Raw genomic sequence first — 53652 nt, 5'->3', positions numbered from 1 at the left:
ATCCAACCAATCAGAAGTGACATTGCTGGTGACTGACGCTTTATATAGCCAATGAGGTTCTGAATGTGTTGTTCGCAATGCCTAGATATTAAAAGCCCTTACAAAACAGGTAAAATATTCATTTTCTATGGCATTGTTATCAGATTTGAATCTAGACTTCATTCTGTGGTCACACTGGGTATTTGTTTACAAGAAAGAAAAAAAAAAAAGGCAGAAATAAATAAATATTCTACTTCAGTGTGTTCAAACTTCTATAACTCGAGTAACACCCACAGTGATTTTGACTGTTGGGGATATATCTTCAGAGTGTTACCGTTCAAGAGACACCACACTGATGCATGTCCTAAAATACAATACAATACAATACTGAAATACACTTTAATTTAATGTATTCCTGCTGTCCTTTTTTCTTCGGCTTTCCGTTTTAGTTTGAATAATTACAAGTAACCTGTTGTTGTTGTTTTTTTTATTATTATTATTATTAGAACTAGCCTGGTTAAATAAAGCTCGAAATTTGTTTAAAAATCTGGTCTTTACAGACTTTCTGTACTTTTCTTATTGTCAACAAATTCGATTGCCCTCCAAATAAAACTGCTGTGTAGCATTAGTCATGTTGGTAAATGCCCCCAAATAACATATCTCCAAGTGACCTGCAGCCATGGCTATAACCAAGCGGTGTAAGTTTATGATTTGATTGGTTTTAGATGGCACTGACAATTTATGCCATCTTTTAGATCTGAAAACACTTCTGCACGTCATTGTGAAGGGCAAGTATACATCATTTAATTTGGGTGATTTGTTGCAACAAAACACTTGAAAGGACCAAAGCCAACAATGGATTAGTCCATTTCTCAAGACATTGCAACTTCTCTATCCTCTGTCATGGCACTCAGCCCCAAGCCGATTGGTTTCTACTGGAGATGTAAATCCTTAAAATGGGGTCACACAGAGCCAATTGTATGCAGTTTCATTATTTATTTATTTTAAAAAGCTCAGTAAATTCCTTTAAACAGATGGACACTGTAGCATTTAGCAAACAGTACTTAAACAGGAGTAAATCATTTATTTAATGGGGACTGTTTTCAACTGTGATTTAATGCACATTCAGTGCTCTATGAATTCACAGCATCATATTGATGTATAGGACTGGGACACGATAAATAACAGTGCCAGCATGTCAAAGAAATAACTAAACGTGTCACTCAGTGCAACAGTGTGGCTCTGATGTTTGTTTAATAGTTTAACAACGATGTAAATCAATGGCAATGAGGAATACGCTGCGTCAGATATACAAGCAATGCTTCATACAAAAATCAATTACTTATTGGTTTTTATATTTTTTTAATTGGGCCTGTTAATAATGAAAATATAAACTCATCCACTTTATATTTTAAAAAGGATTTCATTTTAATTGTTTCATTTTGTTCCTCAAAATTATATAAAAATGACAAAATAATGCGTCTGATAACTGTAAATGAGAAAATAAGGTTAACTTTCCACCTGTGTAGCTATTGACCACTCCCTTAGAAATGTTCCTCAACTACATATAATTCAAGGAGAAAAAACATCCATTGTGTTCACATCTAATGTGTGCTGCTCACAAAGGCATCGTGATTCTATTGTAATTTTCTTCTGAGAGAACCTATAAGGTCTAGTTTAAAAACATTTTATTGACTTGTCCGTATGGTTTATAGGTTTCTAAACGGCACCATTTCTCTTTAGGAAAAGAATGGGAATTTAATCACACACCTTTGGCGGGCTTAGTGAAGCAGCTGTGACAGTCAACAACCTCATCATGTCAGCTGGAGACTCAGGAGAGACTGTCCTTGAAACATAAAGAACCTCTGAGGACATTGATTCACTTCAGCCACTGCAGCGCTCGTTCACAGTTACAAAGGCCAGTGTCCTCAAAACCTTTTCATCACAGACAAGTGAAAATAAAACGACATAAAGCACGTTGAGTATCAAAATAAGTTAGTCATTATGACTCCCTCATTCCCAGAGAAAGCAACCATCACCACTACTCCCATTGACAATTTCAGTTCAGGGTAATGATACACTTAATTATTCTGGGTCCTGGCCAGAAATGTGCAAATGACACAATTTGGTAACAGTGCCCCAGTATTACAAGGTTCCTGGTGTGTAATTGCACAGATGTTATGAGTGAATCAGGTACTGTATATGGGTTTGCAGTTGATTTGTGCCATCATGTTTCATCCTGCTTTTCATTTTGAGGCAAGGACAAGCCGATACGCCTCAGTTGCTCTTATAATTATTTCTGCTCCTCTCCCTTTTCCATGCCCAGTCTCTGTCATGCTCTCAGTCTCAGTCTCAGCCTGGGCCTGGGTGTCAATCCCTGAGGACATGACGCTGGGATGCCTATCACGGGTGTTTGCAGATGGGAATTGGGAACAATCTTAGATTCAATACAATTTTCAAAATCAAGACTGAGGAATTAAATGAAATCTTACAATGTTATCTCTCGGGTCGAATTGGTCACTCAAGCGTTCTGCTCTGATAGACTGATAACACAACCCACTTGCTTTTTATCATCCACACGCCATAGATTGCAATGTGTAAATGCTATAGTGCTTGCGGGTAGTTTATGCCCTCCATCCATTCTTTGGTTCTTCAATCAAATTTGTTTATGTAGCAGTGTAATCAGTGTGGTATTCAAAGGAAAGATTATAATCCACAGGACAATCCTTGTATTCTTCCTGTAATGTGCACACAACAGCACCACCGTCCCCAGACAAGCAAGCTTTAGTGGTTGTCTGTGTTCAACAGATAAAGAGGAACAATGGTTCTAATAGGCAGCAGAGAGTCTCCCTAACCAGTGTTTCGGCAACGCACATTTGTTCTCACAAAGGCTAAATATATTTTGAGTGGCAGATTAAGGATATTGGTCAGAGGCGCTGCATTGTCAACTCTGAAAAGTGGGGTAAATGTGCGTTTGGATGATAATTCGCACATTCTTAGGCTTGACGGCGGACAAAAAAGCGTCTCTGTTCTCAGTTTTGGGAAATGTGTTTCACAGATTGTTAATTATGGGTAACATAATCTCATTAAGTCCTTTTGCTTTGCGACTCAATTTCTTTTACAGGCATTAGTCATGATTGAGTAGTTTAGGGGTTTAAGTTCCTCTTTTGTCTTAGTTCAAAAAATGTCCGTCTTCAGCTTTGTCCCAGTTGTACTTCACAAGGAAACCTGATGTCCAGCTGCAGCATCAATAGCAGTTTGGCTGGTTTGTGTCTGTAATGTCTAACTGTACTGCCCTAGAAAAAAACAGAAACATCCAACAATGGTAGTTGTCCAAAGATTGGGAAAGTTGAGACACTTTATTACCAGCAACCTCTTAGACGTACATCCTCACTACATCCGTGGTGTCGACTTCCTCATGTAACAAAATGACATTGAAAAAATGTGGCAGTGTGAATCAAAGAGAATTATCATCTGAATCGGCCTGCAGCTTTATTTTTTTGCTCAATTACTGCTTCATAGGCAATCGTATTTGGCCACAGCAGCCAGCTGATTTTGGAGAAGGATATCTAAAAAAAAAACCAACCTTACCTGCTCAGCACTAAACATTAGACAGACGCATTTAGCGATTAGCTGAGGAACATGGAGAATTTATCAGGTGAAGAGCCAGACACTTGCGAGCAAAAAGGAGAATATAAGTTGAACCTTCCTGTTGAGTTCTCCAAGGCTCCGCATCAGGACCACTGATCTTTTCGATTATATGAAATGTATGAACTGGACAGCTAAATGACGAGCTGAAACTGACAATAAAGCTTCATAAATCTAAAGAGCTGCAGAATCAGATGATAATTCTCCAAAGGTTCATCACAACCAGTGACTCCCTTTCACATTGTCATGTTGTTTTCACATTGTACATTGCACATTGTACAGTATGATGGCACTTATCACAGCCTCAAGTGACAGACTAATGGATGGTGATACAGAATTAATGTTCTGTTTTTGTTCTGTTGGGCCTCAGAAAAGCATCGATGCTGTAGAACACAGGATCCATATTGACAGACCTCGGCAGTGTGAGTGTATCTCTGGGTGAGCTCCGTAATGTTTCCCCTCCTACCGCTCTAAAAGGACTTTTTTAGTTGCTGTTGGTAACCGTATGTCCTCATCTACACCCAGTTGAGTGATGTGCCAGAAGGTTCTGTTGTGGTTTATTGTTTTGTTTGCTTTGTATATGCTTCCCCTTAAGAACATAATTGGGAGTTTAATCTTGGTTATACAGATGATGTTTGATTATACGTATCTTGACAAGATTTGTATTTATTATAATATATATATATTTTTTTACATAACTCTAAATACAATTAAAAATTGGATGGCAGAGAATTTACTAAAGCTTAATGATAAAACAGTGGTCCTTTTTTGTGCTGAAAACACATGGTTCCTTCTCTTCAAGTCAGTAATTTCAGTGTCACAATTAACCAGGCATTGACTCTGGAGCAGATAACAAAGTGTTTGGTTCTTTTCTGTTTATTTAAGCTTGGTAATATTGCCATTTCTACTTTATCCTGATGACGAAGGAATGGTGTTGGTGGTTGTGAGTAACAGCAATGATCTTGTTCCTTTGAGCATGCATCAAAGTGTATGTAGGCACAAGTCATACTAGGTGAGATGTAAGACAGGAAGAGCAGAGGTGGTGGGTTTGAGTATTGAGGGTAGTAGTCCTGGAACGCCTGTTGAGCCTTCCCAAGGTGTTGTGGGCCTAACTTGATGAAACACCGGTGAAGGGAGGTGCCCATTGATAACTCCAGAGATACTGTACTCTCATCGTGTTGCCAAGGCTTGGTTGTTGGTGGTTTCTACTTTGGTGTATGAGCATAGCATGCATATTATCAAGATAGAATCCGGTAAGTAATGAGACACATATTGAGTCAGTTGGCCCTTGCAATGTATTTATTTGACACTGTGTATTGTATCTAAACCAATGTGATTGCTTCTCACCTTGCCTCAATGAGTTCCAGTTAAATTCAGTTTAAGACTTGCTGCCCCACTTGGTCAGGGTTTGTTGGTTGTTCCCTGCTCCAGACTTAAAACCTAAGAAAACTGTGCCTTTGAAGTTTTGGATCCTAGACTGTGTGACTCTCTCCCGAGGATACCGTGAATACATTTTAAATCTATTTTTATCTGTCTTCCCCTTATTATTTCTATATAGTGTCTTTTTTCTTCTTCTTTTTTTGGCTTTCATGCATCCCTTATAGTGAAGCACTTTGTGATTAATAATGTCGATGATATATTCAAATATAAATAATTACTTTACTCTGTTCTATTTTACTGTAAACTTAATTTTGTTTCTTTTGGGCTTGTTGATCAGACAGAATGTATTTTCTAACTTAAATTTGAATTGCCAAATTGCTAGATAGATGTAGTGCAGTAAAAGGTACAGTATTTAGTGGACTTTTAAGTGTTAAGTAGCAACAAATAGAAATACTCAAGTAAAGTACAAGTATGTCAAGTTTTTCTCTGCATACATTTCTTGAATAAATGTACTTAGATTTTCCACTTCTGCAAAGAAAACGTCTTAATGTATGTACGTCTGTTTACAGTCCCTTCAAGCTGAACAAGCATCATCAGCTATCTGAGTGTTTTGTAGAACAGACAACTTTCATTCGATTCAGGCTGCCCTCTAGGGATTTCCGGGACTGAAGCAAAATCTAGACTTCCTCTTTTTAATCTCTCTTTACACGCGGGTGTTGACTGTTTGTGCTCAAGAAAATAAAAAAAATTTAAAAATCCATGCAAAATACAGAGGATTTTGCTCTACATAGATATTAAGGTGACCATGATCAATGTCAAGCAGCTTTTTGAGAAGATATTGATCTTGAGAGTAGGGTACTGTTTTCATCAAACGATCTCAGTAAATCATGTATTTCATTTCATCAGGGACAGTCAGTTAAGACACACTGAGGATGGAGATGATGGAGTCCTTGGAGGCTCCTTGGACATAGCAATTTCTCCTTTGTCTGCTTGAACATGTCAACACCGTGTATTCATTTTAGCTGCCGTGGCTATTGATGTTTATTTCAGACCAGTGGTGTGTCATGAATAGCTTTGTCCACAGGGCTGATGAATAAACTCTTAAGTCTCTAGTATTCACACGACGTTGCCCTCCCTCTGTGTGTAAACATTGTGAAGACAGATTAGTTCTGCTGCTGTGGGTAAAGAAGATTAGCAGAGATTATTAACAAACATGTTGAATTAAACAGTATCATTCTTTCCTTTTCAGCGTCCCAGCTGTGTGGTTTAAAACAAGTCTGGGTGCAGCTGCTTTAAACCAGCAGAGGAGTTAAAACATCGTGTCTCAGCGTGGCAGCAGCCATCACCGGGATTGGACACAGAGCCGCCTGGATTCAATCTTCGTGGTCCCAATTAAGGTCAGATTTACTGACATCAGTCACAGTTCATCACAGTGATTATGCTCAAGCTGTTCAGAAAGGAGATGATACAGAGTTTATGGGAACCTCGACTAATTGGAGGCCCTCACTCTCTCACTTTCTGTCTACTCATTAACCTATTCCACTGAGATATACAAATTTATGACATCTACATAATTGTATTAATGCTAAAACAGCTTTAAATAATATATTCAAGCTGCCCCTCAATAAACCACTGGTACTGTACTGGTACAGTTAATTACCCACACCAAAATGTGACATGGCTGAGAACTACATGTACCCTTGCTATTTTTAAACTTAAGTGACTGCTAATAATATCTCTATCCTTTGCAGCTTTAAGTCTCAATCTTTAAAAAATTACGAGTAACTGTTCTGATAACTGATTCATCATTTAAGTAATTTTTAATGCAAGAACACCAACGATTTCATTGTTTTAGCCTCACTAGTATGGTGATTTGCTGCTTTTTCATTGACTTAAACAACAGTAAACATGTATAATCTTAACATTTGAACAGACAAAACAAGAAGATTGAAGTAAATGTGATGGAAAATTGTCCCGGCTGTCTTATATTTTACAAACAGGGAATAACCAGATTGTTAAAGAAACTAACAGGCAGAAAAATCCAGAGTAAAAATACAATATTTAGTATATCATGAGAGATGTATATACTCATGAGGGCCATCACTCTGGAATGAGCACATACTTCTGATACTATAGGCACATTATGCTTAATGAGTTTAATGCAGTCTTAAAGGATCTGTCTACTTCACCGACCAGAGTAAATGGAAATTGATGGCTACAATTAAATGCAGAATAATAAATGCACATCAGCTTCAAGGTAAAACTTCAGTGTGTTGTGTAACACTTGCGTCAAACTAACCAGTCTGCGTATGCAACGGTAATATGAATAAAAAACACCAACACTGAAACGAAGCAAACCCACTCGTCCTCCATAAAGTCAATCTGGTGTTGCATTGCTGCAAAATTGACCCAAACTGGTCCAGTTTAGTTGATTGAAATTAAACTAGAATCCAAAGAGAAGACCACCCACCCATAAGAGAGGGACTTCCACTTTGTATCTGATTTTCTGATAATGTTATCTGAAGTTGTAAATAAACATATCGATTTAGTCACACAAGCAATTTTCACCCATCTGAAAAGGGAGTCAATATGCACCTTGCAGGGACATGATAAGGATGGATCATTTAAGCATATATCTGTGATAATAATAATGGCATTGCTCTCTTTGGTTTGAATGGCTCGCTCACATATTTGTATTGCATGTGCTTGAGGATGCGCACTAAGGGACTGTAATCATGCTGTGTGTGTGTGTGTGTGTGTGTGTGTGTGTGTGTGTGTGTGTGTGTGTGTGTGTGTGTGTGTGTGTGTGTGTGTGTGTGTGTGTGTGTGTGTGTGTGTGTGTGTGTGTGTGTGTGTGTGTGTGTGTGTGTGTGTACAGAAAGGTTGACCTGTGGTGAGACAATAAAGTGACAGGTATTTTCTCTATAGTGCGGTAGACAAGTCTGAATCTTTGATGTTGTATTTTTAGCTCGTTTACAGTCTACATAAAAGCAATGTACCATATGTGTTAGCTGCCCATTAAAGATACACACAACACTAAAATGCATTTTAAAAAGCTAACATATCTGGAGGTCTGACTTGCAGCCACAGTAGCTGTGGTATATGCAAGATACATTTTGTGTTGCTGAGGCGACGCAAGGCATTTCACTTCTTCAGACACACATATAATTCTTATTATTAAATGCACATATAGTTCCCCGCACCTATTTAAAAGTTCATTCTACAACATTTCCATATCCTCATGCTGAATTTTTAAGACTTCACTCACCAGAGCAGTACTGCAGTGAAACAACTTTTACAGATCCCTAATGAACTGGAAATGTATTTTCCTGTTGAACATGAAGAATGAAGAATTTTGTTACCCTAACAGAGACATTTAAATTTATGGGCAGAATGAGGAGACAGAAAGAGGATGTATCTGAACAAAAAAGAAACTGCAGTATTTAAAATAGACACATCATTTTATCATTTTTTTAATTGCTACACCTTTGGCAACCTATTCAAAATATGTGGCTTCCCATGAGAAGAGGGGGATGGGAGTGGGGGCACCAAATTACTGAACAGAGAGCCCCACTCCCAATGAGGATGCCTGTTGTTTAATTGCAGTTTAATAGAAATATGTTGCACTTTTAGTCCCCACACTATAGGATCCAGTGCCATCTAGTGGTAAGACGATGATAATATGGTTCCGTGTATATCAGTGTATATCAGGAAAAAAAAACAATTATTCAGCCACTGCAAAAAAAAAGGAACCACAAAAGTCTACAGAGCCATTATGACAAATGACCTTGAAGGAAAATGGTTAGTGCTGTATGATTTATGAGCAAATACCATTCAAGTTACAGCTGTCACATAATGTAATAATAATAACATATATAAAATAACGATTGACAAAATACCAAATGTGGATCTACAGATATGTAGACATCCAAAGAGCCCGACAAACTCATTGAAGGTACAGAATATATACATTTAGAATCAATGATTCTGTGCAATGCATTTTTTCTATGCACCCACTGGAATAAAAATCATAGTCAGCAAGTTCATCCACCTGTTTCATTCACTGTTTTATCATCCTGGTTCATTTTAAGTTGTACTGCCTCTTCATAAGTGCCCATCTCCACTGCCACACTCTGCCTGCGCTCCTCGTCCAGTTTCTTGTAGTTGTAGTAATGCATGATGAAGAAAAATATGCCGGGCAAGAGCATAAACAGACCACATGCATAGTACATGTATTTGTACTCACCAAAAATGTCAACCAGAGCCCCTGAAAGAGAAGATACACACTCTATCAGTGACCAGTTTAGAAATTCCTCTCTTTCTTTTGTGTGTATTTATCTGAAATAATCGTAATTTACAAAATATAACCAACCTGAAATTGGAGGTCCAAGAAGCACCGGTCCACACTCAATAATGGTGACAAGTCCAACTGCACTGGAGAAGCGATGAGCTCCAACAAGGTCCATCAGAACTTCGAAAAGCAGCGCAGAAACCATCCCAAAGCCCAAACCAAAGAAAATGGCATAGACAACTAGACCCACATATCCAGAGGCCAGCGGGCACAGTAGGTGACACACACCATTGTATGAAACAGCAAAACTGAAAAAATATTGTATTCTCGGCCTAATCCACTTGGTGTTGCCGATGAAGCCAGTTGCTGGTCTGATAAACATGTCCGCCAGAGCAAAAATAGAGAGCAAAAAAGCTGCTGAATATTCATCGTTCCCTTGATGTCTGGCGTACGGAGCCAGAAAAACCACAGGAGCAAAAAAGCCAAAAAACATGACCACGTTACCAGCGAGATAAATGAGGAAGCCCCGGTGTTTGAAAAGGGAGAAGTCTATTAATTTTTGCACTTGACCCTGACCCTTGCTCTCATTTTGATTTCCCTCCGTCTGAAGGTTACCTGACTCTTCGCTGGGGTCGGCAGGGGCAGCGTCCTTGGCGGCTGCTGAGTTAAACTGAGGTGACTCACTGTTTGGTTTGGGTTGGACATGTTTGTTGACCGGTCTCATGAGGGCACCAGCTACACAGCAGTTCAAAACAATGGATCCCAGGATTTGGAAACTCCCTCTCCAGCCAAAGGTATCAAACAGCAACTGATTGAGGGGAGCCAGTGTGAACAGAATCACTGGACTTCCTGTCATCGCGAGTCCATTCGCTAGTGGCCTCTTAACCTGGAAGTAAGTGCCTATGATTGTCAGGGCCGGCTGCAGGTTTAAGGCGAGACCAAAACCTGTTGTTATGATAAAGAAATAATCACCATAAATAAATGATTTTACTTGTAATATAGAATTCACTGAGAACAGGAAACCTGTTAAGCTGCTGTGTTGTTAGAATGTATATTTGTAGACAGATTTATAAATTTTAAATGATTACATCTACCAAATCTGTTTATCAGTTGTAAATTAACAAAATTACATTCAGTGTCACACGGTTTCCAGGGAGGAATAGTACTGTAAATTATGCCAGACAGATTGCTTTTAGTTTTGAGGATTTCCTTCTTAGTTATTTGTGATAAAAAAAAAAAACGGAATATTTTTTGGGACTTCTGGTCAGACAAAAAAAAAGCCAAAAGAGAATCTCATCTAACATTTGAGAAAATCATGACAACATTTTTTCGCTTTGTTTGGAAATTTTTAGACCAAACCACTGATAACTTGAGGAAACTATCTGCAAAATAATTAATAATTAAAGAAATAGTTACTTGGAGGCAGTTATAATTTCTGAAACTACATTTTATTTTTATGTCCATTGTGGTCCAACGTGTTTTACTTCAAGAATAAAATTCAGACACTATTCCCATGGAAAGCTCTTTTCTGTGCCACTTTTGGTGGTGCGTCTCTACTAGATTAAAGATTAGGTTTAAAGTCTGACAGGGTTGTTTGCTCACGGTCAGTTACATGATCATGTGGCCTGACAAGCATACGTCCACGTGTGTGGATTTGTTAGCAGCATTTTAACATGGCATGACAACAGAGTCACTTCAGTGCAATTTAACCCTTGTGCTGTCCTTGGGTCAAAATTACCCACAGCTGTGTTCAACCAAGTTCTATTTTATTTCTATATTTTTATATTTTTTTGGGGATCATTGGTCATCATTCTTTAAAAAAAAAAAAAAAAAAAAAACTCACAGCCTCCTTGTCACCAATGATCCCAAAAAATATGAAAATAAAATAGAACTTGGTTGAACACAGCTGCAGGTCATTTTGACCCAAGGACAACACAAGGGTTAAGCAAATATTTACACTTTGCATTGAATGACCAAGTTTAACCTCACAGAGACATCCAACGTACTCGGGATTGGCCATGAGCTTGAAATTAAAAAAAAGAAGCTCCTCATGAATGCAAGTTACGACTGGCCGACACTTCATTCTTCAAATTCAAACTAACTTGTGTAATTTATAAAGGTCAGTAAGTTTCAGGGATATTTAAGTGGATCATTGACAAAAACTAACGTGTTTGATAATTATCGAGAAAAAAACCAAACATGACTTACCTCCAATCACTCCAACACAGAGATACAGATGAATGATTGTAGATCCAAAAGAAGCGAGCACCATGGCAGTGCAAACCATGAGCCCACCAACCAGCACCACAGGTCTGCTGCCGTAGCGGTTGACTAGTATACTGCTGATAGGACCTACACACAGGAGAGACATATCCCGCTTTTTTTAGTACTGTTTTGAAGGACAAAAAATGTTGATAGAATAATTTTCCTCACTCAAACTCCTCAGAACATGCTGAGTGGGAATGAGGCAATTTTATTTTAAAAAAAATGGCTTCCTCTAATTTTGGACAAAGTATGACAGCCACTGACCTCCTGCATACATTGTAGCAAGCATGACAGAGGACACCCAGGCAATCTCGCTGTAGGAAACGGAAAAATATTCCTGAATCTCTTTGAAATAGATGGTGAGGGACTTGGGAAAGGCATAGGAGAATCCTATGGAGATGAAAGCACCCAAGACCACAGCCCAGCCCCAGCCTCCATCTGGTGGGGTGTACCCTAGATTGGTTCCTGCAGCAGGGGGCATGTTCAATCCAACGGCTGGGAAGTGAGAACAAGTAAAAGAAGTTAACAGAGAATAAACTGCAATATTTTCAAAGAGACAAAGAAATAGTTACATAATTTACTCCCTAATATCATCTAGAAATCACAAGAGCTCACCTCTGCACAATCCTTCAGAGCGTATTAACCAGACTATGAACCCTGTCCTTGTACCAGACTGTGGCTGCCTCTCTCCAAAACATCCGGCTGTAAGGCCTTTGAGCTCATCACGTGTACTACATGATGAAGAAAAAAAGTGACTACACACAATAATGCAGTAATGCTGCCAAATATGTTGTTCTCAAGAAAGATTTACGAGTACAAAAGCAAAACACAAGTACCAATGTTTATCTAATTGTCTAAACAAGCAAACCTTTTTTTTTATTCCTTTAAAAGTCGTGTGTTCCTTCCGAGTCCATTCGTACTCATTGTTTACGTGTTTGATTGCGTAAGTTTGGGGGGTGGAAGTGGAAAAAAAATTGCTAAAATCTTATATTATGAAACATCATGCAATTATAATATTTGTGACATGGTGCATTACACAGAAATTTAATTTTAATTTCTGAGAAATTGTATTTCGTATACCAGACTGTTTCTGTTCATGTAGTGAAATAAATACCTTGGTCCGAAGGGTCAGGGGTCAAAGGCCCAGGGCTGATCACGTGAAATATAGGCTATATGAGAGGGAGATACGCTTAACACAGCCTGCAGGTTCTTTACTCAACACAAAGAACCGGTAATGTATGTTAACCGCAAACAGAAGCGAAGCTCGGCGGACAGGTAAATCCAGGGTTAGATGAAAATCCAATACATAGCCAAAGTATTGAAAATTAAACACGGGCTTTTTCTGAGCATTCAGTAACCCCATAGAAACCTGAATCATAGCCACGGAAACGTCCTTAAAAACTCGAGACACAAAGTTTTTGAATGTCAGCAAAGATTTTATTTAAAAATTCTTTATTTTATTTTTAGATGGTCAAATTTAATTAACCATTTGGAGTATATACCCAATCAGATTAGAACATGAAAAGGAAAAAAAAAAAAAAAAAACAGTTTTACGTTTTAGCTATTCAGAAAAGAATAATACAAACAGCACTGAGACATAAATAAGAGGCCGTGTTGACCTGTCTTGGAAAAATCAGCAGAGTGGGACTTCTCGCACGCTGTTTCCGTCTCCGTCACAAGACATGCGCAGTGCTCTCCTGAAGCTCTTGTTATGAAATGTACAGCCTGCATGAATTTAGTTCTCTTTTACGAAATAGCGGAATGTGAAGGCAGAAAAATTGCGTTTAGGAAAGGGTAGAAGTTTCAGTCGTTAGTTTGCGATGGGGATCGCTGGCGGACTTTGCGCAACGTGAACGTTTGGTAACTACAGTTGCGCTCCACCAAAGTCAGGTAGCCGCTCGCAGTTGATTTGGAGATGTTTTCTAAAGTGAGAATTTGTTTGGCCTCGGGCTTGGTCAGATCGCCCGGTTGTGTGAATTCAAGGGCGGCGAGAGGACTGACACCAGCCCTCCGCGACCATCAGCACCGGACCTTCAGCACCGAGCCCGCTGCTGTCAGGGTGAGCTGCTTCTCTTTCTCCATTTTAGTTTTTCCACTTCACAACAATCCATACAGGAGAAGTGGAACGTAATGAGTACTGCTCAGGTATTTTAAGCTTCTTCTTTTTTTTTTCCAATAGAGAATCACTGATTTTTTTTTTTTTTAAAAGAAGATAAAAAAGGGAAAACATTATGTTTATATGTTAATGCATCTAAAATAACGATTCGGTGATTTAATGAGATTTACAGAACCCATTCTGCCTAACAAGTCCTTTTGATGTTTTGTTTTTTAATTACTCATGTACTTTTATTTAAGTAAAACTTTGAATGCAAGGGTTGTAATGAAGTACTTTCATAGTGTGGTATTGCTGGTACTTGCTGTACAAAATTAAACAGCTGGATGTTGAATACTTAGTAGCTTAAGTTGTACTCACCACAAGTAATTAAATATACATTTTCAATTATTCTTTAAAATGACTCGGTATCGTCAAAAGCTGCTTCATGTTGGAAGATGTGCTTTAAAAATGAAATGTAAGCTGCACTAAACAAGGCCAGTTTTCAAGCTAAGAAAGATTTAATTCGGTTTCTTTTCAGGTATAATGTGACGTAACAAGTCATTAGGACAGGTAATCTCGTGGTTGTACTTTTTCCTTTACTTACATTTTCAATTTGTTTTATAACAATACAGGGAATTTTCATGTGTCAACTCAGCTAAAAAAAAAACCATCTCTCTTCATTATTATTAGTTTTGCTCTTGTGTTTTTGAATGAGTAAAATATCCCAAGTTGAAACAGCAGTGCTGACGTCATCTATTGCCTGCTCTCTTCCAGGTTCTGTATGATGGGCTTTGTCCCATATGCGTAACAGAGATCCGGTTCCTCCAGTTTCTGCAGAAAAATCAGCCAGAGAAAGTGAATTTTATCGATATCTCCCTGCCGGGCTACGATGGAGCAAAATACAAGGACGTCACTTATGAGATGGCCATGGACGAAATGCACGTGATTGATGAGAAAGACGAGGTAAACTCACATTCAACTGACATAACCGTGACTGTTAATATGCAGATTATCTTAAATGTAGTCTTATATACGTTCATGCTGTCTAATTGGTAGGTTCACCGGGGGGTTCCAGCGTTTTCAGTTATGTACGGAGCAGTGGGCCTCGGCTGGTTGGGTCGCTTCATGATGTGGTCCCCTGTCAGGCCGTTTATGGACAAATCCTACGCCATCTTTGCCAGAAATCGCCTAAAGTGGACCGGACGTGGGGACGAGTGCACGACAAGACGCTGTGAAAAGAAAACAAAATGACTCTTGACTTTAGAGAAAAATATGCACGCTCGAGAAGTAGATGAAGACGAATTGCATAAATACATCTGGTTTGTTATAAACCTGACATGAAAAGTTTATTAATGTTGCTAAAAGGAAATAGTGTTGTGAAGCCATTATTTGATGCAGAATTTATTGATTAAGATCTTCAAAAGATGATACTAATATATGGTTGAAAGTGAAGGCAGTTGATAATACGATTCTTCAATCTGCTAATAATGGCTGAAATATTTTTTAAAAAAATTGGTACATAATGTTTACCTCAGAATCCAAAGAAATGTGACTCAACATGTTTCATTAAGCAGTTAAAAAAAAAAAAAAAAAAAACAATTCCAGCTGATTACATTGTTTTCTCTGGATTTTGTGATCAACAATTCAGGCTTGTATTATCATCATCAGCTTGTTCTGATGTTTCCCTTTCACAAAAACGCTGATGAAATTCCAAAATAATGGGATAACAGTAACTGGGTACCGAGAGAAAGATCGGTAAACATGGCAGCGAAGAGAAATAACCTCACTGTGAAAGACATAATAATTGTGTATTGAATAAAGGGTTGTCATATTTTAACAAATATACAGTACAGAGATAAGGCTGAAAATCTCTGAAGCAAAATATAGTCAATTTCCTGTAACACAGGCTGTCTGAGATTGAGGTTCATTCAAAAGTAGATAAAGAACCAAACTGTCAGGAAACTGCCACTAGATGTCATCGTAAGTCTGAAATAATGTCAGCGGGGAGAGTGACATTGTTCCCCAGGAACTGTGTTAAATCCACAGTGACTGATCAGATCATTGAACAGTGATTTATCTTAATAATTATATAACAAATACAAGCTCAGTAGATTCTGTTTGTCTCAACTGAGTGAAATTTATATTCATCAAGTCAAAAACTAAAACTGTTGAGGTGATATTTTCCCTTTGAATTATGGTTTGAAAGCGATGTCTGTGTGCCAGCTTGGGGACAGAAACAGACTGGAGAGTTTTAATTTCACATGAGCCTCTGTTGTTATGAGCGTGTTTCATCAACAATACATTACAGTGCAGAACAGAGTGTGCTGGATAAAGGTTACATTAGTTCAGTGATATTTACCAAGCATCATTTGGGATACAGCATAAGGCAGACACATGGCAGTTTGATGTACACACACAAACACACTGGTTGTTTTTTTTGTCATACAACAACTGCAAATTACTGGGTAATCATTAGTAGACATGGTATTGATAAAGAAACGTGTGTTGAATATTTTTACATAAGTAGAGGGGGAGGAGGACAAAAGGTTAGATTAAAAACATATTTGTGTTTCATGGATTTATAACTTACTGAGCACATATTTAATGATTACAGGGTACTTGTGGGGTTTTTTTGGTAGAGAGGCAGGAAAAATGGAGTATGTATAAAAGAAATTGTAATTTAAAATTTCATATTTGCAAAAAATGACAGACTGATAGAAAGTTCATGGTGTCAGATGTTTTGTTTTCAAAATATAATCAAATACTTTGTTGTAAATTCAACTGCATTTACAGTGTAGTTTCAGGTTGTTTCAAAGTCTAAAATGACATAGCTTTCCTGAACTTCACTTGTACCTACAGTTACCCAGTAATTATTTTCTTGGTACCCTGCATGTACGACACTCAGTCAAGTGTCAAATTAAAGGGTCTTAGTGAAGTATTGGTCCACCATGAGCTGCCTGAACAGCTACAGCACACCTTGGCAGTGATACTACAGGTTTCTAAAACTCTAATGAAGAAATGAACCCCATTCTTTCAAAAGATGTTCCCTCCTTTGGTGTTTGGATTAGTGTGGTTGAGCGCGATGTCTTATTGCTCCCAAATCTGGCATAAATGTTTGATATGGTTGAGATGTGGTGACTGCAAACACCATAGCATATGATTCACTTTATTTTCATATTCATTAAACCCTTCAGTGACCCTTTGCGACTCCGTGGATGCATGAGGCCACTCCCATCAGAAAAGAAATGTTTCAAGATAAAGATGATCGCTCAAAATAACTTTCTATGGATTTTTGCATCGAGGGGACAACAAAGCTACCGGATCCCTTCACTACGAGGGTCAAGTATTCAGGTTTTTTTCTTTAAACTGTCACTCATCTGTATTTACTTATCTGTAATAACCACTGCAGACTTGTAGTATTTTAATATCGCGTGTATTTTAAGGCTAGACCGCAGTTTCTAAGAACTCGGGTTCTGGTGACGAGTCCCAGCCGTGTCTGTTTGGTGGGAGGTGTGCGTTTGTGTACGCGATGTGCCATGACGTCAGAAGCAGCCATCGTAGCTCCCTGAGACCATCAACTTGTAACACCCCCCCCCCCACCTCCACTCACCCCTAATTTTAGACTTGCACTTGTCAACAGTGACCACATGACCTTAAGCTTCTGTGTGGTCTTTGGCGCAGCTGGTCCTTCCCCCCCCCCCCCCCCCCCCACAGCCCAGCTCGGCCAATAAGGTTAAAGCCCCGCACGCAAGAAGCATTGAATTAAGTGTCAAAACACAGTAGAAATAGTGCTTCTGACAGTTTGTCAAACGTGGTGTTCTGGATTTCAGAGAGCAGGAAATTGCCAAAAGAGGAACTGTGAGGACAAAAGAACTTGGTGTGCATTTCAGGTAAATATTTCCTGTTCGCTTTCAACACATTTCCTGTCAAGGTGAGACGACCCGTAAACTGCTTTTGGCTCACGACCTTGCCCCACTGAAGTGGAAAACAACTTTAGTCAACGTCTGACTATTGTCTGCTTAAATCTTTGTGAAGCCAACACAGAAAGTCATTATTAATGCACTTTATTTTAAATATTTTTTTAAAAAAGCGCACTCTTTCTTGCATGGGGTTTGGGAGTACAGCAATTAAAGTCAAAGCTGTCCATGTTGTCAAACTGCTGTGTCTCATTGCAGACTTGGATGCATTGAGAGTTATTTACAACCACAGTTGTGTATTCGTCTGAGGTGTCATGTTTCGTTCCTGGAGGGACAGTACTCGGGAAAACAGTGGAGATGTCAGTCTATTGTGGAACATGATGTTTGTACACAGTCTGATCAGCTTGCTCTGAAAACACGCAGTGAGTAGTTTATAGCAGCGACAATGTGCCCTTAAAGGTGCAAAGATATTTATACACCAAACGAGCCTGGTTGGTTTTTAAGTTAATTCAAGGTTGTTAATTGTCGAAATCAAAGTGTTTTATTTAAATGATTAAATTTAAGTTGGTTTATAACCTTCTTGTGTTTGTAAACAACAGATGATTATAATATACATTTTAGGCTGTTGTCTTGCTGTTGCAATGTCAAGGTCAGCCTCTTTTTTAATTTAATGATTTTCCAAATTTTTCATTGAGCTCCATTTTTTTTTTCACTTATTCAGGAAAATGTCTTTAGTTTCTGGAGGATGTATCCTGTTGACTCAACGGGTGATTCCTTGAGTTTTCCTGTAGTGTCACCTACTGTAGTGTTAGCCTCACTGCTAACGTTGCTGTTGACTTGAGTCTTTTTCTAATGTTTTTCTTTCGTTCTTTTTCTTTCCCAGGTGATCTAACTCTTTGCCAGCAGCAGAGTGACATTTGGGCGTCAACCGACTGCTGCTCAAACATGGGGCGCTACCTCAGCGCCAACATGTTTCCAAGTTCTGTGAACAGGACTTTGAAAACTTCATGCAAACTTAGGTACACGATGAGCCTTCTGAGAAAGGACCATCGTCTGGCCAAAGCTCCTCTCAGCCCAGACTTTCACAGATATTCACAACTGTCAGCTCCTCAACTTTTCAGATTTGGGAGAAAATTTGCTTTTAAAAATGTAAAGCACAGTGATATAAGCTCTACCTCTGACTGCTACCTCAGAGATTTTACCAAAGACAGAAGACATCTCCAGATTGTGCGTTTTTATTCGTCTTCTAATAGGGATGCATTCAGAGCCGAAGCTCCTGTTGGGATTTTTGCGGAGGCCCAGAGCAGTTTTAATTTGAGTTCACTGGGAGGGCGTCTTCTTGGTCAATCATTCAATCGACTGTCCAGACACATTAACACGTATTTCAAGAGAAAGGATGTTGTCGCGCAAAATGTTAATATTGTTGTGACAACTCCAGATTCTTTTGGCAGGTCACAGAGGTGTAGACAAAGTCAACGGGCAGCCACAGATGGAAATGTATCTGAGAGCAAAGATGCAACACAGACCTTAAAAAGCAAAGGCATAAAAGAGAACTCAGAAACAAGTCCACAAACCCAGGAGGTGTCTCGACTGCAGCTTTTTCACATCAGCTCTTTGGCAACAAGATTTGGTGAGAGCTACAGTTACGTTGCTCATCACATCAACTCAGTGTTCTCTCAGGGTTTTGCAAAAGTTCAAATGCAGGAAAATTCAGAAACCGTGTCTTTAACCAGAGGGATAAACAGGAGAAAAATGGAAAACACTTGCATCACAAACTCTCAAGAGGGTGGGCTGTCTCAGGTGGAATTGAGTAGTGAACAGGCAGTAGCGGAGTCCAACACACTCTCCAGCAGCTGGGAAGAGGGATACCTTCACTTTGCAAGACACATCAATAAATACTTTGGTGCTAAAGTTACAGACGAAGCTCTGAATCGGAGAGAACAAACTCCTGTGGAAACTAATAGCAATTACAAGAAACACTTCTTAACACAGTCTACCTCTCAAACTCACAGTGCCAGGTCACCGCTGAAGAAAGACATCAGCCCTGAAACTGGAGGCCTTTTCCACAGCAGCTCTAACTCAACAAACTTCGGGGAGAACTACTTTCAGACATCCAGTCACATCAATCAGTATTTCAAGGGAGAAAAAGGACTGAACGAGGACAATGATGGAGATCTACTAAAAGAGATGAATCCTGGATCCCCAGAGAGACTGAAGACTGTGTCTTTTATGGACTGCCTTCGCCACCCAACAAGTGCCATTCCAGACTTGCTGGGTGCTTATCTAAACCTGGGCCCCTCGTCCCAGACTAGTAAGCCCCAAACTGCAATGACTTCACCACAAGCAATATTCAATAAAAAGGTGAGTTAAGGTTACATGAATATTAATGTCTCATTGATCAAGAATATGAGAATTTGGTGTGTCGCTTCAAACTGGAGTAGCATTACGACTTAATATTTTAATTTATGTACCACTTATTTCACATTTTAAAGATGAAAAACAACATTGTAGTTGTGGTCAAGAGGCTAAACTATATAAAATTGTTTATATAAAGACTTTACAGAAAGTCATTTCTGTTTGTATGTTTTCAGTTTGTCTTGAGTCGCAGGCAGTCAGAGGAAATGACTCGAGGGTTGATGGGCAGTCTAGGACTGGCTTCATCTCCAGAGGCTCTGATTGTCTGCGTGGAGGCCCTCAATGAACACCTCCTCCGCTACCCCTCATGCAAAGCTTTAATCTGGCAGGTCCGATGGAAAAGAAACAGTCACATTTACAAATGTTTAAAAACCTGATTTGACCTTGTACGGTTTTCATAGATGTTTCTGTTTCCAGGAGAAAACTGCAGTCACGTTGTTGAGACAGCGACGAACCTACAGGCACGACATGGGACTTCAGGCTGCCTTAAGAGAAACCCTGGCTCTGATTGGCTATGTGGATCCGGTCAAAGGTCGAGGCATTAGAGTGCTCTCAATTGATGGTGGCGGCACCAGGCAAGTCTAAGAAGATGGATTATTATTGAATGATTGTCCTTTAACAATGTGCAGTGGATGCTGTACACAGAACTAGATTGTTTCTACAAAACTATATAAAACTTCCGAAAATAGTCAAACATATCCATCCAAGTTGACCACATCCGGAGTAACATCCTCAAGTTGCTTATCTTAACTGAGTGATTGTGCAAAGCCCAAAGAAACATCTGTCACCTATTTCTACACGGAAACAAAGAAAAGTCACAAACCTTCATGTCTGTAGAGATCAAAGAAGCAAATGTTTGATACTTTTGCTTCAACAATGACTCAAAGCAGTGTTTCCCACACAGGCTTTACTTTGGTGGGCTACACAGGTATATTAACTTCGGTAAATCTTTTATGTAAGAACACCTCGTTTCACTCTTTCCAAACTACATGAAACAGAGTGCGGACTAGAGTGCGCAGATGCTGAGCTACCATTTACCGATACCCTGCATGTGAGGTATTTAGCTTACATCTGTAAATTGTAGCTACAGAAAAAAGTTTAGGATATACATCGCGCCACCCACCACCACAAGTAATTTCTCAACCTGTGGAAAACACTGCTGCAATTATTCATTGATTATCAGAATAATTATGTGTCTCTCAATTGATTCATCAACTCATTACCTCATCTCAGCACAAAACCTCATTTAAGATGGTGTCTGTTTCTTGGTTCTGTATACATCTGTGTTAATATCCATGATCATAACCCAGTTTAACTCAAAAGTACCACATAAATGTAACAAACCATAATTCTTTTTTTTTTTTCCAGAGGTCTGGTGCCTCTGCAGGTGTTAAAGCTACTCGAAAAGGAGACAGGGAAAAAGGTCCACGAGCTGTTTGACTACATCTGTGGAGTGAGCACAGGTGACAAATAGAAAACTGAGATTTAACACGACAGCCTGACTCCATGATTTTATCTCACTTTTCTTCATATGCATCTGCCTCTTCAAGGTGCTGTCCTCGCCTTCATGGTGGGTCTGGCCCGTTTCTCTGTCGAGGAGTGTGCCGACATGTATCGACGATTTGGGTCTGAAGTGTTTCGGCAAAACCGTCTGGTTGGCACTGTAAAAATGGGCTGGAATCACTCTTACTATAACTCTGAGACCTGGGAGACAATACTACGGTACGCACTGAGTAGATGCTAACACTGTATGTGCTTCAGTGGAAGGAGTGACTATTATATTTTATTTATTGCTCTGAATGTACAATATTTTCTGTTATTATAATCTTATTTAGAGAGAAGCTGGGTGACAGAGTGCTGATCAGAACAAACAGAGACGAGTTAAGTCCTAAGGTAAGAACACTGCATTATTATTATTTTCTGATCACTATCGGTCTCACAGCACTGATGAAATAAAGCTGGATTATTGAATCTACAGCTGCTGCAGTAGAGCACCCCACTGTGGCCAGCAAGCAAAAACATTTGAGCTTTCACAGGTTTAACACAAGCTTTTTGTTGGTGTCCGCTCAGGTTTCTGCAGTCAGTGCGGTGGTGAACTGGGGTACCAGTCCTAAAGCATTCGTCTTCCGCAACTACAACCACAAACCGGGCTCTCTCAGCCGTTACGCCGGAGGCTCGGGCTACCAGATGTGGCAGGCAGTGCGGGCATCATCCGCTGCCCCAGGATACTTCCAGGAGTTCACCTTACAAAGTGACATTCATCAGGTTCAAAACGATAGTACATGCACTTAAGATTTAAGAAACAAAAATATGTCATTAAAGACACAAAAGTTGAACACGTATGGTTTTTGTGTGGGTCACAGTTGAACGAAGTTATTTCCAGTTTAGATAAATTGTGTGTTTTTTTTTGTAGGACGGAGGAATTATCCTGAACAATCCCTGTGCCTTGGCAGTCCACGAGAGCCGTCTGCTCTGGCCCAAACAGCACTTTCAGTGTGTGCTGTCCCTTGGCACCGGTCGTTATGACAACGTTAAAAGGGGAACTGCCACCTCCACAAGCCTGAGGGCCAAAATCAGCAACCTGATCAGCAGCGCCACCGACACCGAAGGGGTACACACCCTTCTGGACGAGCTGCTGGCCCAGGATGTCTACTTCCGCTTCAACCCCATGCTGAGCACTGAGGTGTCCCTCGATGAAAACCGACCTCGGGCCCTGGACCAACTGCAGAGAGACACCCAGAAATACCTGGAGAGAAACCAGCCCAAACTGGCCAGATTGTGTTTGGTGCTTGGGGCAGAGCGCTCACCTGTTAGCAGAACTAAGGACTGGATGAGTGAGAGAGCCTGGGAGATGAAACAGAAACTGATGTGAGGAGGTGAGGTGAAGCATGTCATCACACAGAGCAATATCCTGTAAACAGATACACACTTATACAGATGGTGGGGACAAATAACAGAAACACCTTAAAGTACAACAACCGCAATGCAGAAAACAATTTGGCAAAATGTAGTTGTCTGCCGTTTGCACATGTTGTTATAATTTTAGAAACTTGTCTCTTTTCCGTAATACATCATTTTACACACAAAGTGTGAGTGTGATTCTATGAGATTCTATGAGGTGCGAACAAAAAGTTCAAAGATGCAGCACAGTAATGTGCATAGAGCAGTGGGAAGCACTAACCTAACACTTGATCAACATCAGCACCTGAGTTACACACATTTTTGTGACCATTGGTATGTGTGCATTTGTGATTTCATTATGGACTTTCAACTTGAGCAGAGAGCGCACATCAAATTATGATCACATTGTATATTCGTCGGCAGCGTGGATCATCTTTAAAGGAGGTAAGGCAATCACCATTTCCATAATTTCCAGTATTTTTTAAGTCAGTGTAAAGAAACGTTTTAAGAAACAAACGAGCTGACAGCTGCTGCATTATTTGAGCTTCACTGGACAGGCCATAGGTATTGTGTTATTGTGTTATTAGGTTTTTATGTTGTTTTATCCGCTCCCTCTTTCACATTTTGTTTTGACTTCTTGATACAGATACACATTCATAAAAATACGCACTTGAGTGCACTTTATTTTTTTTAAAAACTTAAAAAAATTTGCACGTGACATAATTCACTGTACACAGTTGTTACTGTATTTTATACTTATCAGTATATAGACGATGTAAGCTACTATATTATATGTAATATAAGCTATAAATTATGATTTCATGTAATGTTACAGTTGATGTATTATATTGTTGTGCTACTGAGCATTTTATGAATATTTATTTTAAATAAAATATGAATGAAAAGACTCCCTTGTCATCTTTTAAATGTTTTTGATTTTTTTTTTTTTTTTATCTTTCCCTGAACACCTTCAAAGTCTACAGTATATCCAGTTTTCTCATCCCATTAAATACATCAGTGCAGTGTTTACGAGTTTATCATTGAAGGAGAAGCCATCCAGTCAAATTTGAATGTGACGGGTTAAATCCCCCCATGTGTGTGGAAGTTGTGCCCTCCCTGTCCACAATGGACTGACTTTGTTCCAGACAGAAACGCTTTGTGGAAGAGAGCGTGCGTTCGTGCCAGCCAGTGTGAAGATACAAGGTCAGTGACCCACCCACCAATCTAACAAACTGAATCTCAGAAACGGCACACATGAAGAAATACAAACATTTAACCTCTTATAAAAGACTTAAATGACTTTTCTTTTTCTTTTTTTTTTTATTCTGGCAGTTCATTATCTAAACCTAATCTATCAATTTAGTGCATGACATGGCACTTCTCTCTGACTTTACCCAGCCAACACAATGGAGATGACGTTATATGTATGTGTGGATTTCACAATGGATTTATTATCACAGGCTCTCAGGCCATGTGTGCCAGGCGTGTGACCCAGGCTGGGGGCAGCCATCCCGATGGGCCACATGACCCTCTTATCTCGCTCTGTCACCTGCCTTAAGATGATGGAGTGAAAACTAGCACAACAACCGGATGCTGCTGGAAAGGTGTGGAGATGCTGCAGTGAATCTACTGTGACAGAAGATAAGAAGAAGGTAGGAGTCTGCTGTCAGTCCAACGAGGGGAAAACAGACCAAGGAGCAGAAAATAGACTTAAAGGTAGGACCTCTTAATATTCACCTTGTTTAGCAAATTTTAAATACTAGTTTTTGGATGTAAAGTACACACTATTAGAGCACATTAAGACAGAGTAGCATAGTGTGTCTATGCTACTCTGTCACACGTGAAGGAGCGCTTTACTCCTTGCAGCTGTCGTACAAGATGGGCATCAATGGAACTCGAGGTTTTAATGATGTCATAGTCTGAGTTGTGAAGTGGGGCTGGTCGACAACTGCATCAGCAGATTTATGTGGGAGTGGACACAATATTGTGCAGCTCCTGCCGTGAATTAACGTTACTTTTTGCAATGTGGCAATCAAGTCACACTGGAAATTGAGATGTGCATTATATTAACTACTTATCTTACTGTTCATGTATGAATAAATTTACTTAAATCTCAATGTAATAGTGAGCATTCATAACATTCAATATTCATGGATGTTTTGGTATTTCTTAGCAACACTAACAGCTTTGCTCTGTGGATGGCAGTGTGGCCCACTCTGAAAGAGTTCAACGACAATTGGATAGATTGGCATGACATTTGGTGGAGATATTCATGACTTCAAAAGGATGACTCAATATGACTTTCCCTCTAAGGCCATCAGCAAGTCAAATCTTTCAGTATATCTGAAGAAATATCTCAACATCTTCTTGATGGATTGGTGCACATTTTTTGTACTGATAATCATTGTACATGGTTGACACCTTGACTTGTTTTTAACAACTAGCATTTGGGATTAAGAGTCAATCAATAGATTTTTTTTAAATTGTAAAATCACCAAACACTGTGGTCCAAATACACTTAACAATCACAAAGGATGCAAAGACCAGAACATACGGTGAGCGAATGAAACAATAAGCACCAAAATAACCACTTTAAAACATTACTGTTTCCTTACAAAATAAAGATAAATTGAAATAAGGCCACCTCTTCAAACCATCGTCGTTAAAGAATGTTTAAAAATCATTAATTAGTGGCAGAGAAACATGGAAAGCAAAATATATTGTGAAATTTCTTAAGAAATATGAAATGGATTCCCGTAGAATTTGTTATGCACACTCACATCCCCCCACATGAAGAATTTTAATCACCTCAGCATTTCCTCAAGTACCATCGTCTCTTCTGTTCTGACCTTTCTCCAAAACCTGTATTGCTGTCTGTGTGCTTTGTGTTCAGTGCAAAATCATAGCATGCTAACAAGCTAACCTAAGATGGTTGGCATGGTAAACACTACACCTGATAAAAATCGGCATATGTGAGCACTCTGACATAAGGATTTGGCATTTAGATCCCCTCATTTATGCTTATGGGATGGGCAAAACAAGTATAAGAAAATATCCCTGTCAAGGAATTGTTAAAACAACATGTAGTGGTGTTATACAAATGCATTGAGAGCAAAAGAGAGCATATCTAAGTAATGACAATCACATTAAATTACCAATGTTAAAATATATCTCTATGACAATGTCAACTAAAACTGAAAATGTATAAGCCTTATAAAAGTGGAATTTATGGCAGAGCAACTATAATATTACAACATTAGATTGGACAGGTGTTCCTAATGAAGTAGTTTGCGTGTATGAATATCGTTTTTTGACATGATGCGTTTCAGAAAATGTAGTTACCTTATCAAACCCTAAAGTCAGTGTTAGAATTTGTGCGACAGTATTGTATTAATTGCCCAGTGGTGGTGACGTAACGCAGCGCCGCGTCCTGCTCAACAGGAGTTTCTCTCCATCCTCTTCTTGTGCTCTCCCCGATGCAGTGACGACAAAGTGTGAATGATAGGTGCTCTGAGTCTGAACAGGCAGCTTGTGTGCTTGAACACTCCCTCTCACATGCCATCTGCTCTTACCCGGGCCCCGGACACTCGCGCCAGAGGGGACCCACGAGCATAGAGACCTTTTTGTCGTCACTGAGCTGGCTCTGTCCGCCTCTGTGCCTCTTCAATGTGCAATCTGGTGCATGGCACTGATCACTGCTCACTTCCAGGCCTGCTTCAGTCCCATGTGTGCGGAGAAAAGCCCATTCCTGAGAGCCAAGAAGCTCAACATGCCCCGTCTGCTTTTGTGTTCTGTGTGAGACATGTCAAGTTACGTTTCAAATGTTTGCATGGAGAAGGGGATCAGGGCCGGAGAGTCATAATGATTTACATCACAAGTGCATTGATTCTCCCTCAAAATATAAATGAAAATAGATCAAATCCATAATTTGTTACACTTTTTGCTTTCAGGACTTGCAGATACAAGTCTTAATTATAAATTTAATGTAATCTGTAGGTTGCAGTGCCACCTCATGTTACCCCGCCTCCCCACCAAGCTATTGTTGAGCCCTGTCAGTGCTGCTCTGTATATGCAGCCCCGTGTGAATGCCTGAAAGCCTACACAGGTCAGGACTCTGTCGACAGCCCTGAGATGGCTTTTGTCTCACACAAATACAGCTTTTCCTGCATCTTTGGCACCGTTTCTAGAAAAGAAAACTGCTTCTTCCTGCTGTAGGATTTTCTCAGATGAATGGTAATGACCTTTTCCCACTTTCCTGTGTGTGTGAATGACTGTGTGTGTGTCACAAAAAGAGGATACATTAGAACATTTAAAGCACAAAGCTGTGCAGAAGAAGTTTTCAAGTGTATTTTTTATATTTGGGAACTGGATATTCCCAGCCTTTATCAGGATGTCATGTGACTGGAGATTTGCCACATGTAAAATTCATATAACAGAAACAAACATTTCTTTCATACTTCTCCCCAGTCAACAATGAAACCCACATTTTGATGTCATCAAAACCAATAGGAATGCAATCTGTACAGAATCTGGGTTGTTTTGTGCTTTCATTTGGCCCAACCCCATGTACGAAAATGATTATGCTCACACTTGACAGGGTCAGAACAAACATTATTCAGCTAAAATAACAAAAGAAAATCCCAGAAAAAATGAAATCCTTCCCCTACTGTTGGTGTAGTAAATGTATACATTTATTTAATTCATTACTGTGCAAGAGAAACTTTGTGACCGTGTTTGATGGAGAATTGTGAGGACAGTGAAGTGGGTGAAGAGTAGGTGTTGTATGGGGCTCATTCATTATTCATGAGATGGGTGGGCAGAGTGTAAGTGGCAGTGACAGACAGAAACTCAATTACTGATGTGTATCAACTCCTCTAGGGCTTCTTGACCTGATATTTGAAGGACCGAGGCATTCATTTCTGTACTGCACAAACAAGAATAATTTCCGGGAGAAAAGTCTGTGGATTATTGATGCATTGGGAAGCGACAGAAATGGGGAGGAGGGAGCCCTGATTTGACTTTACATGACAGAGGTAGGTTCTCATAACTTTGAGTTTTCATCATGCAAACATGATGCATAGTTCGTTATGTATATAGAGCAAAATATTTTGAAGTGAAGCATGTAATGAAATGGGTTTTTTTGTTGCATCTGACAGATAAATTGAATTGGACCCTGCACGTACAGTTTAATTAACCACGATTTAGTCTTGTCAGGCATTAAGGGAATTCATGTTCATGTCGGGGATGCAGTCAGTTTGAGATTCACTTTAATAGCTTGATGTTGTGTTGTTTTTGCGGCATGAAAATTCTGAAACTATTCTGTCAGAGAATCTGACACAGCAGTGGGGTGTAAAAAAAAAAAAGTTACTGAGTGCAGGATTTTAATAAATGTGCTTAAGTACATTTATGAAGTAAATGTAGATTGAGTTGATGTCACAATACTGTACTTTTACGCCATTACATTACAGAGGGAAATGCTTCACTTAATTGCATTGACCTGACGAAAGTTTACTATTCAGATGAAAGAAAATCATTTAAAAATCTTATAAAATATAGAACATTGTTAAATATTAAATCTGTTATTGACAAGCTTTCTGCCTGATGACCTCTCTGCCTGATTATACTTTGAGCCACTTGTCAAATGTTTCAGATGTCTGTGAATTGACAGCAGGGGATTTCCCTGCTGAACCTCCCAGATAGTTATTCAAACATTAAACTGACACTCAAAGATGGCAAATTAACCAATATTTCACAAAAAGAAAAACATTATACAAAAAAGTGTAGCATTTATTAGTTTTTTCTTCATTCTTATTCAATTAAAACATCTCACAATCCCTCATCTATCTTGTGATAAATATAATAAACTACCAAACCAAGAACAACAGGAAAATACTACTTATGATATTGCATCAGTAATATTAATAAAATTAAAAATGAACAGTCACAACAATACTTTTACTTTGATATATAAACTGATAATACTGACGGACATTTGTTGAAGTACGATTTTGATTGAAAATCTTTTACTTTTAATGGAGTGTTTTACATGATAGTATTAGTACACTCAAATAAAGGGTTTGAGTGCCGCCACTGCGTCAGTGGTGCAAGGTTGTTGTTTTTTTTACCTGAACTCTGACTGAAATTAATGTTTTGTAGCTGTCTTTCTGCTCCTTCATTTTGTGAACAGGAGAGTTGGTGATCGTAATTGTTTCTGGACTAAATGAACTGTAAAGATGGTCACACTGGTCAAACCAGCGCTGCTGCTACTTCTATGGCAGAGTGTTTGGGCTTTGGACGTTCCCCTGGAAGGTGAGTGGAATTTCAGATGTGTCAACTAGCTTGTTGTGAATGTATTTGAGTGTTTTGTTTTCCCACAGTAACTGACTTTATTCCCCTGCCTGCAGTCAGACAACCCCCAACCATTATAAAGCAGTCAATGAAGGAACATATTGTTGACCCCAAAGACACCATGGTCATAGAGTGTGAAGCCAAAGGAACTCCTCATCCTATGTAAGAGCTGAAGCGGCCCACTCAACAGATTTGGTCAAACTAACATGAATATTGGAAAACCACTTTACTGATTTACTTTTTTTTTTTTTTGCTTGATCGTGAAGTTTCTCATGGAGGCGTAACGGGAAGTATTTCAATGTGGCGCGGGACTCCCAGGTATCGATGCGTAGGCACTCAGGGACTCTGGACATCTATGCCTGGAACAATCCAGAAAAGTATGAGGCGGAGTATCAGTGCATCGCCTCCAACGAGTATGGATCTGCATACTCCAACAAGATCAGGCTACAGTTGTACAGTAAGTTCAGGAGTGGTACTAATGAAGAATAAACAGTTTGTTTGTATCAGTGAATGAGCAGTGACTTCAGAGTGTGCAGTGATGCTGTCCATGTCGGCATTACTGTGAAATGTCACAGACTGCCTCCACCCATATTTGCTGCTTTTAGGACCTCTTTAAATAAAACCTTCCTTATTTGCTGTACAGTATGTTGTGTAGAAATTAGAAACGACTTACAAAAGACTTCCACTGTTGTTGATTTTAGTGGGTGGCTACGAAGTAATCTTCTAAAACAACTTTGCATGGAGAAAACGGTATTAATTGGGAAATATTAATACAGTTTTCCAGTTATTGAGTATTTACAGCAGTAGGAGGATGGTAAATTTGAGATTGGCTCAAACTACACTATCGTGCCCATGTTCCTCATGATGAAATAACGTGTAAATCAGAGCAAAAGTGTGTCTTGCTTAGTTTTTGGACCCTAGGATCTCCGTGATAAAGGCTAATTATTTCAGGGCCCAACATCGACCATTATCTGAGATATTTAATGAGCCCCGTTATCAAACAGCCAAACTTGACCCTGCTTCTCAGAGGAGACGTTATCACTGTTTCTGCAGGACCTCCTGTGTGGCCGAGGGAGATCCTGGAGCCGGTGGGGGTCAGTGCCGGCCTGCCTCTAGTCCTGTCCTGTGACCCTCCGACTGGCCCACCTAAACCTGAAACCTACTGGATGTCCAGCTGTAAGTGTCTGATACGCAGTGGTGAGCCGGATCGTTGAAGTCTGGGGTCAACCACAGATAACAGGAGGAATTTGATAGATTTGCCCTTTGTGAACTGACTTTAAATAATGGTATTCTTTAACACCACGTCGCATTTCAGGCTCGTACGCGAGACCTTTCAACTGGCCCATTCAGACAGCTGTCCCCACCATGCAGCCTGTGCGGCAGGACCGCAGGGTTTCCATGGGAGTGAACGGAGATCTGTATTTCTCCAATGTGCATGTTAATGACTCCGTTGCTGATTACTGCTGTAACGCCCGCTTCCCCTACAAGAACGTCATTCAGCAGAAGATGCCCGTGGTTGTGAAGGTGCTAACAAGTGAGTACGATAGCTAACAACATCTTTTCTGTTCATCCTAACTTGGCTTTTTCTAATCAAACAGATCTATTAGCATGTTATTTTCCTTAAAACCTTCAGGGTTTTGTGATTGCTCTACTTACTAACTGCAACATTTTTTTATTATTAGACTCTACCCTTAAAAGCCTCATCATTTGAGTGTGGGAAGTCTCTTATGTTGCTTCATGCTCAGAAAGGGTTTGTGAGTAAATGTTTGAGGTCTGCCTGACTGGTTTCCTCTGCAGCTCGTACAATAGCTGAGGCTGCCCCCACCTGGCTGTCTCCCACCGGCTCCTCCAGCTCCATACTGGTCCTGACAGGAGAGGAGCTGCTCCTGGAGTGTATCGCTGCGGGACTGTGAGTGTCCAAACAAAATCACAAAAATTAACTGTCGCCCTTTCACATAATGTATTTAATGCTATTGTTCATATTCTTCCACAAATGGTTATGATATGGTTTATTTTGTGTTCTTTCTGAGTATTTTTTACTTTAATTTCATGAAAGTCCTCCTGTGTAAAGCCTTTTTTTGTTGTTTTTTTATCATCATCAAGGCCGACTCCTCATATCACCTGGACCAAGGATGGGGAGGACCTCGAAGTGACGCCACGCATGAAAGTAAAGAACTTCAACAAGATGATTAAAATCCCGAAGGCCTTGTTTGAGGATGCGGGTGAATACACCTGCACTGCTGCCAATAAGATAAACTACATAGAGCACACAATATCCGTCAGGGTCAAAGGTGAGACCTTCAGAAACTTACAGAATTAGATTATTTTTCTGCATATTCATTTTCAAACAGCTGACAGACTCCATATTTGACAGCTGCTCCATTCTGGCTGGAGAAGCCCACCGACTTGATCCTGGCCCCCGAGGAAAACGGACGGATGGTGTGTCGTTCTGATGGAGCGCCTCGTCCCACAATCAGCTGGTTCATTAATGGGGAACCAATTGAAAGTACGTTTGTTGAGATCAAGTCTACGAGCTATAAAAATGTATCAAAATAATATTAATTCTGACTAGTTTTCCTTCCTTGTTTGTTTTTTCCAGCTGCCACCCCCCAGCCTAGCAGACAGGTGTCTGGAGACACGCTTACCTTCCGCAGTGTGACGGCTGACAACAACGGTGTCTACCAGTGTAATGCTTCAAATGAGTATGGCTACTTACTGGCCAATGCGTTTGTCAACGTGCTTCGTAAGTTACAATGCTGTCATTCCTATCATTTCCAGTACAAGCATTGTTTTTCAAAATCACAACTGAACCGTAAGTTGTACCCAATTTTGTGTTGTTTGTAAGGGATCACTAATTGGAAATTAAAAAGCAAATCAAGGAACACGATTCTTTCAGAGAGGAGGAAGAAAAAGACCAATTTTCTCCTTCTTTTTTTTTTCCATTAGAAGAAAGACACCGTACTGAAATTGATTATTCACCGATGATGATGCAGTTCTTATCTTTTCCTTTAGATGCAACACCACGTATTATTGGGCCTAGGAGCGAACTCATCAAAGTGGTAGAGGGTAGCCGTGCCTTCTTAGACTGCCGCTACTTCGGTTCTCCAGTACCAGAGTTGCGATGGTAAGAACATGGTGTGTGACACTTTAATGTAGAGACAAATTTCAGAAATGAACTCAGTGTGTTTGTCTGCATATATTCTCACACAGGTCCAAATATGGACAAGGAAATCTTGAAGGAAACCGTTTCAAGACCTACAGTAACGGGACTCTGGAGATCAAACGTATACAGATAGACGACCAGGGAACTTACCTGTGTATTGTCAGCAACATCGCAGGAAGAGATGAGAATCAAGTCCGAGTCGAGGTCAAAGGTCAAGAGCGCAGTCATTCATATGTAAAATTATTCATTCAGCAACAACATGTTACACAAATACTTGTTGGGTTGTGTAATATTGTGGTTCTTCTGTCATCTTTTCTTCTCAGAACCCACATTAATTGTCACAAGACCACAGAGTATGAAGGTCATCCGTGGAAGTGATGTGCGCTTCGAGTGCGGCGTAAAAGCAGACATCACTACTCCCGTCACAACCACCTGGATAAAAAACAAAAAGCCAGTCACTCTTGGCTGGAGGTGTGTGTTGTTGTAAAAATATAAACCATATAAAAAGTATATGAATTAAATTATTAGGCCTGTTTGTACAACTGCGGATACATGTGTTTGTGTGACCAAATGAGCGTCCAGATCTCACCAGTTTTACTCTCTTCCTCAGAGTCTCTCTGGATGAATCAAATCTGGTCATTACTAATGTAAACAGAGACGACGAGGGCAATTATACATGTGTCATCAAGAGTGAGCTGGACCAGAAGTCTGCCTCAGCACATCTAATGGTGATGGGTATGAAACATTTAAAATAGAGGACATTTTATCAACCATACGGCATATTGGGCCTCTTAAGTGTTTACATGAATTTTCCATTTAGACCGTCCAAATCCTCCCACTAACTTGGAGCTGTCAGATCCATATGAACGAACAGTCAGACTCAGCTGGGCCCCTGGAGACAGCAACCACAGCCCCATCACGGGTAAAAGCAATGAAACTAAATAAACTCACAGAAATACCTTTTCTTTAATATTACTTTTTTGGGATAATTCTTTGGTATTTACCAGAATTTTTCCCCATGTTTCGACACTTTTTGCTCTCTCACAGGGTACTTAGTGCAGTTTGACGATGACGACTGGTTGCCGGGGAAGTGGAGAAACCTGTCAACGTACCCAGGGAACCTCAACTCTGTCATTTTGCATCTCGCACCTTTCTCATACTACGAGTTCAGGGTCATCGCTATCAATGAAATCGGAGCGAGTCGCCCCAGTCGTCCATCTACGCGCTTCCAGACCAGCGGAGCACGTGAGTTTGACGCTAATTCAATACCGGTATGAACGACAGTAAAGACACACATGTGTAACACATTTTGATGAGTAGTTTGACACCGAGTAGGATGAGGAAATTGATGCTGCCAGGAGATGGTTGTTTTAGCTTATGTAGCCTGGCTCTGTCCAAAAGTATAAAAACACCTCCTAACATGCCCTAAACCACATTGATCAAGACACTATTTCTTGTTTGTTTAATCAGTATAATAACTTGGAGAGATCCCACAAAGTCATTGAGTTTGAAACAATCCAGCACATAACGCCCAACTTGTAGCACATAAAACCTTAACTTTTCACTTTTACTCTTTTTTTACAGAGTAAATGAATAGCATGTTGTTTAATGAGCCTCTAAGGTGCTAGTAGATTCATTTGTTTAACTGGGGAAAAAGTTAGGCCAGCTGTTTTCCCCAACATCCTGTCCTCATGCTCAGATAAGCCAGCATCTCCAGGCTCCAGTTTAGCATTTATTGGCTGGAATAAGTGCATTTCCCAAAGTCGAGAATAATTTATTCCAACCAATAATCTTTCCTCTGCAATTGTTTTCCTTCGCAGCCCCAGATGTCATTCCAAAAAATTTAAAAGGTGTGGGTACATGGAGGAACAACATGGAAATCAGCTGGGAGGTAATAAGGACCCACACAAACCTTTTGTTTATCTTCAATCTGTTTATAGTTAAATACTTACTGTCAGAAAAAAAACTGTGCTGTGAAACCTGTTTTCAGCCTCTGACCTACAGAGAGTGGAACGGACCCCACCTGAAGTACCTGGTGTGGTGGAGAAGGAGAGAATCCCGAGAGGAGTGGAAGAACGCAACCACTAAGTGGCTGAAATATTACATCTATGATGCAGACACCTTCACTCCCTATGACATCAAAGTCCAGGCTGTCAATGACTTTGGGCTCGGACCAGAGTCTCCTGTGGTCATTGGCTATTCTGGTGAAGACCGTGAGTGTCTCAGTTCATTGCCTCATGTAATTTAGAGACGAGTGGGAAATCTGTAAGGAAAAAAAACAACAGTTCACTTGGTGTGAAGTGAGTGAATCCATCAACGGACCTGTATTTAAGTTACGCACGTGAAATCACATCATGATCAGCCCAGCGATCTGTACAGTGTGAGCATAAACATTGTACATTTAGGCCATGCAGAAAGGCCTGGCGCTAGATTGGATCAGTGGGAGGGACGCTCTGCCTGTAATTGGTTATGTTGATGTTATGTCGGGTTAAGGTTAAGTTTAGGATTCATGTTAAGGTGGAGCGTACAGCCCTCCAGCTGCTCCAATTTAGCTCCAGCTGTGCTGAAAATGTGATAGATGAATACAAATTAAAAATGTCTCTCCAGTTTAACACGTCACTCCGCCGTCTCCTATATGTGCACTACTGAATCTAGTGACTGCAAGGGCCCTATCATAATCATCAAACCATTCAGTGAACTTTATGGAGGCATCACATTTACTGTAGTTTTTCCTTTACTTTGTTAACAGTCTGTGTGTAAAAAGCAGATCTGTGACCTTCAGCAGGTTATTTGTCATAAATAGGTCAGTTGGCCAGCAGAAAAACAAATTAAAAAACATTGTTCTGTTTACAGATCTGCGATGATGTGAATGTTATTCTCAGGGAATCATGAATTGTTTCAGAGATGTAAACCATTCAACATGTTCTGAACACAAACTCCACTTGTTTTTATTTCTACACGTTGAGGACACGTTGTTCATCACATCACTTTGCTTGGTGTTCACTAATCACAGACTAAATACTGAGCTGTCTCTGTGTACCCCCCAGGTCCAATAACTGCACCCCTGAACCTGAGAGTGTCTGACATCGAGAGCACTCAGGTGACTGTACACTGGGACGCGGTGACACGCGGCTCCATTATGGGAGAACTGAAAGAATACAAGGTGTGTCTACTGTCAGTTCAACACAGGATAAGGGACTTTAACTAAAGGTTGCATGGACAAGTTGATGGACAGTAAAATATTGAGTACACACTATTGGGAGAGTCAACTGGTGATAGTTACAATCAAATCAGTTCAAAAGTAAAATTTTGTAAAAACAACAGATAACCGGCTTCTATAAACCAATCTATACCTCGTGTTTTATACAACTTAAACCAGAGTAAAATATTAGTCAGAAAAACAAACAAGAAATAAGTGCCCGTGCTCCAAAAGGTAGTAATACTAACGACTCCATACCACAACTCAAGCTGTGACAAATACATTCACTCACAGCCTGGAAGCACATGAATAGCTCACTGGCCCTGGCTGCATCTCTTCTACCACCTGCTGCAGGAGGTGGTACAGGGCGGTACTTGGAGGGGCACAGGAGAGCAGAACAAAAGCACAACAAGAAACCTACATGGCACGGAAATCTTTAATAAAAAGAGCTCATTTTCACATGTGGCCTACTGAAATTTGTTTTTTCATATTAAAGCCAGTAGATGGCACTGTGCTGTCTCTGGTGTCCCAAAGCCGAGGTATTACAGAGGAATTTCAAAAAGGCTGCTACATGGGAGGGATGACCTGCCCCCATCCATCTGCATTTGAGCACATAAGCACAAGAACAGAATGTAAAAAAAAGTACCAGTACAGTTGTTAATGCACTATTTCACGGACTTGCTTAAGCAATGAGTTAATGCATTGAGCTTATGCATTTGTTTATGCACTCGTTTACGCATTGTTTATAAACTTGTCTTGGCATTTGTTTACACAGTAGCTTATTCATTCATCTATGAATTAATTTATCTCATTTTATAAAATATCTTTTTTTTTAATTAACTGACATTTTGCTTTAAAATGCAAAAAAAAAACAAAAAAAGGTCCTTGACTGAAACATAACAATGCTGACGTGTGTGGAAATGTTGAACAAACCTTTGTTCAGCAGATTGGAAATGTGTGTTGCATGTCGTCACAGGTCTACTACTGGAGGGATAGCAGTCAGCTGAGGTGGCTGTGGGTCAACAGAGCGATGAAGTCGAAAGCGTTTCCAGAGGATGATCCTGATCCCTCAGGCGTTCTCACCGGACTCATACCCTACAGTAACTACAAGATGTACATAGTGGTGGCAAACAATCGATTTGAAGGGCCGCCAAGTAATAATATACACTTCTCAACACCTGAGGGAGGTAAGAAAAGAACCTAGTTTACCATAGAAATCACAAATTAATGTTTTTTTCCTCCAAGCTTTTGTTTATTATCTCCTGCTGTGTTCTTGTCTGTAGTACCATCTGTTCCCACATCCTTCAGGATCCAACAGCGGCATCTGGACAGTATTTATGTTGACTGGGACCTTCCTGCCGAGCCCAACGGTATCATCACCGGGTATTCCCTCAAGTACCAGACAGGTACGCCAACGCACCACCCCAAACACTCTCAAACACACTTTCAGAAAAGGAATCAGTTTGAATCTACATCCCTGCAGTACATAACAGTGCTCTTAAATATGCACTCAAAGACCGAGGCTCCACTGAGGTTTGTTCTCAAGAGGGTAATGAACACTTGTGCAGCTACTCTTTGAGCAGGCGAGGCACTTAATAGCTGTGCATCAAGAGTTCTCCCACTGCACCTCCATTTCCACTTTCTCCACAGTGAATGCCACCCGAGGAGAGGAGCTGCGAGTCGAGGACTTCTTTCCTAATGTTACAAGCTTCTCACTCCGGCGATATGACCGCTACACTCGATACAGATTCTCCATCGCGGCACGAACTCAGATTGGGATAGGGGACTGGCACACGGAGGAGTCGCCCCACTACACCACCGAAAGTAATTTACTACTTTCTCCATGCATCAACACGTCTGTTGGTATACTAAATAAACACTTTGAAGTGCTGATGTTAAATGTTGAGGATGTGTGTATTTGTGTATCTCAGCATACGCTCAGGACCAGGTGGACATCACCACTCAGGGGTGGTTCATTGGGATAATGTGTGCTGTGGCTCTCATCGTGCTCACCCTTCTCATCGTCTGCTTCATTAAGAGGAGCAGAGGGGGGAAATACCCAGGTATACTGGTGACCCATGACCTATTGTTTAAGCTTAGTTTAAGTATTTGGAGTTTGGACTGCTGGTTGGACAAAACATCTGGGCTCGTAGGCAGTTGTGATTTTGCTGTTTTCTAATGTCTTATAAACCAAACAATTAATTAATCAAAAATCATTCAATAATCAATCAAGAAAAAAAGTCAGAGTAATCAGTAATACAAAAAATTGGTAGTTGCATGCAATTTCCTGGCACTCCTATGATGTCCAGTGTGTATCGTGTAACAAAGTGGCTTGTTTTACTTTCAGTTCGGGAAAAAAAGGACATTTCACTGGAGCTGGTGGATGACAAAGATCAGGAGGGTTCATTTGATTATCGGTAAGTTTTATAACAGACAGCTAGTGGAAAAATAGATAAAAATACACTTAGGAACATTTTTTTACTGCTACTATTTGAAGGAAGTTTTGAATTTAGCACAATTTATCTCAGTCTGTACCACATCTTATCTTCTGTTTTACAAAACTGTATATCAAGTTTATAAAGGTGTATTAAGTCATGTATTATGATTTATTTAATAGCACTCAATACCAAATAAGTCAATATGTTTTCCCTGGCGTAACACTGTACCACACTATCGCTGTTGAAAATTATGACTAAAATAACAGTAGTTATGTAATTACATCCATTTGCTCTGTAGCTGTGCATTCACATTCGGTTTGGTGAATTAAAGCTGCCCTGTGGAGTTGTTTAGCCTTTAATCTTCCTCATAAAATATTTGTCGATAAATGTCTGTTTTTAATCTGGCACTGTTTAAATTCACATTTTCTGTTGCTGGCATGTTGCAATATGTCTTTGCACAGAGGATTTTTTTTAATTTTTTTTTAATTATTATTATTTTTTATTATTATTATTATTTATTTTTTTTATTTTTTTATCATGCTTTATGACTGCATGTGCACTATACGCCCAAAACAAGGATCAGTTCATAGAATTAGCACTCCTTAACGCTAGTAGTGGTTAAAAACTCCACTAGGCATCTTTAATTTGTATACATTTTTAGCATGATGCTGCACAGATACAAATCAAATCTGATTTTTGACTTTATTTATGATAACTCTTGGATCATACTTACATTAATTTCATTTTTTTTTTTTTTTTTTTATTCTACCTTTTCTATCTAAATCCTTCCCCTCCAAAACCTCAACCCTTTTTTTGTTTTGCACTGAACCACTCAAGGTCCCTTGAAAGGTATGGAAAAAAAAAATTGACACAGTGACACGATTGACAATTCAACTGTTAAAACATGAACAGATACAACAGATTTTTGAAGCTGTAAATATTTAGCAGACTGCTTTTGTGAATGGATAATCAGTGAAAAGTGATCCAGCCTCTCGTACAATGCTCTCAAACAAACTGTTTTTGAATTTTAGGATAGCGCGTGTCTCCACTCTGCCCTACCCACGGAGGTATGTGCGTGTTGACTTTTAATGTATTGCTGATTACATCGTCATTGTATTTTACGTCTTTTCTGTCGCGTAGCATTCACAAAATGTACTTCTGATTTTTACTTTATTGTAGAGAGGAGGAAAGAGGTCTTCAAAGAGGCCAGCCTTCCACAGAGGCAATCATGAAGCGATCAGACAGCGACGACAGTCTGGTGGAGTACGGAGAAGGAGGGGAGATACCGTTCAACGAGGACGGCTCATTCATTGGTCAGTACACAGGAACCAGAAGAGATGTCAGGGAGTTGGACTTTGGTGGAAGTCTGGAGCTCCACTCTCCAATGAACACCATCTACTCCGTGGCATAAAGCTCAAAATTCCAGCTCTCTTCCTCACTTCAGCTCAGCTCTTTGTCACGCGACTTCACCGTGCTTGTGTCCTCCACTTTGAATTGAAAACCTGGAGGAACTTTTGGTCTTGGTGCGTCTGCCGGAGGAAACAGCTGGAGACTGAGGTGCTGTTAAATCCCTCCTCATCCTTGCAGACTTGAATGCACTTCAGGAAGAAAAGGTGGAAAAGTTGGGATCAGCTTTCCAGAGAGAAGCTTCTTCATCTGATGAAAAGGAAGCTTTGCTTTTTGTAAATATAGATAACGTGTGTTTATGCACATGCTTATAGATATGTTCAGTTATGTTGTCAATGGAGAGACACTGGTTGTGCACCACGAGAGACAGAAGTGGATCAGTTTATCATGTTGATAAAAAGCAGTCGTAAGAACCCACTACAGTACAAGACTTTTCCATGTAACTGAACATCCGTCACATTCAAGCCCTTGCTAAACGAGTTCACACAATGCTGATTAAACCTACCAGCACCAAATATATCTCTGTATTTCACAGTTTATGGAGTTTTTACATTTGTTGTCAAGTGTGACATTTCAGCGCTGGCTAAATGAATGCAAACTGAGCAAAGCACGAGCACCCGAAACGTCCACCGGCCGTGCTGGCTCAGGTCAGGTTTAGCTTGATGCTAACTTAAATGGGGATGAAATAATTCAATTTTGCGACTCTTCTCGACTTTTTAAATGTTATTGGACCAAATTGATCAAATTCTGATAGTGAAATATGTCATTTCACTGGTTGTGATGCCTTTTATTTCATGTATAGCCTCTACAACAGGGACAGAGTAGGCTACCAAGAAGCCTGCGTCACCTGCCGACAAGGATTTTGTAATTACTCTCACTGGCAGAAGAGGGATGCAAAAGTGCTGCACTGCAGGTTTATGCTTCTTTTTCTTTCTTCTAATTTCAATAATGAGATTTATAGTATTTTTGTATGCTTTCTATTTGACAGGCTGCATACCATACTTTCACCATCAGTGGAGGGCAATCCCCGAATTTAGGCTGCCCCCTACAAAGTACAACGTGAGAGTGTTGTTGGTAATTGATGAAGGAAAATATAATATCTCCCGGGACTAATAATTCATTCGCTCTTTTACATTTTGGTCTAATGGGAAACAAGAGGTCAAACCGTTTTGGGAATCAGGAAGTAGCCATTAACCAGTCATAAAATCACAAGTTGCTCATGAGCTGCTCTCTTAATTTCACTCCCAGTGGAGAATAATAAACTTTATTTAACAGCATTTGTTTATTTGACTCCTAACTTCATCTGTGTATTAAGACAGTTATGCTTCGATTTAAATAAAGTGAAGGCATTTCTTTCCAGCATGTTTTATGTGACTCTAAATGTCAGATTTAGCTGCTCCTAATTTTGAAAGAGCAACCAGGGAAGGTTCGTTATTCTTTGAATGCTTAATTCAGCTTGGAACCATTTACATTTGTCTGGATTCAAGACATCTGGATCGTACACAATCTTATGCATGCCTGCATCACATGTGTATCATTAATTGGCCTTAAACACTTCCAGGAAAAGTTGACCATTTGGGGAAATACACTTATTTGCCCTCTTTCTGACAGTTAGAAAACATGACTGATACCATTCACACGTTAAGTATGATGCTACTTACAGCAGCTGGCTAACTTAGCTTAGCATAAAGTCTGGAAACTGGAGGCCTGTCCAAAATTACTCTTTTGGGGGTTACACACCAGACAATTTTTTTCTGTGAGGATCATTACTTTTCTTGAGTCTAGCTGGTCTCTATTTAAAAAAAAAAAAAAACAAGTTGTGTGTGAATTAATTCTTCTGATAAAGTCAGCTCGCTTTTTCCAGTCTTATGCCTGGCTAAGCCAACTGACTGCTTTTTGTAGCGTCATGTTATCTAGGTTTAAACACTACAGTGATATAAAGGATCTCACCTGAGTCTCAGCAAGAAAGCAAATAAGAGTATTTCCCCAAATGTTGAACTATTCCAACATTATTAGTTATTAATTGCCAAAACAGCTGAAAACATTTCCATTCCCCTGAACCTTGGCCAATTCGCTGCCAAACAATACATCTGATAGTTACATCATTAGTGACCGAACAGCGTAAATGGAAAAGGGCATCTTATCGAATACCTTTTTAGTTTATCAGGGACTATAGCCACTTATGTTGTTGGACTTAACTCTCTGGTGATTTCTTATTATTGCACCTCTCTGATTACAGTAATGACTGACCAAATTGAAAAGTGCAGATTAGCGTACACATTTTTTCCTTTTGAGTTAACTTCTTAATGCTAAACGTTGTCTTAAATCAGTGTTTTGGGGCTTTTTATTGCATCTATCAACATTTTAAGATATTTTAGATTTTGTTGATCATTTTCCTAATTTTCTTTTTAGCATACGACAGAGCGAAGGTAAATCTTTGGGTTTGGGATTGTCGATCTGACAAAAAGAGGAATTGATGGATTAATTGAGAAAATCAGATTCATCAATAATGAAAATAATTCCTGCCCTACTGTATTTGAAGTTCAGGACAGAGGGTAAGTGTGTAATATCTAGATACTAAAAGTCACTTTAACAGTGTGCAGTTAGTTTTGTACCATGAGATCACGATGGAAAGCCCTTTAGTCCTGATGTATAAAAACACAAAACATACGTTCATATTTATCAGTGCCTCTTCTCTGCTTGAACCGGCCCGATGTTCTGATGTTAGTGACTCAAGATAGGCAAGTTTGCATAACCTCGTGCCCTGATTTATCACAGCAATAAAAAAAACAGCGGTCGACTTCTGACAGCTCACTGTAGTCTTTTGTGACCAAATGCAGGAGACAATAATCCTCTCCTGATGCATTCAATACACATCTCTGGCTGCAGCCTTTGTCAGTGTCTTTTCATGCCTATAAAAAGGACTCAGCGATGGATCAGCTGCAGAGCCAGCCTGCACAGGTAATCATCAGCACACAGACATTTTACTAGCCTACATTTTAGATACAGCATTTATAATGTGCAGCATGGAGAATTGAATTTATTATTTCAAAATCAATAATGATTCATGACATAATTTTTTATTTTTGCAGGTTACTCTAAGAAAGACGCTCAGCTGACACAACATGGCTCGACTAACAGTCTTGACTGGTAAGTTATTTTATTATAGGTGTTAATTCATTCAAAGGAAGTGGTCTCATGAAAAAAAGACTGTTTCAATGTAAATTATTTTTCAGGATTGGCCCTTTTGATGTGTCTTCAAACTGGTATGAATCAATCATTTATATTTATTGACATTTATCTCTCAATCACAATTTAATGAACTAATTTAAAATAATAATAATACTATCTATTTCTCCCCTTTCCAAAAGTGTCTTCTACCAAACTGGTGTGCTACTTTACCAACTGGTCCCAGTATAGACTAGGTGCTGGCACATATCTGCCCTCCGATGTGGACCCCAACCTCTGCACACACCTGATATACGCCTTCTCAATAATCAGCCCTTCGAATGAGCTGTCAACGTACAAGTGGAACGATGGAAGTTCTTTATAAATCCTTCAATGACCTCAAGCACAGGTACGTTTTTCTTGGCTCAAATATCAAACAGAGGTTTGGCACACTGTTAGTTTTCAACACATGAACCACAAAAGCATGGGAGGGCATTAAGATGTTTTAGTAAAACTGGTTAAGTGGTATTATTCAGTTTTGCTCTTGTACGCATTGGTTGTATTGTTACTTTTACATTGTGGTGGAAATTCTTCGCCGGGCCACAACTGGCCTGGTCCCTTCACACCACACCGCTTCATAATCAAACAGAGTCTTCAGAGTCTGATGCAATGTAGGTTTATTGGAAATCAAGGGCCTCAACAAACCGAGTGATGTCATGAGAGCAACTGAAGTGAAATTGTCAGGCACTGTCTTTATAAACCATTCGGATCTCACTCGTTCTATTGATGAGTTAACCAGAAGTCATATGCCGTCCCATGGCCATCATGAGTCCTATTAACGGAACAGATGTTTGTCATAAATCCTACACATATACCATAGTCACTATAGTCGAAACTGCACGCTTCTGCTCATCAGCTGGTGTAGTGACACAAAGGCTCGTGTCATGGTTGAGTGACCCACTGACATCATGCTGACCTTGTGACTGACCTGTAACTTGACACACACAACCCAGCACTTTATACTACGAACTACACAAAATCAGTACTCCTATTATCTAACATTCAAAGATTAATATTTAATCAAACTGGATTATATAGATATTGGTAAGTATATATCAAGAAAAACATATATAGGTGAGTATATAGACAAAAGTTCACACAGACGAGCAGACAAAAAAAATCTCCCACAACATCGCTTGTCGGAGCTCCTCCTACATGATTTAATTGTAAATCTACATGTTTTTCCGTCACAGAAACCCGCAGCTGAAGACTCTGTTGGCTGTGGGTGGGTGGAACTTTGGAACCACACAGTGAGTCAGAGAGCTTCAACAACATGGAGCTGTTGGATTGCATTATCTCATGTAAGAATAAATAACTCCATAAACACTCCATATAGCTGTAAATTGGTGTATATGTGTACAGATTTACCGTCATGACTTCATCGCCCGCCAACCGCCAGCGGTTCATCCAGTCATCCATCAGATTCTTGAGACTGCACGGCTTTGATGGGCTGGACCTGGACTGGGAGTATCCTGGAGCACGAGGAAGCCCACCAGAGGACCAGAAGAGGTTCACAGTGCTCTGCCAGGTCGGTTTGGAAATCCACACCTCCCTTCCTATGGTCCTTTAGAAGATTTTATCGTAACAATCCTCTTATTCTTCACGTTTTTACTGTGATATGTGTGATTATTCATGTACGCTCTGCATATATTTTTTAATTGAATTTAATACACAACATAATCCTCAACTGTTTTCCTCTTGCATTCAGGAGTTCCTTGCTGCTTTTGAAAAGGAAGCCACTGAGACCAGAAAACCACGCCTGCTGCTCACAGCTGCAGTGGCTGCTGGGAAGGAAAACATTGACAACGGTTATGAGGTTGCTGATGTATCAAAGTGAGTCTGAGCGACAGGAAGGCATTGAAATTATAATCCTTAAGATTTCAGCCCTGTCTTTATATGCAACACCTGTAGTAACCATAGTAACTGTTTAAGACTACAATACTACAGAGCCACTGTTTTTTAGGGACAGGAAACACTTGTTGAGCAGAAGAAGAGCAACAGTAAATCGATTTACAGTGCAGCCAAAGAAACTCAAATTGTTTTTATAAAAAAATAAAAAAATAAATAAAAAGGTTTGTCAATAATTGCCCTTTTCCATGAGAGACCAGGCACTGATTTCATGTTGCACACAGTGCGAGACGGTCACAGTAAAATTGGTTTAGCTTGCTAAGAAGTTGGAGTTGCGGAGCTTGTTGCCTGCAGCTCTTCAACGAACAGGTTTAGCGGTGCTTTAATACAGGTCTGACATGGTTTGAGGATGGCAGCAATGAAATAGGATTACAAACACTAACACTGGATTTAATGGGTACATTGCTTCTCGGGAAGGCCTTGAGCTTCACTAGGCTATTTGAATACTGCAGGGATGGTAAACCACAGCAGTAACTGTGATATAGAGAGAAAATTACAGAACATAAATACAATTGAAACTGCAAGCGGTGATATGTGGGCCCTCGCACTCGGGGATCCAGCGGGTCGTGGCCGTCGGCTCCCCGACGTGCAGCACGCGAGGGTCCGCATATTCCCGCTTGCAGTTAAAAAAAATTCTCGATCTCGTTCCTTATTGGGTTTTTTTTTTTAAATTGCCTTTTTTTTTGGCAGCTTTAGGTTTGGGGTATGAGCCCCATCATGACTTTTTAAAATGTCCAAATTATGAAAAAAAAGTCATACTATAGCAAAAAGTGACCCAAAAGACATTTTTGGGTCACTTTTTGGACGAAATGCTATCGTATGACTTTTTTTTTTTTTTTTTTTTTATCACATTTTGGACAACATGCTATAATATGACTTTTGGGTCACTTTTTGGCTGCCACACCACAGGCACACTGATCGACAAAAACAAATTCTTTTGATGAATTTTAATTCCAATCAAGTTAAGAGTGTACAGACTAAATTTCAAGTCGGTCCGACAAAACCTGTAGGAGGAGTTCATTAAAGTACAACGTGTCAATCGCCAAAAATGGCGACTAAATTCAAAATGATGGACTTCCTGTTGAGTTGATGTAATGGTGCATTGGAACTTGGGCATCTGTCTAGGGGGTGCTAGTGAGCCATTTGGTCACGCCCACTCATGACTACACTAAAATAAGAAATTTTTCGCCAGAAGAGACGCATGTACCAACTTTCATGAGTTTTTGAATATGATAAAACTTCCAAAAATACAGTTGTTTACAGAGAATAATTATAACACGGAATAATTCCTTGACGAACAATAGGGCTTTCGCACCATCAGTGCTCGGGCCCTAATGAACAGGTATTGCAGAAAAAATGTTGACCATAAAATTAAAAAAAGGGTTTGACTTTATGAAAATCTTGAGGTTGATGACTTAAGAGAAGTTAATGTTGAAAAAACAAAAATTATTTTCTAAATTTGTCACATCTTATGTCTGTCTAACAGGCTTCTAGACTTTATAAATGTCATGGTGTATGACTTTCATGGAGCTTGGGATCCGTTCACCGGTCACAACAGCCCTCTGTACGGCAGCGCTGTCGATCAGGGCGAGAACATCTACTACAATGTGGTGAGTGAAATCCTCAACAAAACACAATCAGAATTTTCAAAAAGCTCAATACCGAATATTGTGTTCAATATGAAATCTTTTTCTGTTTTTTTTCTTTCAGGACTTTTGTATGAAATACTGGAGAGAGCATGGAGCTCCTCCTGAGAAGCTCATGCTTGGTTTTGCCACATATGGACGCACATTTCGCACATCAACAGCAGCTAATGGTGTCGGAGCACTGGCCAGCGGACCGGCCGCTGCTGGGACCTACACCCGCGAGCCTGGGTTCTGGTCCTACTACGAGGTCAGTCAACACAAAGCAACACATGTCTAACTAAGAGATTTAACGACTATGAGGCAAATATGAATAGTGATATGTTTCAAAGTAAGATAGCACAAACCATTTCAATGATGTTTAAGTTGAATTTTCTTTTACTTTTACAGATCTGCACTTTCATCCAAGGAGGCAGCGTGCACTGCATTGATGATCAAATGGTGCCCTATGCCATCAAAGGCAATGAGTGGGTTAACTTTGATAACAGGCAGAGCTTTGAAATAAAGGTAATACATAACATATTAACCTGCACATCTACGATGTAATTATGGAGCTAATACGAGCCAGTTAAACACAGCACATCTCTGTTATTTCTATACATTGCATGTCAAATCAGTTCAGGAACTGGGTACAACTGATCACAATGAAGCTGCACAGTCAGCACACAGTTTTTAATAACTGAGACTGAACATAAGATGGCACTCTTGCTTGAGACTTTGAGTCTCTGCAGATATGGCCTCAGGTTATAAACTTTTCCATATGTTGGTCTACGTGTTCTCTTGTTTAATAGTGACTGGATTATGACAAGAAGTTTTTAAACTGCAGTAACTCAGATATTTTAGTGACTGGCTGAATAATATTCCACTTTTTAGATGTACAGGCTTGGAACAAACTAATGTCCTCTGTATTTCATATTTATGTTGGGATGTGTTTAGTCAGTTCAACTGAAATAATTGATAAGGATCTTGGAATGTGTATACAACTCTTTTACACTTGATCCTTCTTTTATGTATTAAAACCAAAACACTATTATTCCACAGGCCCAGTATCTAAAAGATAACAAATTTGGAGGAGCATTCATCTGGGCTCTGGATCTGGATGATTTTGCTGGACAGTTCTGTGGACAAGGAAACTATCCCCTCATTGGTTATCTGCGCACACTTCTGGATTCAGGTAAAAAAAAAAAAAAACTTTGACCTCACTGCATGTTAACTTTAATTACTATCATCATCTCCACTTCAGGAATATTTTCTTACGTAATTTTTTTTAAACTTGAATGTACTTTTTTTAGATCCTCCAATACTACCTCCTGTAACCACACATCCACCAGTCATCGTAACAAACCACACCCTCCCAGCTGATACCACGACGGCTGCCGCTGCTACTGCTGCTTCATCTGCTACTTCCGCCACTCCTCATCCTCCTTCTACTTCTACCTCTACTGCCAAAACTACCACAATTTCTGTTTCTGGAAGTGATTTCTGTGATAGGAAGGCTGATGGCCTCTATGTAAATGACAAGGATAAAAGCATCTTTTATCAGTGCTCTAATGGACACACAATCATCCACAGGTGTCCAGTTAATCTCGTTTTCAATGATAAGGCTGTAAATAAATGTCTTCATCAACAAACAAAAGTGTGTTTTATTTTTGTTCTTTTCACGGAAGCCCTGCTGGCAGGACAGTCAGTACAGCTACTTCTTCTGAAAGCCACACGTAAAAATCTGCTAATATGACAACCTGCAATATACAATATGTAATGCAGCCAATAAAAATGAATTAAAGGCCGACCTGATTTGATACTGGGGTGAGGTCATTACAATCTCTTTTTCCTTTACATCCTTATCGTAAATAGTATTTCTCTTATAAAAGCCTAAGTTAAATGCTCCATGGATGAGGTTTTAATGCTCTCAAAATGATGCAGTTAGCCACTCAATGTTTATTTTCCTGAGGTTACTCCCAGTTTCACACCTTTTATTGAGGTTTGGGTGTGTGAACAAGAAATGGTCCTCCAAGTTACTGGACTTGCAACCAAACAGGGTTGGATTGCATATTAAACACAAATGACTTAATCCATGGAGTCTGTCAGGTCATTGTTCTTGACATTTTTCAAAGTTTGCATGTTTACAGGGCAGCATAGTGTACATGTAACATATGTTTTTAATCACCCAAAGCCATACTCCCCCAGCCCACTATATATGTACCATGCAGTAGCATTAACACTAAAGTCAGTTGGTGTTTCTCAGTACTAAGGTTTTAATCATTAGTGCCACCTTTGATATGGAAATGGTCGCTCTTTTTTTATTGACTGAATTATCATAACTATTTGCTGCCATGCGCATCAGATTTGGAGCCACGTAAATGAGTAACACCTACACAGATATTTTCTGTCTGTTTCTAGAATATTTATTAAAAACAAATGAAATGTGTTAAGTTGGGAAGTTTTCTTTGTGAGGTAAAAGGTCTTTTGTCAGCAACTGTTATTTGACTTTCTTGTGATGAAACAACAGATTAACCCTCCTGTTGTCCTTGGGTCAAAATGGCCAGCAGCTGTGTTCAACCAAGTTCTATTTTATTTTCAGATTTTTGGGGGGGATCATTGGTGACAAGGAGGCTGTGAGGGTTTCTTTAAAGAATGATGACCAATGATCCCAAAAAATATTAAAAAAAAATATAGAAATAAAATGGAACTTGGTTGAACACAGCTGCGGGTAATTTTGACCCAAGGGCAACAGGAAGGTTAATGTCCAAAACTTTGGACAGTTTACTCCGTGTTAATGATTGTCAGGATTTGTTTACTTTTCAGTAGCTAAATAAAGCTATTCAGTGCTTTGCTTCTGACATTGCATTAACCCATCCAACCACACCATGAGCAAGCTGATTCTAATAACAGGTAAGGCCCAATGAAGAGCATGACATTATTTCTCTCAAAATTATTCTGACCTAATGATCACTGATTAAGTCTTCCATTTGAAAGGTCTCTGTCTCTTCCTGGGCAGTTTGGGTGAGTTCATAAATCGCACAGTAACCATTAACATTGAACAATCGTAGATATCTTGTCACTAATAACTGAAAACAACCTCTATTCTCTCATGTTTAGTCTCATCCTCCAGACTCGTGTGTTATTTCACTAACTGGTCCCAATACAGACCTGGGATTGGAAAGTTTATGCCCTCAAATGTTGAGCCTAACCTTTGTACCCATCTGATCTATGCCTTTGCTGGTATTAATGAGGCAAATGAGTTGGTCACCATAGAGTGGAATGACGAGGAGCTCTATAAATCCTTTAATGGACTCAAACAGAGGTGAGTGCATTTCTTTTTGGCATCATCACCTGTAAAATGTTATTCAAAGTTATCAAATAATTGCAGCTAACTGAATCTGTATTCCCACAGGAATCCAAATCTTAAAACTCTGCTGGCAGTCGGAGGCTGGAACTTTGGCACACAAAAGTGCGTTATTTACCACAAAACAAGTATTCATGTACTGTTTGTATGTCCTCTTAATGGTCCCTTTCTTTGCCCAACATGTCACCCAGATTCACTAAAATGGTGTCAACACAAGCCAACAGAAATGCATTTATTCAGTCTTCTATCAAACTACTGAGAAAACATGGTTTTGATGGTCTGGACCTGGACTGGGAATACCCTGCAGCCAGAGGAAGCCCTCTGACCGACAAGCAGAGATTCACATTGCTATGCAAGGTCAGAACCAGAATTATTGTTTTCATGTTTTCATGTTATATTCAACATTAACTGACTTTTCCTTGATTCTTTCTGTGGTTCATAGGAACTTCTCGAGGCCTATGAGGCCGAGCGAACATCCACTGGACGGCCCAGGTTAATGATCTCTGCTGCAGTGTCTGCTGGGAAAGGAACCATTGATTCCGGTTATGAAATAGCAGAGATGGCAAAGTATGCAAATGTCTTTCTTCCATACATTATCTCCATGATTAGCTGTTTTAGTGAACCTGATGTCACATGCATTTTTATCAGGTATGTGGATTTCATCAATGTGATGACATATGACTTTCATGGCACCTGGGAGCGCGTCACAGGACATCACAGCCCCTTGTACAACGGATCCCAAGACACCGGGGACCATGTTTACTTAAATACTGTGAGTACAAGAGTAGATGTACTTTACCCTCCTCTAATACTAACTGTTTCTTATTCTTCATTTTCTGTGTTTCCACCCATCTGTTTATAAGGTGCATTTTCAATTTGCAAAGAAAAAAACCCTGAGTTGAGCGATATTACAAATTTGAAGGTGTGCTTTAGGTCATTAAGTGATGCAGCACCTCAGTTCGTAAGCATCACTGAAGTGCCAATTAATGACATGAAAAGAAAAAAGAAATCCATGGACGTATTTTTAAGATAGTAGCGCCATGTCACCCACTCACTGGAGTAGGGGCAAGTGAGCCTTCATGTGTTAAAACCAAGTGGCAACTAACAGTGATGTCATCCATTGGTTTGTGAACGGCCGTTATAAAGCCTCTACTTCGGATATTGGGTGTCGCTAGATCTGTTTGAAAACCCGACAATACTTTGCCCTGCCCACAGGCCTGTCAATCAAACAGACCCGCCCCCCCAAAAACATAGTTTCTTGAGCCTTATTTTGTAATTATTGATGGGATTATTTTCAAATGGATCACCAGAATCTCATAAGAAAGAGCGACTTTAGCTAGAAAAAAAACATTGATTTGGAATTTAATGCGATAAGTTGAATGGGAGTCTATGGAGCTCGAGGTTTTTTTTGGAGCCAACTTTGCTTTTTAAGACATTGCAGGTGCTAAATCTGTGTATAAGAATGTAGGGGTAAGGGATTACGTCATGACTCACTGAGTGAAATGTAAACTTAATGAACTGGTTAAAACAGACCATTAACAGATCTTAATGAGTTTAAATGAGTTTTTCATGTGCGGACAACTTCCTGTTCGAGCTAGGTGGTTTGAGCAAAAGCTTGTAACTAAGCTGCAAATCATTAACATGTTCTCAGTCAATAATCAACTATTCCCAACTGCTACTCTATTTACAATTTTTACAAATGCATCTTGGCATCTTGTTTACTCGAAACTAGAAAACACCAAATGATCAGTCTTCAGTTCAAGGGATTACATTTCTAAAAGACACAGACAGGGGGAGGAGAACCCACATAACCACATTTCAGACATAAGGCTTTACAGCATCTCCAAAAGTTATGGTAACTTAAAGAATCAGTATGACGTGATGGAAATCGTGGAGATGGGGTGAAGAAGGCAGAGGAGACCGTTCTGGGTGACAACGCAGTGATGTTTATTGGCCGCAGCTCGATCGAGGAGCCCGGTTGCTAAACCGCTCTGTCCATTGGACCAATTGGACCATGGCTCTGGTTCTAAATTGTACAGTTCACGAATCAGATTTCTGGGTCGGGATTGTTATATCATTTGAAAAAGGTTTAAATATCCCAACAGACATTTTGAAGCTCGGATGATGTGGAAAACCTGGTGCATTAATAGATGCAAAATACAAAAGTGCAGTGTGCAGACCTACCAAATTATGTACAGTACATAATGATTAAAGACTGACAGGAAATGGCTTCCAAATTTTCATTTGAAAAAGTACTAAATTGTGGCACATGCAAAAAATAAATAATGAGGAGACAAATGAATTCATGAATCAAACACACATGGCACATTTTCGTCAGGTTTTCCATACAGTCCCACATTGATTGACAGGTGCCCGTTTATATGTCATCTTATGTGTGCTCTCTTCTCCTGCAATGGCACTAGAAAATCAACATCAACAATGAGCCCAACTCCTAATATTCACTGAAGAGTAGTGTGATGGAAACATGTGTTTACTCTCATTTTATTTACAGATTTAAGGCAGTCAAAGCTGTGCAAAATTTGAATTGTAATTTGATTTCTGTCTGTTAATTTATATTTTAGGACTTTGCTATGAGGTATTGGCGAGACAAGGGAACACCTGTAGAAAAGCTAAATATGGGCTTTGCTACATACGGACGGACATTTCGACTTTCTACTCAGTCCAGTCAGGTTGGAGCACCTGCCAGCAGTGGTGCAGCTGCTGGTGTTTTTACGAGGGAGGCCGGCTTCTGGTCCTATTATGAGGTGAAACTGGCAACTGTTTTTAGACTTTGTGTCTATGTTTTATTATTAATCCAATGTTACTGAGAAAAATGTATTTTACTCTAGAGTACACAGCTATAATAATTTGGTTTAATAAGTGAACTTCACCTCTCTTTTCAGATTTGTACTTTTATTCAAGGGGCCAGTGTTCATTTGATCGAGGATCAGAAAGTTCCTTATGCCACCAAACAAAACGAGTGGGTCGGTTACGACAACAAAGAAAGTTTTAGTACTAAGGTAGTCACATACAGTATTTCCATAAAAATGTTGCTAAATAACTCTTTAGCCAAATACCAAATGAAACGAGTGAAAAAGAATATTAAAAGTGCATATACTACTGTGTGGTTTTATAATTTTTCATCCAGGTCCGTTACCTGAAAGACAACAGATTTGGAGGAGCCTTCGTCTGGGCTCTGGATCTGGACGACTTTAATGGACAGTTCTGCAGAGAAGGAAACTACCCCCTCATCAGTTCTCTTCGCTCTCTTTTGGATACAAGTCAGACAAATTATATATTGCTGTTATGTGAAAAAGAAAAATATTTTTTTCATTTTAATTGTACAAATATTAATGCAAATAATCATTTATATTCCAGATCTTCCTCCTCTTCCCACAAAAGAAACCACCCCAAATCCTGTGACTCCATCTACAAACAAAGATAAACCTCCCACCACTCCTCCTCCTAGACTTACAATCACTTCTTCATCCAAAACCACCGACAGCAACTTCTGTGCCACAAAGGCCGGTGGGCTCTACGTCAAACATGATGCCCCCGGTTCATTTTACAGCTGTGCCAACGGCATGACCTGGATCCAAAACTGTCCAAGTAACTTAGTCTTCAGAGACAGCTGCAAGTGCTGCGACTGGCCCTAAAGACTCTCGTTATACTGCGCATACCATAAGCAGTGAGCAAAAATAACAAAAGTCAGTCCTGGTCACAGTTTCATTGGTATGTTTTCTCTTAAATATGAATAAACTACTTTAATCAATTATCTAAAATGTTCTGTAAATCAATTTCTTCAAAAATAAAATCTGCTTAATCACATATAATGAAAAATACAGTAGTAATCCAAAAGCATAGGCTTCTGGAGTTCTTTTCATGAATCAGCAACATTAAGAATAAAATAATATGTATTCAGTTGCCAATTAATTAGGCAATAAATTCTGCCTTCTTCAAGGTTATAATGTCCAGTTTTTGTTGAGACATACTCAGAGAGTTGTAGATTCAATTTTATGATCACTGGATGGATGTAGGTTTATGGAGTTGCTGAACTTTATTACAGTACAGTGAAGTGTTT

At 39.6% G+C, this 53652-nt stretch overlaps 6 protein-coding genes across 12 annotated transcripts; 5 read left to right on the top strand and 1 right to left on the bottom strand.

Moving 5' to 3' along the window:
- Positions 1-8467: 8467 nt before the first annotated feature.
- Positions 8468-13396, bottom strand: LOC138624309 (monocarboxylate transporter 2-like). The gene is made up of 7 exons (XM_069704378.1): positions 13183-13396; positions 12678-12732; positions 12179-12294; positions 11828-12058; positions 11507-11650; positions 9380-10243; positions 8468-9274 (listed from the first exon to the last, which is right to left on the bottom strand). Exons 4-7 carry the CDS (start codon positions 12042-12044, stop codon positions 9051-9053), a joined length of 1449 nt encoding a protein of 482 aa, XP_069560479.1. The 5' UTR covers positions 12045-12058; positions 12179-12294; positions 12678-12732; positions 13183-13396; the 3' UTR covers positions 8468-9050.
- An 11-nt stretch (positions 13397-13407) lies between these two features.
- On the top strand, positions 13408-15160 carry LOC138624310 (uncharacterized). Its single transcript, XM_069704379.1, has 3 exons — positions 13408-13622; positions 14433-14621; positions 14715-15160. Exons 1-3 carry the CDS (start codon positions 13479-13481, stop codon positions 14907-14909), a joined length of 528 nt encoding a protein of 175 aa, XP_069560480.1. The 5' UTR covers positions 13408-13478; the 3' UTR covers positions 14910-15160.
- Positions 15161-16677: 1517 nt separating this feature from the next.
- LOC138624308 (calcium-independent phospholipase A2-gamma-like) lies at positions 16678-23577 on the top strand. Its single transcript, XM_069704376.1, has 8 exons — positions 16678-19936; positions 20167-20319; positions 20408-20565; positions 21359-21453; positions 21541-21712; positions 21826-21883; positions 22061-22255; positions 22404-23577. The coding sequence occupies exons 1-8, from the start codon at positions 18428-18430 to the stop codon at positions 22860-22862; spliced, it is 2799 nt and encodes a 932-aa protein (XP_069560477.1). The 5' UTR covers positions 16678-18427; the 3' UTR covers positions 22863-23577.
- Positions 23578-24017: 440 nt separating this feature from the next.
- Positions 24018-40723, top strand: nfascb (neurofascin homolog (chicken) b). 7 transcript variants are annotated; one of them, XM_069704371.1, is made up of 28 exons: positions 24018-24094; positions 24352-24607; positions 29079-29200; positions 29296-29401; positions 29506-29696; positions 30293-30415; positions 30555-30773; positions 31037-31148; positions 31343-31530; positions 31614-31745; positions 31839-31982; positions 32252-32363; positions 32450-32613; positions 32726-32873; positions 33013-33137; positions 33223-33324; positions 33450-33647; positions 34223-34293; positions 34393-34615; positions 35450-35565; positions 36578-36788; positions 36885-37007; positions 37252-37425; positions 37533-37664; positions 37949-38018; positions 38877-38888; positions 39071-39106; positions 39219-40723. In XM_069704371.1, exons 3-28 carry the CDS (start codon positions 29125-29127, stop codon positions 39448-39450), a joined length of 3540 nt encoding a protein of 1179 aa, XP_069560472.1. In that variant the 5' UTR covers positions 24018-24094; positions 24352-24607; positions 29079-29124; the 3' UTR covers positions 39451-40723. The 7 variants fall into 7 exon arrangements, with proteins under 7 accessions (XP_069560472.1, XP_069560474.1, XP_069560473.1 ...); XM_069704373.1 differs by lacking the exon at positions 24018-24094 and adding an exon at positions 27770-27924 and having other exon boundaries at positions 24136-24607; XM_069704372.1 differs by lacking the exon at positions 24018-24094 and adding an exon at positions 27770-27924 and having other exon boundaries at positions 24136-24607; positions 29048-29200.
- Positions 40724-42571: 1848 nt separating this feature from the next.
- Positions 42572-47931, top strand: LOC138624199 (acidic mammalian chitinase-like). The gene is given in 13 exon segments (XM_069704178.1): positions 42572-42596; positions 42683-42712; positions 42818-42984; positions 42986-43023; positions 43868-43924; positions 44037-44202; positions 44383-44507; positions 46069-46192; positions 46293-46475; positions 46616-46732; positions 47267-47399; positions 47518-47831; positions 47893-47931. Coding segments are annotated over 13 exon segments (1518 nt in total).
- Positions 47932-49071: 1140 nt separating this feature from the next.
- Positions 49072-53353, top strand: LOC138624306 (acidic mammalian chitinase-like). The gene is made up of 11 exons (XM_069704368.1): positions 49072-49117; positions 49202-49228; positions 49325-49529; positions 49620-49676; positions 49763-49928; positions 50014-50138; positions 50220-50343; positions 52154-52336; positions 52475-52591; positions 52720-52852; positions 52950-53353. The coding sequence occupies exons 1-11, from the start codon at positions 49093-49095 to the stop codon at positions 53225-53227; spliced, it is 1440 nt and encodes a 479-aa protein (XP_069560469.1). The 5' UTR covers positions 49072-49092; the 3' UTR covers positions 53228-53353.
- Positions 53354-53652: the final 299 nt, after the last annotated feature.

The sequence above is a fragment of the Brachyistius frenatus genome, unplaced genomic scaffold (assembly GCF_029030835.1).
Source record: "Brachyistius frenatus isolate BFR_SWC_R1_liver_20210118 unplaced genomic scaffold, ASM2903083v1 Contig_50, whole genome shotgun sequence".
NCBI classification, from domain to species: Eukaryota; Metazoa; Chordata; class Actinopteri; family Embiotocidae; genus Brachyistius; species Brachyistius frenatus.
This window is presented reverse-complemented; position numbering and strand designations above follow the sequence as displayed.

Bases quoted from the DNA above. Each gene is read 5' to 3' on its own strand.
- LOC138624309 (XM_069704378.1), bottom strand. From the start codon at position 12,044: ATGCCCCCTGCTGCAGGAACCAATCTAGGGTACACCCCACCAGATGGA. The intron at 11,651-11,827 runs GTCAGTGGCTGT...TCCTGTGTGTAG, and splicing joins TGCTACAATGTATGCAGGAG to GTCCTATCAGCAGTATACTA. The intron at 10,244-11,506 runs GTAAGTCATGTT...TCATAACAACAG, and splicing joins CTGTGTTGGAGTGATTGGAG to GTTTTGGTCTCGCCTTAAAC.
- LOC138624310 (XM_069704379.1), top strand. From the start codon at position 13,479: ATGTTTTCTAAAGTGAGAATTTGTTTGGCCTCGGGCTTGGTCAGATCG. The intron at 13,623-14,432 runs GTGAGCTGCTTC...GCTCTCTTCCAG, and splicing joins CCGAGCCCGCTGCTGTCAGG to GTTCTGTATGATGGGCTTTG. The intron at 14,622-14,714 runs GTAAACTCACAT...TCTAATTGGTAG, and splicing joins TGATTGATGAGAAAGACGAG to GTTCACCGGGGGGTTCCAGC.
- LOC138624308 (XM_069704376.1), top strand. From the start codon at position 18,428: ATGTTTTTCTTTCGTTCTTTTTCTTTCCCAGGTGATCTAACTCTTTGC. The intron at 20,566-21,358 runs GCAAGTCTAAGA...TTTTTTTTCCAG, and splicing joins ATTGATGGTGGCGGCACCAG to AGGTCTGGTGCCTCTGCAGG. The intron at 21,713-21,825 runs GTACGCACTGAG...AATCTTATTTAG, and splicing joins ACCTGGGAGACAATACTACG to AGAGAAGCTGGGTGACAGAG.
- nfascb (XM_069704371.1), top strand. From the start codon at position 29,125: ATGGTCACACTGGTCAAACCAGCGCTGCTGCTACTTCTATGGCAGAGT. The intron at 31,746-31,838 runs GTACGTTTGTTG...TGTTTTTTCCAG, and splicing joins TAATGGGGAACCAATTGAAA to CTGCCACCCCCCAGCCTAGC. The intron at 32,364-32,449 runs GTAAGAACATGG...ATTCTCACACAG, and splicing joins CCAGTACCAGAGTTGCGATG to GTCCAAATATGGACAAGGAA.
- LOC138624306 (XM_069704368.1), top strand. From the start codon at position 49,093: ATGAGCAAGCTGATTCTAATAACAG. The intron at 49,677-49,762 runs GTGCGTTATTTA...CATGTCACCCAG, and splicing joins TGGAACTTTGGCACACAAAA to ATTCACTAAAATGGTGTCAA. The intron at 52,592-52,719 runs GTAGTCACATAC...TTTTTCATCCAG, and splicing joins AAGAAAGTTTTAGTACTAAG to GTCCGTTACCTGAAAGACAA.